Here is a 72,089-nt window from a genome sequence, read left to right on the forward strand (position 1 = left end):
TCATCTTCCGCAGAAATTGCAAACTGGGCCAAACAGGAGGTTAAAGGCGCTGACTCTCCAAGTGGGGAGAGTGTTAGTAAAGCGTCTGGAATGTTGCACCCGAGTACCAGGGGAGGAAAACTGAGACATATTTGAACACGTCTCCCGTTCACATGGTTGATCATACTTGGGTTCCACATGCATGTTTTAGCTGAAGGAAAAATACCTTAAACCTGGAGAGTTAAGACCCGTGTAATGGGTACCATGCAATATGACTTCAAAGGGTCTTCATTTGCTCACCGAACCTCTCCAATCCTATCACTGCTGCGTTTATGCCCCTGTACACATGCTTGATTCTCTTTCGGAGACATAGCAATCCATAGGTTTTAAGATACTTACTAGTCAGGTACATTCTTAGGCGTTTAATATGCGGTGTTGAGTCCATTTCGTTGAGCAAGGAGTAGCTCTTGTCTATTCCATATTTGACTTGAGGAACTTTATCTGTGCTCATTTCAATCTCTGGTTTTATGCAGCACCCCAACTCACCTTTCCCCTTAAGCAAGCATAAGTTGGTTTTCTAAATTTGAGACCCTGTTCTGTTCTGTAATTCAGTTCCTGTGTAGCCAAGTTTACATTCCGTGTATTACTGATATCTTATGATGTTTCTTTTTCTGTGTGACTTACTTCAGTTAGAATCATCATACCTGAATCCACTCATTGTGCTGCTAAGGGCCTGATGACACAGATTTCATTGCTGAGTGATATTGCTTTGTAAGTAAATACCACAACTTCTTTATCCATTTTTCACTTTCTGCGATGTTGAACTTGTACTGTAAACGAGGTTCTTGTAAACAGAGCCGTTCCAAACTTTGGGGTGGCTGTGTCTTTTTGATTTTAATTTCCCTAAGCTATAGGACCATAAGTGGCAGTGCCCTAGGCTCTGTTGCTTTGTTTTTTAGATGTTTCAGGAAACACCATACACTTCTCCCGAGTGTCTGTTGGCAATTTACATCCCGCCCATCAGCATAACAAGGCTCCCAGTTCTCCATGGCCTGTCCTGCCTTTCTGGATTTTACACTTTTTTCAGATGGCCCTTTTGACCGGGGGGAAGTGAGACTTCATTGTAGTGCAGATTTCCTTTGCAAGCTTGCTTGGTTGGCCAAAAAGGGCGTATGCGTTTTTTCCTGAATATATTCAGGAAAAAACGCATACGCCCTTTTTGGCCAAGTGCATCATTGTGGACGTTCTGCCTCTTTTCCTATGCTTTCAATGCAATTCCAGTCTACCTCCTGAAATCGGTTTCCTGCAATTCTGCCCCGCTTTCAAGTCCTCTTGGCAGCCTTACTTCAGTCTATTTTTGGACGATAGCTGTCATTTATAACTCTGCAGGTTTGTGAATTACAGTGCCCCTGAGCTCCTTTCTTCAACTCGCTTTCTTGTGACCTGGCCGCAGCACCGCAGGATGGCTTCAGGCCCTAATCTGGTTCCGGGACGGCACGCTGAGCCTTTGGTTATTTCCTCTTCCTGGTGGGAAATGAGAGTTAAATTTGCCCGTCCAGACACCTCCAGCTAGTCTCTCATTGGTTCTCGCTATTCCTGTTCATCTTCCGCAGAAATTGCAAACTGGGCCAAACAGGAGGTTAAAGGCGCTGACTCTCCAAGTGGGGAGAGTGTTAGTAAAGCGTCTGGAATGTTGCACCCGAGTACCAGGGGAGGAAAACTGAGACATATTTGAACACGTCTCCCGTTCACATGGTTGATCATACTTGGGTTCCACATGCATGTTTTAGCTGAAGGAAGAATACCTTAAACCTGGAGAGTTAAGACCCGTGTAATGGGTACCATGCAATATGACTTCAAAGGGTCTTCATTTGCTCACCGAACCTCTCCAATCCTATCACTGCTGCGTTTATGCCCCTGTACACATGCTTGATTCTCTTTCGGAGACATAGCAATCCATAGGTTTTAAGATACTTACTAGTCAGGTACATTTTTAGGCATTTAATATGCGGTGTTGAGTCCATTTCGTTGAGCAAGGTGTAGTTCTTGTCTATTCCATATTTAGCCTAAGGAACTTTATCTGTGCTCATTTCAATCTCTGGTTTTATGCAGCACCCCAACTCACCTTTCCCCTTAAGCAAGCATAAGTTGGTTTTCTAAATTTGAGACACTGTTCTGTTCTGTAATTCAGTTCCTGTGTAGCCAAGTTTACATTCCGTGTATTACTGATATCTTATGATGTTTCTTTTTCTGTGTGACTTATTTCAGTTAGAATCATCATACCTGAATCCACTCATTGTGCTCCTAAGTGCCTGATGACACAGATTTCATTGCTGAGTGATATTGCTTTGTAAGTAAATACCACAACTTCTTTATCCATTTTTCACTTTCTGCGATGTTGAACTTATACTGTAAACGAGGTTCTTGTAAACAGAGCCGTTCCAAACTTTGGGGTGGCTGTGTCTTTTTGATTTTAATTTCCCTAAGCTATAGGACCATAAGTGGCAGTGCCCTAGGCTCTGTTGCTTTGTTTTTTAGATGTTTCAGGAAACACCATACGCTTCTCCCGTGTGGTTGTTGGCAATTTACATCCCGCCCATCAGCATAACAAGGCTCCCAGTTCTCAATGGCCTGTTGCCTTTCTGGATTTTACACTTTTTTCAGATGGCCCTTTTGACCAGGGGGAAGTGAGACTTCATTGTAGTGCAGATTTCCTTTGCAAGCTTGCTTGGTTGGCCAAAAAGGGCGTATGCGTTTTTTCCTGAATATATTCAGGAAAAAACGCATACGCCCTTTTTGGCCAAGTGCATCATTGTGGACGTTCTGCCTCTTTTCCTATGCTTTCAATGCAATTCCAGTCTACCTCCTGAAATCGGTTTCCTGCAATTCTGCCCCGCTTTCAAGTCCTCTTGGCAGCCTTACTTCAGTCTATTTTTGGACGATAGCTGTCATTTATAACTCTGCAGGTTTGTGAATTACAGTGCCCCTGAGCTCCTTTCTTCAACTCGCTTTCTTGTGACCTGGCCGCAGCACCGCAGGATGGCTTCAGGCCCTAATCTGGTTCCGGGACGGCACGCTGAGCCTTTGGTTATTTCCTCTTCCTGGTGGGAAATGAGAGTTAAATTTGCCCGTCCAGACACCTCCAGCTAGTCTCTCATTGGTTCTCGCTATTCCTGTTCATCTTCCGCAGAAATTGCAAACTGGGCCAAACAGGAGGTTAAAGGCGCTGACTCTCCAAGTGGGGAGAGTGTTAGTAAAGCGTCTGGAATGTTGCACCCGAGTACCAGGGGAGGAAAACTGAGACATATTTGAACACGTCTCCCGTTCACATGGTTGATCATACTTGGGTTCCACATGCATGTTTTAGCTGAAGGAAGAATACCTTAAACCTGGAGAGTTAAGACCCGTGTAATGGGTACCATGCAATATGACTTCAAAGGGTCTTCATTTGCTCACCGAACCTCTCCAATCCTATCACTGCTGCGTTTATGCCCCTGTACACATGCTTGATTCTCTTTCGGAGACATAGCAATCCATAGGTTTTAAGATACTTACTAGTCAGGTACATTTTTAGGCATTTAATATGCGGTGTTGAGTCCATTTCGTTGAGCAAGGTGTAGTTCTTGTCTATTCCATATTTAGCCTAAGGAACTTTATCTGTGCTCATTTCAATCTCTGGTTTTATGCAGCACCCCAACTCACCTTTCCCCTTAAGCAAGCATAAGTTGGTTTTCTAAATTTGAGACACTGTTCTGTTCTGTAATTCAGTTCCTGTGTAGCCAAGTTTACATTCCGTGTATTACTGATATCTTATGATGTTTCTTTTTCTGTGTGACTTATTTCAGTTAGAATCATCATACCTGAATCCACTCATTGTGCTCCTAAGTGCCTGATGACACAGATTTCATTGCTGAGTGATATTGCTTTGTAAGTAAATACCACAACTTCTTTATCCATTTTTCACTTTCTGCGATGTTGAACTTGTACTGTAAACGAGGTTCTTGTAAACAGAGGCGTCCCAAACTTTGGGGTGGCTGTGTCTTTTTGATTTTAATTTCCCTAAGCTATAGGACCATAAGTGGCAGTGCCCTAGGCTCTGTTGCTTTGTTTTTTAGATGTTTCAGGAAACACCATACACTTCTCCCAAGTGTCTGTTGGCAATTTACATCCCGCCCATCAGCATAACAAGGCTCCCAGTTCTCAATGGCCTGTTGCCTTTCTGGATTTTACACTTTTTTCAGATGGCCCTTTTGGCCGGGGGGAAGTGAGACTTCATTGTAGTGCAGATTTCCTTTGCAAGCTTGCTTGGTTGGCCAAAAAGGGCGTATGCGTTTTTTACTGAATATATTCAGGAAAAAACGCATACGCCCTTTTTGGCCAAGTGCATCATTGTGGACGTTCTGCCTCTTTTCCTATGCTTTCAATGCAATTCCAGTCTACCTCCTGAAATCGGTTTCCTGCAATTCTGCCCCGCTTTCAAGTCCTCTTGGCAGCCTTACTTCAGTCTATTTTTGGACGATAGCTGTCATTTATAACTCTGCAGGTTTGTGAATTACAGTGCCCCTGAGCTCCTTTCTTCAACTCGCTTTCTTGTGACCTGGCCGCAACACCGCAGGATGGCTTCAGGCCCTAATCTGGTTCCGGGACGGCACGCTGAGCCTTTGGTTAATTCCTCTTCCTGGTGGGAAATGAGAGTTAAATTTGCCCGTCCAGACACCTCCAGCTAGTCTCTGATTGGTTCTTGCTATTCCTGTTCATCTTCCGCAGAAATTGCAAACTGGGCCAAACAGGAGGTTAAAGGCGCTGACTCTCCAAGTGGGGAGAGTGTTAGTAAAGCGTCTGGAATGTTGCACCCGAGTACCAGGGGAGGAAAACTGAGACATATTTGAACACGTCTCCCGTTCACATGGTTGATCATACTTGGGTTCCACATGCATGTTTTAGCTGAAGGAAAAATACCTTAAACCTGGAGAGTTAAGACCCGTGTAATGGGTACCATGCAATATGACTTCAAAGGGTCTTCATTTGCTCACCGAACCTCTCCAATCCTATCACTGCTGCGTTTATGCCCCTGTACACATGCTTGATTCTCTTTCGGAGACATAGCAATCCATAGGTTTTAAGATACTTACTAGTCAGGTACATTCTTAGGCGTTTAATATGCGGTGTTGAGTCCATTTCGTTGAGCAAGGAGTAGCTCTTGTCTATTCCATATTTGACTTGAGGAACTTTATCTGTGCTCATTTCAATCTCTGGTTTTATGCAGCACCCCAACTCACCTTTCCCCTTAAGCAAGCATAAGTTGGTTTTCTAAATTTGAGACCCTGTTCTGTTCTGTAATTCAGTTCCTGTGTAGCCAAGTTTACATTCCGTGTATTACTGATATCTTATGATGTTTCTTTTTCTGTGTGACTTACTTCAGTTAGAATCATCATACCTGAATCCACTCATTGTGCTGCTAAGGGCCTGATGACACAGATTTCATTGCTGAGTGATATTGCTTTGTAAGTAAATACCACAACTTCTTTATCCATTTTTCACTTTCTGCGATGTTGAACTTGTACTGTAAACGAGGTTCTTGTAAACAGAGCCGTTCCAAACTTTGGGGTGGCTGTGTCTTTTTGATTTTAATTTCCCTAAGCTATAGGACCATAAGTGGCAGTGCCCTAGGCTCTGTTGCTTTGTTTTTTAGATGTTTCAGGAAACACCATACACTTCTCCCGAGTGTCTGTTGGCAATTTACATCCCGCCCATCAGCATAACAAGGCTCCCAGTTCTCCATGGCCTGTCCTGCCTTTCTGGATTTTACACTTTTTTCAGATGGCCCTTTTGACCGGGGGGAAGTGAGACTTCATTGTAGTGCAGATTTCCTTTGCAAGCTTGCTTGGTTGGCCAAAAAGGGCGTATGCGTTTTTTCCTGAATATATTCAGGAAAAAACGCATACGCCCTTTTTGGCCAAGTGCATCATTGTGGACGTTCTGCCTCTTTTCCTATGCTTTCAATGCAATTCCAGTCTACCTCCTGAAATCGGTTTCCTGCAATTCTGCCCCGCTTTCAAGTCCTCTTGGCAGCCTTACTTCAGTCTATTTTTGGACGATAGCTGTCATTTATAACTCTGCAGGTTTGTGAATTACAGTGCCCCTGAGCTCCTTTCTTCAACTCGCTTTCTTGTGACCTGGCCGCAGCACCGCAGGATGGCTTCAGGCCCTAATCTGGTTCCGGGACGGCACGCTGAGCCTTTGGTTATTTCCTCTTCCTGGTGGGAAATGAGAGTTAAATTTGCCCGTCCAGACACCTCCAGCTAGTCTCTCATTGGTTCTCGCTATTCCTGTTCATCTTCCGCAGAAATTGCAAACTGGGCCAAACAGGAGGTTAAAGGCGCTGACTCTCCAAGTGGGGAGAGTGTTAGTAAAGCGTCTGGAATGTTGCACCCGAGTACCAGGGGAGGAAAACTGAGACATATTTGAACACGTCTCCCGTTCACATGGTTGATCATACTTGGGTTCCACATGCATGTTTTAGCTGAAGGAAGAATACCTTAAACCTGGAGAGTTAAGACCCGTGTAATGGGTACCATGCAATATGACTTCAAAGGGTCTTCATTTGCTCACCGAACCTCTCCAATCCTATCACTGCTGCGTTTATGCCCCTGTACACATGCTTGATTCTCTTTCGGAGACATAGCAATCCATAGGTTTTAAGATACTTACTAGTCAGGTACATTTTTAGGCATTTAATATGCGGTGTTGAGTCCATTTCGTTGAGCAAGGTGTAGTTCTTGTCTATTCCATATTTAGCCTAAGGAACTTTATCTGTGCTCATTTCAATCTCTGGTTTTATGCAGCACCCCAACTCACCTTTCCCCTTAAGCAAGCATAAGTTGGTTTTCTAAATTTGAGACACTGTTCTGTTCTGTAATTCAGTTCCTGTGTAGCCAAGTTTACATTCCGTGTATTACTGATATCTTATGATGTTTCTTTTTCTGTGTGACTTATTTCAGTTAGAATCATCATACCTGAATCCACTCATTGTGCTCCTAAGTGCCTGATGACACAGATTTCATTGCTGAGTGATATTGCTTTGTAAGTAAATACCACAACTTCTTTATCCATTTTTCACTTTCTGCGATGTTGAACTTATACTGTAAACGAGGTTCTTGTAAACAGAGCCGTTCCAAACTTTGGGGTGGCTGTGTCTTTTTGATTTTAATTTCCCTAAGCTATAGGACCATAAGTGGCAGTGCCCTAGGCTCTGTTGCTTTGTTTTTTAGATGTTTCAGGAAACACCATACGCTTCTCCCGTGTGGTTGTTGGCAATTTACATCCCACCCATCAGCATAACAAGGCTCCCAGTTCTCAATGGCCTGTTGCCTTTCTGGATTTTACACTTTTTTCAGATGGCCCTTTTGACCAGGGGGAAGTGAGACTTCATTGTAGTGCAGATTTCCTTTGCAAGCTTGCTTGGTTGGCCAAAAAGGGCGTATGCGTTTTTTCCTGAATATATTCAGGAAAAAACGCATACGCCCTTTTTGGCCAAGTGCATCATTGTGGACGTTCTGCCTCTTTTCCTATGCTTTCAATGCAATTCCAGTCTACCTCCTGAAATCGGTTTCCTGCAATTCTGCCCCGCTTTCAAGTCCTCTTGGCAGCCTTACTTCAGTCTATTTTTGGACGATAGCTGTCATTTATAACTCTGCAGGTTTGTGCATTACAGTGCCCCTGAGCTCCTTTCTTCAACTTGCTTTCTTGTGACCTGACCGCAACACCGCAGGATGGCTTCATGCCCTAATCTGATTCCGGCACGGCACGCTGAGCTTTTGGTTATTTCCTCTTCCTGGTGGGAAATGAGAGTTAAATTTGCCCGTCCAGACACCTCCAGCTAGCCTCTCATTGGTTCTCGCTATTCCTGTTCATCTTCCGCAGAAATTGCAAACTGGGCCAAACAGGAGGTTAAAGGCGCTGACTCTCCAAGTGCAGAGAGTGTTAGTAAAGCGTCTGGAATGTTGCACCCGAGTACCAGGGGAGGAAAACTGAGACATATTTGAACACGTCTCCCGTTCACATGGTTGATCATACTTGGGTTCCACATGCATGTTTTAGCTGAAGGAAGAATACCTTAAACCTGGAGAGTTGAGACCCGTGTAATGGGTACCATGCAATATGACTTCAAAGGGTCTTCATTTGCTCACCGAACCTCTCCAATCCTATCACTGCTGCGTTTATGCCCCTGTACACACCCTTGATTCTCTTTTGGAGACATAGCAATCCATAGGTTTAAGATACTTACTAGTCAGGTACATTCTTAGGCGTTTACTATGGGGTGTTGAGTCCATTTCGTTGAGCAAGGAGTAGCTCTTGTCTATTCCATATTTGGCTTAAGGAACTTTATCTGTGCTCATTTCAATCTCTGGTTTTATGCAGCACCCCAACTCACCTTTCCCCTTAAGCAAGCATAAGTTGGTTTTCTAAATTTGAGACCCTGTTCTGTTTTGGAATGCAGTTCCTGTGTAGCCAAGTTTACATTCCGTGTATTAGTGATATCTTATGATGTTTCTTTTTCTGTGTGACTTATTTCAGTTAGAATCATCGTACCTGAATCCACTCATTATGCTGCTATGGGCATGATGACATAGATTTCATTGCTGAGTGATACTGCATTGTACGTAAGTACCACAAGTTCTTTATCCATTTTTCACTTTCTGTGATATTGAACTTGTATGGTAAACGAGGTTCTTGTAAACGGAGGCGTCCCAAACTTTGGGGTGGCTGTGTCTTTTTGATTTTAATTTCCCTAAGCTATAGGACCATAAGTGGAAGTGCCCTAGGCTCTGTTGCTTTGTTTTTTAGATGTTTCAGGAAACACCATACACTTCTCCCGAGTGGTTGTTGGCAATTTACATCCCGCCCATCAGCATAACAAGGCTCCCAGTTGTCCATGGCCTGTCCTGCCTTTCTGGATTTTACACTTTTTTCAGATGGCCCTTTTGACCGGGGGGAAGTGAGACTTCATTGTAGTGCACATTTCCTTTGCAAGCTTGCTTGGTTGGCCAAAAAGGGCATATGCGTTTTTTCCTGAATATATTCAGGAAAAAACGCATATGCCCTTTTTGGCCAAGTGCATCATTGTGGACGTTCTGCCTCTTTTCCTATGCTTTCAATGCAATTCCAGTCTACCTCCTGAAATCGGTTTCCTGCAATTCTGCCCCGCTTTCAAGTCCTCTTGGCAGCCTTACTTCAGTCTATTTTTGGACGATAGCTGTCATTTATAACTCTGCAGGTTTGTGAATTACAGTGCCCCTGGGCTCCTTTCTTCAACTCGCTTTCTTTTGAGCTGGCCGCAACACCGCAGGAAGATTTCAGGCCCTAATCTGGTTCCGGTGCGGCACGCTGAGCCTTTGGTTATTTCCTCTTCCTGGTGGGAAATGAGAGTTAAATTTGCCCGTCCAGACACCTCCAGCTAGCCTCTCATTGGTTCTCGCTATTCCTGTTCATCTTCCGCAGAAATTGCAAACTGGGCCAAACAGGAGGTTAAAGGGACTGACTCTCCAAGTCGGGAGAGTGTTAGTAAAGCGTCTGGAATGTTGCACCAGAGTACCAGGGGAGGAAAACTGAGACATATTTGAACACGTCTCCCGTTCACATGGTTGATCATACTCTGGGTTCCACATGCATGTTTTAGCTGAAGGAAGAATACCTTAAACCTGGAGAGTTGAGACCCGTGGAATGGGTACCATGCAATATGACTTCAAAGGGTCTTCATTTGCTCACTGAACCTCTCCAATCCTATCACTGCTGCGTTTATTCCCCTGTACACACGCTTGATTCTCTTTTGGAGACATAGCAATCCATAGGTTTTAAGATACTTACTAGTCAGGTACATTCTTAGGGGTTTAATATGGGGTTTTGAGTCCATTTCGTTGAGCAAGGAGTAGCTCTTGTCTATTCCATATTTGGCTTAAGGAACTTTATCTGTGCTCATTTCAATCTCTGGTTTTATGCAGCACCCCAACTCACCTTTCCCCTTAAGCAAGCATAAGTTGGTTTTCTAAATTTGAGACCCTGTTCTGTTCTGGAATGCAGTTCCTGTGTAGCCAAGTTTTCATTCCGTGTATTAGTGATATCTTATGATGTTTCTTTTTCTGTGTGACTTATTTCAGTTAGAATCATCGTACCTGAATCCACTCATTATGCTGCTACGGGCCTGATGACATAGATTTCATTGCTGAGTGATACTGCATTGTACCTAAGTACCACAAGTTCTTTATTCATTTTTCACTTTCTGCGATGTTGAACTTGTACTGTAAACGAGGTTCTTGTAAACAGAGGTGTCCCAAACTTTGGGGTGGCTGTGTCTTTTTGATTTTAATTTCCCTAAGCTATAGGACCATAAGTGGAAGTGCCCTAGGCTCTGTTGCTTTGTTTTTTAGATGTTTCAGGAAACACCATACACTTCTCCCGAGTGTCTGTTGGCAATTTACATCCCGCCCATCAGCATAACAAGGCTCCCAGTTCTCCATGGCCTGTCCTGCCTTTCTGGATTTTACACTTTTTTCAGATGGCCCTTTTGACCGGGGGGAAGTGAGACTTCATTGTAGTGCAGATTTCCTTTGCAAGCTTGCTTGGTTGGCCAAAAAGGGCGTATGCGTTTTTTCCTGAATATATTCAGGAAAAAACGCATACGCCCTTTTTGGCCTAGTGCATCATTGTGGACGTTCTGCCTCTTTTCCTATGCTTTCAATGCAATTCCAGTCTACCTCCTGAAATCGGTTTCCTGCAATTCTGCCCCGCTTTCAAGTCCTCTTGGCAGCCTTACTTCAGTCTATTTTTGGACGATAGCTGTCATTTATAACTCTGCAGGTTTTTGAATTACAGTGCCCCTGAGCTCCTTTCTTCAACTCGCTTTCTTTTGAGCTGGCCGCAACACCGCAGGAAGATTTCAGGCCCTAATCTGGTTCCGGTGCGGCACGCTGAGCCTTTGGTTATTTCCTCTTCCTGGTGGGAAATGAGAGTTAAATTTGCCCGTCCAGACACCTCCAGCTAGCCTCTCATTGGTTCTCGCTATTCCTGTTCATCTTCCGCAGAAATTGCAAACTGGGCCAAACAGGAGGTTAAAGGCGCTGACTCTCCAAGTCGGGAGAGTGTTAGTAAAGCGTCTGGAATGTTGCACCCGAGTACCAGGTGAGGAAAACTGAGACATATTTGAACACGTCTCCCGTTCACATGGTTGATCATACTTGGGTTCCACATGCATGTTTTAGCTGAAGGAAGAATACCTTAAACCTGGAGAGTTGAGACCCGTGTAATGGGTACCATGCAATATGACTTCAAAGGGTCTTCATTTGCTCACCAAACCTCTCCAATCCTATCACTGCTGCGTTTATGCCCCTGTACACATGCTTGATTCTCTTTTGTAGACATAGCAATCCATAGGTTTTACGATAATTACTAGTCAGGTACATTCTTAGGCGTTTAATATGCGGTGTTGAGTCCATTTCGTTGAGCAAGGAGTAGCTCTTGTTTATTCCATATTTGACTTGAGGAACTTTATCTGTGCTCATTTCAATCTCTGGTTTTATGCAGCACCCCAACTCACCTTTCCCCTTAAGCAAGCATAAGTTGGTTTTCTAAATTTGAGACCCTGTTCTGTTCTGTAATTCAGTTCCTGTGTAGCCAAGTTTACATTCAGTGTATTACTGATATCTTATGATGTTTCTTTTTCTGTGTGACTTATTTCAGGTAGAATCATCATACCTGAATCCACTCATTGTGATGCTAAGGGCCTGATGACATAGATTTCATTGCTGAGTGATATTGCTTTGTAAGTAAATACCACAACTTCTTTATCCATTTTTCACTTTCTGCGATGTTGAACTTGTACTGTAAACGAGGTTCTTGTAAACAGAGGCGTCCCAAACTTTGGCGTGGCTGTGTCTTTTTTATTTTAATTTCCCTAAGCTATAGGACCATAAGTGGCAGTGCCCTAGGCTCTGTTGCTTTGTTTTTTAGATGTTTCAGGAAACACCATACACTTCTCCCGAGTGTCTGTTGGCAATTTACATCCCGCCCATCAGCATAACAAGGCTCCCAGTTCTCCATGGCCTGTCCTGCCTTTCTGGATTTTACACTTTTTTCAGATGGCCCTTTTGACCGGGGGGAAGTGAGACTTCATTGTAGTGCAGATTTCCTTTGCAAGCTTGCTTGGTTGCCCAAAAAGGGCGTATGCGTTTTTTCCTGAATATATTCAGGAAAAAACGCATACGCCCTTTTTGGCCAAGTGCATCATTGTGGACGTTCTGCCTCTTTTCCTATGCTTTCAATGCAATTCCAGTCTACCTCCTGAAATCGGTTTCCTGCAATTCTGCCCCGCTTTCAAGTCCTCTTGGCAGCCTTACTTCAGTCTATTTTTGGACGATAGCTGTCATTTATAACTCTGCAGGTTTGCGAATTACAGTGCCCCTGAGCTCCTTTGTTCAACTCGCTTTCTTGTGACCTGGCCGCAACACCGCAGGATGGCTTCAGGCCCTAATCTGGTTCCGGGACGGCACGCTGAGCCTTTGGTTATTTCCTCTTCCTGGTGGGAAATGAGAGTTAAATTTGCCCGTCCAGACACCTCCAGCTAGTCTCTCATTGGTTCTCGCTATTCCTGTTCATCTTCCGCAGAAATTGCAAACTGGGCCAAACAGGAGGTTAAAGGCGCTGACTCTCCAAGTGGGGAGAGTGTTAGTAAAGCGTCTGGAATGTTGCACCCGAGTACCAGGGGAGGAAAACTGAGACATATTTGAACACGTCTCCCGTTCACATGGTTGATCATACTTGGGTTCCACATGCATGTTTTAGCTGAAGGAAGAATACCTTAAACCTGGAGAGTTAAGACCCGTGTAATGGGTACCATGCAATATGACTTCAAAGGGTCTTCATTTGCTCACCGAACCTCTCCAATCCTATCACTGCTGCGTTTATGCCCCTGTACACATGCTTGATTCTCTTTCGGAGACATAGCAATCCATAGGTTTTAAGATACTTACTAGTCAGGTACATTTTTAGGCATTTAATATGCGGTGTTGAGTCCATTTCGTTGAGCAAGGTGTAGTTCTTGTCTATTCCATATTTAGCCTAAGGAACTTTATCTGTGCTCATTTCAATCTCTGGTTTTATGCAGCACCCCAACTCACCTTTCCCCTTAAGCAAGCATAAGTTGGTTTTCTAAATTTGAGTCCCTGTTCTGTTCTGTAATTCAGTTCCTGTGTAGCCAAGTTTACATTCCGTGTATTACTGATACCTTATGATGTTTCTTTTTCTGTGTGACTTATTTCAGTTAGAATCATCATACCTGAATCCACTCATTGTGCTCCTAAGTGCCTGATGACACAGATTTCATTGCTGAGTGATATTGCTTTGTAAGTAAATACCACAACTTCTTTATCCATTTTTCACTTTCTGCGATGTTGAACTTATACTGTAAACGAGGTTCTTGTAAACAGAGCCGTTCCAAACTTTGGGGTGGCTGTGTCTTTTTGATTTTAATTTCCCTAAGCTATAGGACCATAAGTGGCAGTGCCCTAGGCTCTGTTGCTTTGTTTTTTAGATGTTTCAGGAAACACCATACACTTCTCCCGTGTGGTTGTTGGCAATTTACATCCCGCCCATCAGCATAACAAGGCTCCCAGTTCTCAATGGCCTGTTGCCTTTCTGGATTTTACACTTTTTTCAGATGGCCCTTTTGACCGGGGGGAAGTGAGACTTCATTGTAGTGCAGATTTCCTTTGCAAGCTTGCTTGGTTGGCCAAAAAGGGCGTATGCGTTTTTTCCTGAATATATTCAGGAAAAAACGCATACGCCCTTTTTGGCCAAGTGCATCATTGTGGACGTTCTGCCTCTTTTCCTATGCTTTCAATGCAATTCCAGTCTACCTCCTGAAATCGGTTTCCTGCAATTCTGCCCCGCTTTCAAGTCCTCTTGGCAGCCTTACTTCAGTCTATTTTTGGACGATAGCTGTCATTTATAACTCTGCAGGTTTGTGCATTACAGTGCCCCTGAGCTCCTTTCTTCAACTTGCTTTCTTGTGACCTGGCCGCAACACCGCAGGATGGCTTCATGCCCTAATCTGGTTCCGGCACGGCACGTTGAACCTTTGGTTATTTCCTCTTCCTTGTGGGAAATGAGAGTTAAATTTGCCCGTCCAGACACCTCCAGCTAGCCTCTCATTGGTTCTCGCTATTCCTGTTCATCTTCCGCAGAAATTGCAAACTGGGCCAAACAGGAGGTTAAAGGCGCTGACTCTCCAAGTGGGGAGAGTGTTAGTAAAGCGTCTGGAATGTTGCACCCGAGTACCAGGGGAGGAAAACTGAGACATATTTGAACACGTCTCCCGTTCACATGGTTGATCATACTTGGGTTCCACATGCATGTTTTAGCTGAAGGAAGAATACCTTAAACCTGGAGAGTTAAGACCCGTGTAATGGGTACCATGCAATATGACTTCAAAGGGTCTTCATTTGCTCACCGAACCTCTCCAATGCTATCACTGCTGCGTTTATGCCCCTGTACACACACTTGATTCTCTTTTGGAGACATAGCAATCCATAGGTTTTAAGATACTTTCTAGTCAGGTACATTCTTAGGCGTTTACTATGGGGTGTTGAGTCCATTTCGTTGAGCAAGGAGTAGCTCTTGTCTATTCCATATTTGGCTTAAGGAACTTTATCTGTGCTCATTTCAATCTCTGGTTTCATGCAGCACCCCAACTCACCTTTCCCCTTAAGCAAGCATAAGTTGGTTTTCTAAATTTGAGACCCTGTTCTGTTTTGGAATGCAGTTCCTGTGTAGCCAAGTTTACATTCCGTGTATTAGTGATATCTTATGATATTTCTTTTTCTGTGTGACTTATTTCAGTTAGAATCATGGTACCTGAATCCACTCATTATGCTGCTACGGGCATAATGACATAGATTTCATTGCTGAGTGATACTGCATTGTACGTAAGTACCACAAGTTCTTTATCCATTTTTCACTTTCTGTGATATTGAACTTGTATGGTAAACGAGGTTCTTGTAAACGGAGGCGTCCCAAACTTTGGGGTGGCTGTGTCTTTTTGATTTTAATTTCCCTAAGCTATAGGACCATAAGTGGAAGTGCCCTAGGCTCTGTTGCTTTGTTTTTTAGATGTTTCAGGAAACACCATACACTTCTCCCGAGTGGTTGTTGGCAATTTACATCCCGCCCATCAGCATAACAAGGCTCCCAGTTGTCCATGGCCTGTCCTGCCTTTCTGGATTTTACACTTTTTTCAGATGGCTATTTTGACCGGGGGGAAGTGAGACTTCATTTTAGTGCACATTTCCTTTGCAAGCTTGCTTGGTTGGCCAAAAAGGGCGTATGCGTTTTTTCCTGAATATATTCAGGAAAAAACGCATACGCCCTTTTTGGCCAAGTGCATCATTGTGGACGTTCTGCCTCTTTTCCTATGCTTTCAATGCAATTCCAGTCTACCTCCTGAAATCGGTTTCCTGCAATTCTGCCCCGCTTTCAAGTCCTCTTGGCAGCCTTACTTCAGTCTATTTTTGGACGATAGCTGTCATTTATAACTCTGCAGGTTTGTGAATTACAGTGCCCCTGGGCTCCTTTCTTCAACTCGCTTTCTTTTGAGCTGGCCGCAACACCGCAGGATGGCTTCAGGCCCTAATCTGGTTCCGGTACGGCACGCTGAGCCTTTGGTTATTTCCTCTTCCTGGTGGGAAATGAGAGTTAAATTTGCCCGTCCAGACACCTCCAGCTAGCCTCTCATTGGTTCTCGCTATTCCTGTTCATCTTCCGCAGAAATTGCAAACTGGGCCAAACAGGAGGTTAAAGGGACTGACTCTCCAAGTCGGGAGAGTGTTAGTAAAGCGTCTGGAATGTTGCACCAGAGTACCAGGGGAGGAAAACTGAGACATATTTGAACACGTCTCCCGTTCACATGGTTGATCATACTCTGGGTTCCACATGCATGTTTTAGCTGAAGGAAGAATACCTTAAACCTGGAGAGTTGAGACCCGTGGATTGGGTACCATGCAATATGACTTCAAAGGGTCTTCATTTGCTCACCGAACCTCTCCAATCCTATCACTGCTGCGTTTATTCCCCTGTACACACGCTTGATTCTCTTTTGGAGACATAGCAATCCATAGGTTTTAAGATACTTACTAGTCAGGTACATTCTTAGGGGTTTAATATGGGGTTTTGAGTCCATTTCGTTGAGCAAGGAGTAGCTCTTGTCTATTCCATATTTGGCTTAAGGAACTTTATCTGTGCTCATTTCAATCTCTGGTTTTATGCAGCACCCCAACTCACCTTTCCCCTTAAGCAAGCATAAGTTGGTTTTCTAAATTTGAGACCCTGTTCTGTTCTGGAATGCAGTTCCTGTGTAGCCAAGTTTTCATTCCGTGTATTAGTGATATCTTATGATGTTTCTTTTTCTGTGTGACTTATTTCAGTTAGAATCATCGTACCTGAATCCACTCATTATGCTGCTATGGGCCTGATGACATAGATTTCATTGCTGAGTGATACTGCATTGTACCTAAGTAATACAAGTTCTTTATCCATTTTTCACTTTCTGCGATGTTGAACTTGTACTGTAAACGAGGTTCTTGTAAACAGAGGCGTCCCAAACTTTGGGGTGGCTGTGTCTTTTTGAGTTTAATTTCCCTAAGGTATAGGACCATAAGTGGAAGTGCCCTAGGCTCTGTTGCTTTGTTTTTTAGATGTTTCAGGAAACACCATACACTTCTCCCGAGTGGTTGTTGGCAATTTACATCCCGCCCATCAGCATAACAAGGCTCCCAGTTCTCCATGTCCTGTCCTGCCTTTCTGGATTTTGCACTTTTTTCAGATGGCCCTTTTGACCGGGGGGAAGTGAGACTTCATTGTAGTGCAGATTTCCTTTGCAAGCTTGCTTGGTTGGCCAAAAAGGGCGTATGCGTTTTTTCCTGAATATATTCAGGAAAAAACGCATACGCACTTTTTGGCCAAGTGCATCATTGTGGACGTTCTGCCTCTTTTCCTATGCTTTCAATGCAATTCCAGTCTACCTCCTGAAATCGGTTTCCTGCAATTCTGCCCCTCTTTCAAGTCCTCTTGGCAGCCTTACTTCAGTCTATTTTTGGACGATAGCTGTCATTTATAACTCTGCAGGTTTGTGAATTACAGTGCCCCTGAGCTCCTTTCTTCAACTCGCTTTCTTTTGAGCTGACCGCAACACCGCAGGATGGCTTCAGGCCCTAATCTGGTTCCGGTACGGCACGCTGAGCCTTTGGTTATTTCCTCTTCCTGGTGGGAAATGAGAGTTAAATTTGCCCGTCCAGACACCTCCAGCTAGCCTCTCATTGGTTCTCGCTATTCCTGTTCATCTTCCGCAGAAATTGCAAACTGGGCCAAACAGGAGGTTAAAGGCGCTGACTCTCCAAGTGGGTAGAGTGTTAGTAAAGCGTCTGGAATGTTGCACCCGAGTACCAGGGGAGGAAAACTGAGACATATTTGAACACGTCTCCCGTTCACATGGTTGATCATACTTGGGTTCCACATGCATGTTTTAGCTGAAGGAAGAATACCTTAAACCTGGAGAGTTGAGACCCGTGTAATGGGTACCATGCAATATGACTTCAAAGGGTCTTCATTTGCTCACCGAACATCTCCAATCCTATCACTGCTGCGTTTATGCCCCTGTACACACGCTTGATTCTCTTTCGGAGACATAGCAATCCATAGGTTTTAAGATATTTACTAGTCAGGTACATTCTTAGGCGTTTAATATGCGGTGTTGAGTCCATTTCGTTGAGCAAGGAGTAGCTCTTGTCTATTCCATATTTGGCTTAAGGAACTTTATCTGTGCTCATTTCAATCTCTGGTTTTATGCAGCACCCCAACTCACCTTTACCCTTAAGCAAGCATAAGTTGGTTTTCTAAATTTGAGTCCCTGTTCTGTTCTGTAATTCAGTTCCTGTGTAGCCAAGTTTACATTCCGTGTATTACTGATATCTTATGATGTTTCTTTTTCTGTGTGACTTACTTCAGTTAGAATCATCATACCTGAATCCACTCATTGTGCTGCTAAGGGCCTGATGACACAGATTTCATTGCTGAGTGATATTGCTTTGTAAGTAAATACCACAACTTCTTTATCCATTTTTCACTTTCTGCGATGTTGAACTTGTACTGTAAACGAGGTTCTTGTAAACAGAGCCGTTCCAAACTTTGGGGTGGCTGTGTCTTTTTGATTTTAATTTCCCTAAGCTATAGGCCCATAAGTGGAAGTGCCCTAGGTTCTGTTGCTTTGTTTTTTAGATGTTTCAGGAAACACCATACACTTCTCCCGAGTGGTTGTTGGCAATTTACATCCCGCCCATCAGCATAACAAGGCTCCCAGTTCTCCATTGCCTGTCTTGTCTTTCTGGATTTTACCCTTTTTTCAGATGGCCCTTTTGACCGGGGGGAAGTGAGACTTCATTGTAGTGCAGATTTCCTTTGCAAGCTTGCTTGGTTGGCCAAAAAGGGCGTATGCGTTTTTTCCTGAATATATTCAGGAAAAAACGCATACGCCCTTTTTGGCCAAGTGCATCATTGTGGACGTTCTGCCTCTTTTCCTATGCTTGCAATGCAATTCCAGTCTACCTCCTGAAATCGGTTTCCTGCAATTCTGCCCCGCTTTCAAGTCCTCTTGGCAGCCTTACTTCAGTCTATTTTTGGACGATAGCTGTCATTTATAACTCTGCAGGTTTGTGAATTACAGTGACCCTGAGCTCCTTTCTTCAACTCGCTTTCTTTTGAGCTGGCCGCAACACCGCAGGATGGCTTCAGACCCTAATCTGGTTCCGGTACGGTACGCTCAGCCTTTGGTTATTTCCTCTTCCTGGTGGGAAATGAGAGTTAAATTTGCCCGTCCAGGCACCTCCAGCTAGCCTCTCATTGGTTCTCGCTATTCCTGTTCATCTTCCGCAGAAATTGCAAACTGGGCCAAACAGGAGGTTAAAGGCGCTGACTCTCCAAGTGGGGAGAGTGTTAGTAAAGCATCTGGAATGTTGCACCCGAGTACCAGGGGAGGAAAACTGAGACATATTTGAACACGTCTCCCGTTCACATGGTTGATCATACTTGGGTTCCACATGCATGTTTTAGCTGAAGGAAGAATACCTTAAACCTGGAGAGTTGAGACCCGTGTAATGGGTACCATGCAATATGACTTCAAAGGGTCTTCATTTGCTCACCGAACCTCTCCAATCCTATCACTGCTGCGTTTATGCCCCTGTACACATGCTTGATTCTCTTTCGGAGACATAGCAATCCATAGGTTTTTTAAGATACTTACTAGTCAGGTACATTCTTAGGTGTTTAATATGCGGTGTTGAGTCCATTTCGTTGAGCAAGGAGTAGCTCTTGTCTATTCCATATTTGACTTAAGGAACTTTATCTGTGCTCATTTCAATCTCTGGTTTTATGCAGCACCCCAACTCACCTTTACCCTTAAGCAAGCATAAGTTGGTTTTCTAAATTTGAGACCCTGTTCTGTTCTGTAATTCAGTTCCTGTGTAGCCAAGTTTACATTCCGTGTATTACTGATATCTTATGATGTTTCTTTTTCTGTGTGACTTATTTCAGTTAGAATCATCATACCTGAATCCACTCATTGTGATGCTAAGGGCCTGATGACATAGATTTCATTGCTGAGTGATATTGCTTTGTAAGTAAATACCACAACTTCTTTATCCATTTTTCACTTTCTGCGATGTTGAACTTGTACTGTAAACGAGGTTCTTGTAAACAGAGGCGTCCCAAACTTTGGGGTGGCTGTGTCTTTTTGATTTTAATTTCCCTAAGCTATAGGACCATAAGTGGCAGTGCCCTAGGCTCTGTTGTTTTGTTTTTTAGATGTTTCAGGAAACACCATACACTTCTCCCGAGTGTCTGTTGGCAATTTACATCCCGCCCATCAGCATAACAAGGCTCCCAGTTCTCCATGGCCTGTCCTGCCTTTCTGGATTTTACACTTTTTTCAGATGGCCCTTTTGACCGGGGGGAAGTGAGACTTCATTGTAGTGCAGATTTCCTTTGCAAGCTTGCTTGGTTGGCCAAAAAGGGCGTATGCGTTTTTTCCTGAATATATTCAGGAAAAAACGCATACGCCCTTTTTGGCCAAGTGCATCATTGTGGACGTTCTGCCTCTTTTCCTATGCTTTCAATGCAATTCCAGTCTACCTCCTGAAATCGGTTTCCTGCAATTCTGCCCCGCTTTCAAGTCGTCTTGGCAGCCTTACTTCAGTCTATTTTTGGACGATAGCTGTCACTTATAACTCTGCAGGTTTGTGAATTACAGTGCCCCTGAGCTCCTTTCTTCAACTCGCTTTCTTGTGACCTGGCCGCAACACCGCAGGATGGTTTCAGGCCCTAATCTGGTTCCGTCCCGGCACGCTGAGCCTTTGGTTAATTCCTCTTCCTGGTGGGAAATGAGAGTTAAATTTGCCCGTCCAGACACCTCCAGCTAGCCTCTCATTGGTTCTCGCTATTCCTGTTCATCTTCCGCAGAAATTGCAAACTGGGCCAAACAGGAGGTTAAAGGCGCTGACTCTCCAAGTGGGGAGAGTGTTAGTAAAGCGTCTGGAATGTTGCACACGAGTACCAGGGGAGGAAAACTGAGACATATTTGAACACGTCTCCCGTTCACATGGTTGATCATACTTGGGTTCCACATGCATGTTTTAGCTGAAGGAAGAATACCTTAAACCTGGAGAGTTGAGACCCGTGTAATGGGTACCATGCAATATGACTTCAAAGGGTCTTCATTTGCTCACCGAACCTCTCCAATCCTATCACTGCTGCGTTTATGCCCCTGTACACATGCTTGATTCTCTTTCGGAGACATAGCAATCTATAGGTTTTACGATACTTACTAGTCAGGTACATTCTTAGGCGTTTAATATGCGGTGTTGAGTCCATTTCGTTGAGCAAGGAGTAGCTCTTGTCTATTCCATATTTGACTTAAGGAACTTTATCTGTGCTCATTTCAATCTCTGGTTTTATGCAGCACCCCAACTCACCTTTACCCTTAAGCAAGCATAAGTTGGTTTTCTAAATTTGAGACCCTGTTCTGTTCTGTAATTCAGTTCCTGTGTAGCCAAGTTTACATTCCGTGTATTACTGATATCTTATGATGTTTCTTTTTCTGTGTGACTTATTTCAGTTAGAATCATCATACCTGAATCCACTCATTGTGATGCTAAGGGCCTGATGACATAGATTTCATTGCTGAGTGATATTGCTTTGTAAGTAAATACCACAACTTCTTTATCCATTTTTCACTTTCTGCGATGTTGAACTTGTACTGTAAACGAGGTTCTTGTAAACAGAGGCGTCCCAAACTTTGGGGTGGCTGTGTCTTTTTGATTTTAATTTCCCTAAGCTATAGGACCATAAGTGGCAGTGCCCTAGGCTCTGTTGTTTTGTTTTTTAGATGTTTCAGGAAACACCATACACTTCTCCCGAGTGTCTGTTGGCAATTTACATCCCGCCCATCAGCATAACAAGGCTCCCAGTTCTCCATGGCCTGTCCTGCCTTTCTGGATTTTACACTTTTTTCAGATGGCCCTTTTGACCGGGGGGAAGTGAGACTTCATTGTAGTGCAGATTTCCTTTGCAAGCTTGCTTGGTTGGCCAAAAAGGGCGTATGCGTTTTTTCCTGAATATATTCAGGAAAAAACGCATACGCCCTTTTTGGCCAAGTGCATCATTGTGGACGTTCTGCCTCTTTTCCTATGCTTTCAATGCAATTCCAGTCTACCTCCTGAAATCGGTTTCCTGCAATTCTGCCCCGCTTTCAAGTCCTCTTGGCAGCCTTACTTCAGTCTATTTTTGGACGATAGCTGTCACTTATAACTCTGCAGGTTTGTGAATTACAGTGCCCCTGAGCTCCTTTCTTCAACTCGCTTTCTTGTGACCTGGCCGCAACACCACAAGATGGCTTCAGGCCCTAATCTGGTTCTGGCACGGCACGCTGAGCCTTTGGTTAATTCCTCTTCCTGGTGGGAAATGAGAGTTAAATTTGCCCGTCCAGACACCTCCAGCTAGCCTCTCATTGGTTCTCGCTATTCCTGTTCATCTTCCGCAGAAATTGCAAACTGGGCCAAACAGGAGGTTAAAGGCGCTGACTCTCCAAGTGGGGAGAGTGTTAGTAAAGCGTCTGGAATGTTGCACCCGAGTACCAGGGGAGGAAAACTGAGACATATTTGAACACGTCTCCCGTTCACATGGTTGATCATACTTGGGTTCCACATGCATGTTTTAGCTGAAGGAAGAATACCTTAAACCTGGAGAGTTGAGACCCGTGTAATGGGTACCATGCAATATGACTTCAAAGGGTCTTCATTTGCTCACCGAACCTCTCCAATCCTATCACTGCTGCGTTTATGCCCCTGTACACATGCTTGATTCTCTTTCGGAGACATAGCAATCTATAGGTTTTACGATACTTACTAGTCAGGTACATTCTTAGGCGTTTAATATGCGGTGTTGAGTCCATTTCGTTGAGCAAGGAGTAGCTCTTGTCTATTCCATATTTGACTTAAGGAACTTTATCTGTGCTCATTTCAATCTCTGGTTTTATGCAGCACCCCAACTCACCTTTACCCTTAAGCAAGCATAAGTTGGTTTTCTAAATTTGAGACCCTGTTCTGTTCTGTAATTCAGTTCCTGTGTAGCCAAGTTTACATTCCGTGTATTACTGATATCTTATGATGTTTCTTTTTCTGTGTGACTTATTTCAGTTAGAATCATCATACCTGAATCCACTCATTGTGATGCTAAGGGCCTGATGACATAGATTTCATTGCTGAGTGATATTGCTTTGTAAGTAAATACCACAACTTCTTTATCCATTTTTCACTTTCTGCGATGTTGAACTTGTACTGTAAACGAGGTTCTTGTAAACAGAGCCGTTCCAAACTTTGGGGTGGCTGTGTCTTTTTGATTTTAATTTCCCTAAGCTATAGGACCATAAGTGGCAGTGCCCTAGGCTCTGTTGTTTTGTTTTTTAGATGTTTCAGGAAACACCATACACTTCTCCCGAGTGTCTGTTGGCAATTTACATCCCGCCCATCAGCATAACAAGGCTCCCAGTTCTCCATGGCCTGTCCTGCCTTTCTGGATTTTACACTTTTTTCAGATGGCCCTTTTGACCGGGGGGAAGTGAGACTTCATTGTAGTGCAGATTTCCTTTGCAAGCTTGCTTGGTTGGCCAAAAAGGGCGTATGCGTTTTTTCCTGAATATATTCAGGAAAAAACGCATACGCCCTTTTTGGCCAAGTGCATCATTGTGGACGTTCTGCCTCTTTTCCTATGCTTTCAATGCAATTCCAGTCTACCTCCTGAAATCGGTTTCCTGCAATTCTGCCCCGCTTTCAAGTCCTCTTGGCAGCCTTACTTCAGTCTATTTTTGGACGATAGCTGTCATTTATAACTCTGCAGGTTTGTGAGTTACAGTGCCCCTGAGCTCCTTACTTCAACTCGCTTTCTTGTGACCTGGCCGCAACACCGCAGGATGGCTTCAGGCCCTAATCTGGTTCCGGCCCGGCACGCTGAGCCTTTGGTTAATTCCTCTTCCTGGTGGGAAATGAGAGTTAAATTTGCCCGTCCAGACACCTCCAGCTAGCCTCTCATTGGTTCTCGCTATTCCTGTTCATCTTCCGCAGAAATTGCAAACTGGGCCAAACAGGAGGTTAAAGGCGCTGACTCTCCAAGTGGGGAGAGTGTTAGTAAAGCGTCTGGAATGTTGCACCCGAGTACCAGGGGAGGAAAACTGAGACATATTTGAACACGTCTCCCGTTCACATGGTTGATCATACTTGGGTTCCACATGCATGTTTTAGCTGAAGGAAGAATACCTTAAACCTGGAGAGTTGAGACCCGTGTAATGGGTACCATGCAATATGACTTCAAAGGGTCTTCATTTGCTCACCGAACCTCTCCAATCCTATCACTGCTGCGTTTATGCCCCTGTACACATGCTTGATTCTCTTTCAGAGACATAGCAATCCATAGGTTTTACGATACTTACTAGTCAGGTACATTCTTAGGCGTTTAATATGCGGTGTTGAGTCCATTTCGTTGAGCAAGGAGTAGCTCTTGTCTATTCCATATTTGACTTAAGGAACTTTATCTGTGCTCATTTCAATCTCTGGTTTTATGCAGCACCCCAACTCACCTTTACCCTTAAGGAAGCATAAGTTGGTTTTCTAAATTTGAGACCCTGTTCTGTTCTGTAATTCAGTTCCTGTGTAGCCAAGTTTACATTCTGTGTATTACTGATATCTTATGATGTTTCTTTTTCTGTGTGACTTATTTCAGTTAGAATCATCATACCTGAATCCACTCATTGTGATGCTAAGGGCCTGATGACATAGATTTCATTGCTGAGTGATATTGCTTTGTAAGTAAATACCACAACTTCTTTATCCATTTTTCACTTTCTGCGATGTTGAACTTGTACTGTAAACGAGGTTCTTGTAAACAGAGGCGTCCCAAACTTTTGGGTGGCTGTGTCTTTTTGATTTTAATTTCCCTAAGCTATAGGACCATAAGTGGCAGTGCCCTAGGCTCTGTTGCTTTGTTTTTTAGATGTTTCAGGAAACACCATACACTTCTCCCGAGTGTCTGTTGGCAATTTACATCCCGCCCATCAGCATAACAAGGCTCCCAGTTCTCCATGGCCTGTCCTGCCTTTCTGGATTTTACACTTTTTTCAGATGGCCCTTTTGCCCGGGGGGAAGTGAGACTTCATTGTAGTGCAGATTTCCTTTGCAAGCTTGCTTGGTTGGCCAAAAAGGGCGTATGCGTTTTTTCCTGAATATATTCAGGAAAAAACGCATACGCCCTTTTCGGCCAAGTGCATCATTGTGGACGTTCTGCCTCTTTTCCTATGCTTTCAATGCAATACCAGTCTACCTCCTGAAATCGGTTTCCTGCAATTCTGCCCCGCTTTCAAGTCCTCTTGGCAGCCTTACTTCAGTCTATTTTTGGACGATAGCTGTCATTTATAACTCTGCAGGTTTGTGAATTACAGTGCCCCTGAGCTCCTTTCTTCAACTTGCTTTCTTGTGACCTGGCCGCAACACCGCAGGATGGCTTCAGGCCCTAATCTGGTTCCGGCACGGCACGCTGAGCCTTTGGTTATTTCCTCTTCCTGGTGGGAAATGAGAGTTAAATTTGCCCGTCCAGACACCTCCAGCTAGCCTCTCATTGGTTCTCGCTATTCCTGTTCATCTTCCGCAGAAATTGCAAACTGGGCCAAACAGGAGGTTAAAGGGACTGACTGTCCAAGTGGGGAGAGTGTTAGTAAAGCGTCTGGAATGTTGCACCCGAGTACCAGGGGAGGAAAACTGAGACATATTTGAACACGTCTCCCGATCAAATGGTTGATCATACTCTAGGTTCCATATGCATGTTTTAGCTGAAGGAAGAATACCTTAAACCTGGGTAGTTGAAACCCGTGGAATGGGTACCATGCAATATGACTTCAAAGGGTCTTCATTTGCTCACCGAACCTCTCCAATCCTATCACTGCTGCGTTTATGCCCCTGTACACATGCTTGATTCTCTTTCGGAGACATAGCAATCCATAGGTTTTAAGATACTTACAAGTCAGATACATTCTTAGGCGTTTAATATGCGGTGTTGAGTCCATTTCGTTGAGCAAGGAGTAGCTCTTGTCTATTCCATATTTGGCTTAAGGAACTTTATCTGTGCTCATTTCAATCTCTGGTTTTATGCAGCACCCCAACTCACCTTTACCCTTAAGCAAGCATAAGTTGGTTTTCTAAATTTGAGACCCTGTTCTGTTCTGTAATTCAGTTCCTGTGTAGCCAAGTTTCCATTCCGTGTATTACTGATATCTTATGATGTTTCTTTTTCTGTGTGACTTATTTCAGTTAGAATCATCATACCTGAATCCACTCATTGTGCTGCTAAGGGCCTGATGACATAGATTTCATTGCTGAGTGATATTGCTTTGTAAGTGAATACCACAACTTCTTTATCCATTTTTCACTTTCTGCGATGTTGAACTTGTACTGTAAACGAGGTTCTTGTAAACAGAGGCGTCCCAAACTTTGGGGTGGCTGTGTCTTTTTGATTTTAATTTCCCTAAGCTATAGGACCATAAGTGGAAGTGCCCTAGGCTCTGTTGCTTTGTTTTTTAGATGTTTCAGGAAACACCATACACTTCTCCCAAGTGTTTGTTGGCAATTTACATCCCGCCCATCAGCATAACAAGGCTCCCAGTTCTCAATTGCCTGTTGCCTTTCTGGATTTTACACTTTTTTCAGATGGCCCTTTTGACCGGGGGGAAGTGAGACTTCATTGTAGTGCAGATTTCCTTTGCAAGCTTGCTTGGTTGGCCAAAAAGGGCGTATGCGTTTTTTCCTGAATATATTCAGGAAAAAACGCATACGCCCTTTTTGGCCAAGTGCATCATTGTGGACGTTCTGCCTCTTTTCCTATGCTTTCAATGCAATTCCAGTCTACCTCCTGAAATCGGTTTCCTGCAATTCTGCCCCGCTTTCAAGTCCTCTTGGCAGCCTTACTTCAGTCTATTTTTGGACGATAGCTGTCATTTATAACTCTGCAGGTTTGTGAATTACAGTGCCCCTGAGCTCCTTTCTTCAACTCGCTTTCTTGTGACCTGGCCGCAACACCGCAGGATGGCTTCAGGCCCTAATCTGGTTCCGGCACGGCACGCTGAGCCTTTGGTTATTTCCTCTTCCTGGTGGGAAATGAGAGTTAAATTTGCCCGTCCAGACACCTCCAGCTAGTCTCTCATTGGTTCTCGCTATTCCTGTTCATCTTCCGCAGAAATTGCAAACTGGGCCAAACAGGAGGTTAAAGGCGCTGACTCTCCAAGTGGGGAGAGTGTTAGTAAAGCGTCTGGAATGTTGCACCCGAGTACCAGGGGAGGAAAACTGAGACATATTTGAACACGTCTCCCGTTCACATGGTTGATCATACTTGGGTTCCACATGCATGTTTTAGCTGAAGGAAGAATACCTTAAACCTGGAGAGTTAAGACCCGTGTAATAGGTACCATGCAATATGACTTCAAAGGGTCTTCATTTGCTCACCGAACCTCTCCAATCCTATCACTGCTACGTTTATGCCCCTGTACACATGCTTGATTCTCTTTCGGAGACATAGCAATCCATAGGTTTTAAGATACTTACTAGTCAGGTACATTCTTAGGCGTTTAATATGCGGTGTTGAGTCCATTTCGTTGAGCAAGGAGTAGCTCTTGTCTATTCCATATTTGACTTAAGGAACTTTATCTGTGCTCATTTCAATCTCTGGTTTTATGCAGCACCCCAACTCACCTTTACCCTTAAGCAAGCATAAGTTGGTTTTCTAAATTTGAGACCCTGTTCTGTTCTGTAATTCAGTTCCTGTGTAGCCAAGTTTACATTCCGTGTATTACTGATATCTTATGATGTTTCTTTTTCTGTGTGACTTATTTCAGTTAGAATCATCATACCTGAATCCACTCATTGTGCTGCTAAGGGCCTGATGACACAGATTTCATTGCTGAGTGATATTGCTTTGTAAGTAAATACCACAACTTCTTTATCCATTTTTCACTTTCTGCGATGTTGAACTTGTACTGTAAACGAGGTTCTTGTAAACAGAGCCGTTCCAAACTTTGGGGTGGCTGTGTCTTTTTGATTTTAATTTCCCTAAGCTATAGGACCATAAGTGGAAGTGCCCTAGGTTCTGTTGCTTTGTTTTTTAGATGTTTCAGGAAACACCATACACTTCTCCCGAGTGGTTGTTGGCAATTTACATCCCGCCCATCAGCATAACAAGGCTCCCTGTTCTCCATGGCCTGTCCTGCCTTTCTGGATTTTACACTTTTTTCAGATGGCCCTTTTGACCGGGGAGAAGTGAGACTTCATTGTAGTGCAGATTTCCTTTGCAAGCTTGCTTGGTTGGCCAAAAAGGGCGTATGCGTTTTTTCCTGAATATATTCAGGAAAAAACGCATACGCCCTTTTTGGCCAAGTGCATCATTGTGGACGTTCTGCCTCTTTTCCTATGCTTTCAATGCAATTCCAGTCTACCTCCTGAAATCGGTTTCCTGCAATTCTGCCCCGCTTTCAAGTCCTCTTGGCAGCCTTACTTCAGTCTATTTTTGGACGATAGCTGTCATTTATAACTCTGCAGGTTTGTGAATTACAGTGCCCCTGAGCTCCTTTCTTCAACTTGCTTTCTTGTGACCTGTCCGCAACACCGCAGGATGGCTTCAGGCCCTAATCTGGTTCTGGCACGGCACGCTGAGCCTTTGGTTATTTCCTCTTCCTGGTGGGAAATGAGAGTTAAATTTGCCCGTCCAGACACCTCCAGCTAGTCTCTCATTGGTTCTCGCTATTCCTGTTCATCTTCCGCAGAAATTGCAAACTGGGCCAAACAGGAGGTTAAAGGCGCTGACTCTCCAAGTGGGGAGAGTGTTAGTAAAGCGTCTGGAATGTTGCACCCGAGTACCAGGGGAGGAAAACTGAGACATATTTGAACACGTCTCCCGTTCACATGGTTGATCATACTTGGGTTCCACATGCATGTTTTAGCTGAAGGAAGAATACCTTAAACCTGGAGAGTTAAGACCCGTGTAATGGGTACCATGCAATATGACTTCAAAGGGTCTTCATTTGCTCACCAAACCTCTCCAATCCTATCACTGCTGCGTTTATGCCCCTGTACACATGCTTGATTCTCTTTCGGAGACATAGGAATCCATAGGTTTTAAGATACTTACTAGTCAGGTACATTCTTAGGCGTTTAATATGCGGTGTTGAGTCCATTTCGTTGAGCAAGGAGTAGCTCTTGTCTATTCCATATTTGACTTAAGGAACTTTATATGTGCTCATTTCAATCTCTGGTTTTATACAGCACCCCAACTCACCTTTACCCTTAAGCAAGCATAAGTTGGTTTTCTAAATTTGAGACCCTGTTCTGTTCTGTAATTCAGTTCCTGTGTAGCCAAGTTTACATTCCGTGTATTACTGATATCTTATGATGTTTCTTTTTCTGTGTGACTTACTTCAGTTAGAATCATCATACCTGAATCCACTCATTGTGCTGCTAAGGGCCTGATGACACAGATTTCATTGCTGAGTGATATTGCTTTGTAAGTAAATACCACAACTTCTTTATCCATTTTTCACTTTCTGCGATGTTGAACTTGTACTGTAAACGAGGTTCTTGTAAACAGAGCCATTCCAAACTTTGGGGTGGCTGTGTCTTTTTGATTTTAATTTCCCTAAGCTATAGGACCATAAGTGGAAGTGCCCTAGGTTCTGTTGCTTTGTTTTTTAGATGTTTCAGGAAACACCATACACTTCTCCCGAGTGTCTGTTGGCAATTTACATCCCGCCCATCAGCATAACAAGGCTCCCAGTTCTCCAAGGCCTGTCCTGCCTTTCTGGATTTTACACTTTTTTCAGATGGCCCTTTTGACCGGGGGGAAGTGAGACTTCATTGTAGTGCAGATTTCCTTTGCAAGCTTGCTTGGTTGGCCAAAAAGGGCGTATGCGTTTTTTCCTGAATATATTCAGGAAAAAACGCATACGCCCTTTTTGGCCAAGTGCATCATTGTGGACGTTCTGCCTCTTTTCCTATGCTTTCAATGCAATTCCAGTCTACCTCCTGAAATCGGTTTCCTGCAATTCTGCCCCGCTTTCAAGTCCTCTTGGCAGCCTTACTTCAGTCTATTTTTGGACGATAGCTGTCATTTATAACTCTGCAGGTTTGTGAATTACAGTGCCCCTGAGCTCCTTTCTTCAACTCGCTTTCTTGTGACCTGGCCGCAACACCGCAGGATGGCTTCAGGCCCTAATCTGGTTCCGGCCCGGCACGCTGAGCCTTTGGTTAATTACTCTTCCTGGTGGGAAATGAGAGTTAAATTTGCCCGTCCAGACACCTCCAGCTAGCCTCTCATTGGTTCTCGCTATTCCTGTTCATCTTCCACAGAAATTGCAAACTGGGCCAAACAGGAGGTTAAAGGCGCTGACTCTCCAAGTGGGGAGAGTGTTAGTAAAGCGTCTGGAATGTTGCACCCGAGTACCAGGGGAGGAAAACTGAGACATATTTGAACACGTCTCCCGTTCACATGGTTGATCATACTTGGGTTCCACATGCATGTTTTAGCTGAAGGAAGAATACCTTAAACCTGGAGAGTTGAGACCCGTGTAATGGGTACCATGCAATATGACTTCAAAGGGTCTTCATTTGCTCACCGAACCTCTCCAATCCTATCACTGCTGCGTTTATGCCCCTGTACACATGCTTGATTCTCTTTCAGAGACATAGCAATCCATAGGTTTTACGATACTTACTAGTCAGGTACATTCTTAGGCGTTTAATATGCGGTGTTGAGTCCATTTCGTTGAGCAAGGAGTAGCTCTTGTCTATTCCATATTTGACTTAAGGAACTTTATCTGTGCTCATTTCAATCTCTGGTTTTATGCAGCACCCCAACTCACCTTTACCCTTAAGGAAGCATAAGTTGGTTTTCTAAATTTGAGACCCTGTTCTGTTCTGTAATTCAGTTCCTGTGTAGCCAAGTTTACATTCTGTGTATTACTGATATCTTATGATGTTTCTTTTTCTGTGTGACTTATTTCAGTTAGAATCATCATACCTGAATCCACTCATTGTGATGCTAAGGGCCTGATGACATAGATTTCATTGCTGAGTGATATTGCTTTGTAAGTAAATACCACAACTTCTTTATCCATTTTTCACTTTCTGCGATGTTGAACTTGTACTGTAAACGAGGTTCTTGTAAACAGAGGCGTCCCAAACTTTTGGGTGGCTGTGTCTTTTTGATTTTAATTTCCCTAAGCTATAGGACCATAAGTGGCAGTGCCCTAGGCTCTGTTGCTTTGTTTTTTAGATGTTTCAGGAAACACCATACACTTCTCCCGAGTGTCTGTTGGCAATTTACATCCCGCCCATCAGCATAACAAGGCTCCCAGTTCTCCATGGCCTGTCCTGCCTTTCTGGATTTTACACTTTTTTCAGATGGCCCTTTTGCCCGGGGGGAAGTGAGACTTCATTGTAGTGCAGATTTCCTTTGCAAGCTTGCTTGGTTGGCCAAAAAGGGCGTATGCGTTTTTTCCTGAATATATTCAGGAAAAAACGCATACGCCCTTTTCGGCCAAGTGCATCATTGTGGACGTTCTGCCTCTTTTCCTATGCTTTCAATGCAATACCAGTCTACCTCCTGAAATCGGTTTCCTGCAATTCTGCCCCGCTTTCAAGTCCTCTTGGCAGCCTTACTTCAGTCTATTTTTGGACGATAGCTGTCATTTATAACTCTGCAGGTTTGTGAATTACAGTGCCCCTGAGCTCCTTTCTTCAACTTGCTTTCTTGTGACCTGGCCGCAACACCGCAGGATGGCTTCAGGCCCTAATCTGGTTCCGGCACGGCACGCTGAGCCTTTGGTTATTTCCTCTTCCTGGTGGGAAATGAGAGTTAAATTTGCCCGTCCAGACACCTCCAGCTAGCCTCTCATTGGTTCTCGCTATTCCTGTTCATCTTCCGCAGAAATTGCAAACTGGGCCAAACAGGAGGTTAAAGGGACTGACTGTCCAAGTGGGGAGAGTGTTAGTAAAGCGTCTGGAATGTTGCACCCGAGTACCAGGGGAGGAAAACTGAGACATATTTGAACACGTCTCCCGATCAAATGGTTGATCATACTCTAGGTTCCATATGCATGTTTTAGCTGAAGGAAGAATACCTTAAACCTGGGTAGTTGAAACCCGTGGAATGGGTACCATGCAATATGACTTCAAAGGGTCTTCATTTGCTCACCGAACCTCTCCAATCCTATCACTGCTGCGTTTATGCCCCTGTACACATGCTTGATTCTCTTTCGGAGACATAGCAATCCATAGGTTTTAAGATACTTACAAGTCAGATACATTCTTAGGCGTTTAATATGCGGTGTTGAGTCCATTTCGTTGAGCAAGGAGTAGCTCTTGTCTATTCCATATTTGGCTTAAGGAACTTTATCTGTGCTCATTTCAATCTCTGGTTTTATGCAGCACCCCAACTCACCTTTACCCTTAAGCAAGCATAAGTTGGTTTTCTAAATTTGAGACCCTGTTCTGTTCTGTAATTCAGTTCCTGTGTAGCCAAGTTTCCATTCCGTGTATTACTGATATCTTATGATGTTTCTTTTTCTGTGTGACTTATTTCAGTTAGAATCATCATACCTGAATCCACTCATTGTGCTGCTAAGGGCCTGATGACATAGATTTCATTGCTGAGTGATATTGCTTTGTAAGTGAATACCACAACTTCTTTATCCATTTTTCACTTTCTGCGATGTTGAACTTGTACTGTAAACGAGGTTCTTGTAAACAGAGGCGTCCCAAACTTTGGGGTGGCTGTGTCTTTTTGATTTTAATTTCCCTAAGCTATAGGACCATAAGTGGAAGTGCCCTAGGCTCTGTTGCTTTGTTTTTTAGATGTTTCAGGAAACACCATACACTTCTCCCAAGTGTTTGTTGGCAATTTACATCCCGCCCATCAGCATAACAAGGCTCCCAGTTCTCAATTGCCTGTTGCCTTTCTGGATTTTACACTTTTTTCAGATGGCCCTTTTGACCGGGGGGAAGTGAGACTTCATTGTAGTGCAGATTTCCTTTGCAAGCTTGCTTGGTTGGCCAAAAAGGGCGTATGCGTTTTTTCCTGAATATATTCAGGAAAAAACGCATACGCCCTTTTTGGCCAAGTGCATCATTGTGGACGTTCTGCCTCTTTTCCTATGCTTTCAATGCAATTCCAGTCTACCTCCTGAAATCGGTTTCCTGCAATTCTGCCCCGCTTTCAAGTCCTCTTGGCAGCCTTACTTCAGTCTATTTTTGGACGATAGCTGTCATTTATAACTCTGCAGGTTTGTGAATTACAGTGCCCCTGAGCTCCTTTCTTCAACTCGCTTTCTTGTGACCTGGCCGCAACACCGCAGGATGGCTTCAGGCCCTAATCTGGTTCCGGCACGGCACGCTGAGCCTTTGGTTATTTCCTCTTCCTGGTGGGAAATGAGAGTTAAATTTGCCCGTCCAGACACCTCCAGCTAGTCTCTCATTGGTTCTCGCTATTCCTGTTCATCTTCCGCAGAAATTGCAAACTGGGCCAAACAGGAGGTTAAAGGCGCTGACTCTCCAAGTGGGGAGAGTGTTAGTAAAGCGTCTGGAATGTTGCACCCGAGTACCAGGGGAGGAAAACTGAGACATATTTGAACACGTCTCCCGTTCACATGGTTGATCATACTTGGGTTCCACATGCATGTTTTAGCTGAAGGAAGAATACCTTAAACCTGGAGAGTTAAGACCCGTGTAATAGGTACCATGCAATATGACTTCAAAGGGTCTTCATTTGCTCACCGAACCTCTCCAATCCTATCACTGCTACGTTTATGCCCCTGTACACATGCTTGATTCTCTTTCGGAGACATAGCAATCCATAGGTTTTAAGATACTTACTAGTCAGGTACATTCTTAGGCGTTTAATATGCGGTGTTGAGTCCATTTCGTTGAGCAAGGAGTAGCTCTTGTCTATTCCATATTTGACTTAAGGAACTTTATCTGTGCTCATTTCAATCTCTGGTTTTATGCAGCACCCCAACTCACCTTTACCCTTAAGCAAGCATAAGTTGGTTTTCTAAATTTGAGACCCTGTTCTGTTCTGTAATTCAGTTCCTGTGTAGCCAAGTTTACATTCCGTGTATTACTGATATCTTATGATGTTTCTTTTTCTGTGTGACTTATTTCAGTTAGAATCATCATACCTGAATCCACTCATTGTGCTGCTAAGGGCCTGATGACACAGATTTCATTGCTGAGTGATATTGCTTTGTAAGTAAATACCACAACTTCTTTATCCATTTTTCACTTTCTGCGATGTTGAACTTGTACTGTAAACGAGGTTCTTGTAAACAGAGCCGTTCCAAACTTTGGGGTGGCTGTGTCTTTTTGATTTTAATTTCCCTAAGCTATAGGACCATAAGTGGAAGTGCCCTAGGTTCTGTTGCTTTGTTTTTTAGATGTTTCAGGAAACACCATACACTTCTCCCGAGTGGTTGTTGGCAATTTACATCCCGCCCATCAGCATAACAAGGCTCCCTGTTCTCCATGGCCTGTCCTGCCTTTCTGGATTTTACACTTTTTTCAGATGGCCCTTTTGACCGGGGAGAAGTGAGACTTCATTGTAGTGCAGATTTCCTTTGCAAGCTTGCTTGGTTGGCCAAAAAGGGCGTATGCGTTTTTTCCTGAATATATTCAGGAAAAAACGCATACGCCCTTTTTGGCCAAGTGCATCATTGTGGACGTTCTGCCTCTTTTCCTATGCTTTCAATGCAATTCCAGTCTACCTCCTGAAATCGGTTTCCTGCAATTCTGCCCCGCTTTCAAGTCCTCTTGGCAGCCTTACTTCAGTCTATTTTTGGACGATAGCTGTCATTTATAACTCTGCAGGTTTGTGAATTACAGTGCCCCTGAGCTCCTTTCTTCAACTTGCTTTCTTGTGACCTGTCCGCAACACCGCAGGATGGCTTCAGGCCCTAATCTGGTTCTGGCACGGCACGCTGAGCCTTTGGTTATTTCCTCTTCCTGGTGGGAAATGAGAGTTAAATTTGCCCGTCCAGACACCTCCAGCTAGTCTCTCATTGGTTCTCGCTATTCCTGTTCATCTTCCGCAGAAATTGCAAACTGGGCCAAACAGGAGGTTAAAGGCGCTGACTCTCCAAGTGGGGAGAGTGTTAGTAAAGCGTCTGGAATGTTGCACCCGAGTACCAGGGGAGGAAAACTGAGACATATTTGAACACGTCTCCCGTTCACATGGTTGATCATACTTGGGTTCCACATGCATGTTTTAGCTGAAGGAAGAATACCTTAAACCTGGAGAGTTAAGACCCGTGTAATGGGTACCATGCAATATGACTTCAAAGGGTCTTCATTTGCTCACCAAACCTCTCCAATCCTATCACTGCTGCGTTTATGCCCCTGTACACATGCTTGATTCTCTTTCGGAGACATAGGAATCCATAGGTTTTAAGATACTTACTAGTCAGGTACATTCTTAGGCGTTTAATATGCGGTGTTGAGTCCATTTCGTTGAGCAAGGAGTAGCTCTTGTCTATTCCATATTTGACTTAAGGAACTTTATATGTGCTCATTTCAATCTCTGGTTTTATACAGCACCCCAACTCACCTTTACCCTTAAGCAAGCATAAGTTGGTTTTCTAAATTTGAGACCCTGTTCTGTTCTGTAATTCAGTTCCTGTGTAGCCAAGTTTACATTCCGTGTATTACTGATATCTTATGATGTTTCTTTTTCTGTGTGACTTACTTCAGTTAGAATCATCATACCTGAATCCACTCATTGTGCTGCTAAGGGCCTGATGACACAGATTTCATTGCTGAGTGATATTGCTTTGTAAGTAAATACCACAACTTCTTTATCCATTTTTCACTTTCTGCGATGTTGAACTTGTACTGTAAACGAGGTTCTTGTAAACAGAGCCATTCCAAACTTTGGGGTGGCTGTGTCTTTTTGATTTTAATTTCCCTAAGCTATAGGACCATAAGTGGAAGTGCCCTAGGTTCTGTTGCTTTGTTTTTTAGATGTTTCAGGAAACACCATACACTTCTCCCGAGTGTCTGTTGGCAATTTACATCCCGCCCATCAGCATAACAAGGCTCCCAGTTCTCCAAGGCCTGTCCTGCCTTTCTGGATTTTACACTTTTTTCAGATGGCCCTTTTGACCGGGGGGAAGTGAGACTTCATTGTAGTGCAGATTTCCTTTGCAAGCTTGCTTGGTTGGCCAAAAAGGGCGTATGCGTTTTTTCCTGAATATATTCAGGAAAAAACGCATACGCCCTTTTTGGCCAAGTGCATCATTGTGGACGTTCTGCCTCTTTTCCTATGCTTTCAATGCAATTCCAGTCTACCTCCTGAAATCGGTTTCCTGCAATTCTGCCCCGCTTTCAAGTCCTCTTGGCAGCCTTACTTCAGTCTATTTTTGGACGATAGCTGTCATTTATAACTCTGCAGGTTTGTGAATTACAGTGCCCCTGAGCTCCTTTCTTCAACTCGCTTTCTTGTGACCTGGCCGCAACACCGCAGGATGGCTTCAGGCCCTAATCTGGTTCCGGCCCGGCACGCTGAGCCTTTGGTTAATTACTCTTCCTGGTGGGAAATGAGAGTTAAATTTGCCCGTCCAGACACCTCCAGCTAGCCTCTCATTGGTTCTCGCTATTCCTGTTCATCTTCCACAGAAATTGCAAACTGGGCCAAACAGGAGGTTAAAGGCGCTGACTCTCCAAGTGGGGAGAGTGTTAGTAAAGCGTCTGGAATGTTGCACCCGAGTACCAGGGGAGGAAAACTGAGACATATTTGAACACGTCTCCCGTTCACATGGTTGATCATACTTGGGTTCCACATGCATGTTTTAGCTGAAGGAAGAATACCTTAAACCTGGAGAGTTGAGACCCGTGTAATGGGTACCATGCAATATGACTTCAAAGGGTCTTCATTTGCTCACCGAACCTCTCCAATCCTATCACTGCTGCGTTTATGCCCCTGTACACATGCTTGATTCTCTTTCAGAGACATAGCAATCCATAGGTTTTACGATACTTACTAGTCAGGTACATTCTTAGACGTTTAATATGCGGTGTTGAGTCCATTTCGTTGAGCAAGGAGTAGCTCTTGTCTATTCCATATTTGACTTAAGGAACTTTATCTGTGCTCATTTCAATCTCTGGTTTTATGCAGCACCCCAACTCACCTTTACCCTTAAGGAAGCATAAGTTGGTTTTCTAAATTTGAGACCCTGTTCTGTTCTGTAATTCAGTTCCTGTGTAGCCAAGTTTACATTCTGTGTATTACTGATATCTTATGATGTTTCTTTTTCTGTGTGACTTATTTCAGTTAGAATCATCATACCTGAATCCACTCATTGTGATGCTAAGGGCCTGATGACATAGATTTCATTGCTGAGTGATATTGCTTTGTAAGTGAATACCACAACTTCTTTATCCATTTTTCACATTCTGCGATGTTGAACTTGTACTGTAAACGAGGTTCTTGTAAACAGAGGCGTCCCAAACTTTGGGGTGGCTGTGTCTTTTTGATTTTAATTTCCCTAAGCTATAGGACCATAAGTGGCAGTGCCCTAGGCTCTGTTGCTTTGTTTTTTAGATGTTTCAGGAAACACCATACACTTCTCCCGAGTGTCTGTTGGCAATTTACATCCCGCCCATCAGCATAACAAGGCTCCCAGTTCTCCATGGCCTGTCCTGCCTTTCTGGATTTTACACTTTTTTCAGATGGCCCTTTTGACTGGGGGGAAGTGAGACTTCATTGTAGTGCAGATTTCCTTTGCAAGCTTGCTTGGTTGGCCAAAAAGGGCGTATGCGTTTTTTCCTGAATATATTCAGGAAAAAACGCATACGCCCTTTTCGGCCAAGTGCATCATTGTGGACGTTCTGCCTCTTTTCCTATGCTTGCAATGCAATTCCAGTCTACCTCCTGAAATTGGTTTCCTGCAATTCTGCCCCGCTTTCAAGTCCTCTTGGCAGCCTTACTTCAGTCTATTTTTGGACGATAGCTGTCATTTATAACTCTGTAGGTTTGTGAATTACAGTGCCCCTGAGCTCCTTTCTTCAACTCGCTTTCTTGTGACCTGGCCGCAACACCGCAGGATGGCTTCAGGCCCTAATCTGGTTCCGGTACGGTACGCTCAGCCTTTGGTTATTTCCTCTTCCTGGTGGGAAATGAGAGTTAAATTTGCCCGTCCAGACACCTCCAGCTAGCCTCTCATTGGTTCTCGCTATTCCTGTTCATCTTCCGCAGAAATTGCAAACTGGGCCAAACAGGAGGTTAAAGGCGCTGACTCTCCAAGTGGGGAGAGTGTTAGTAAAGCGTCTGGAATGTTGCACCCGAGTACCAGGGGAGGAAAACTGAGACATATTTGAACACGTCTCCCGTTCACATGGTTGATCATACTTGGGTTCCACATGCATGTTTTAGCTGAAGGAAGAATACCTTAAACCTGGAGAGTTGAGACCCGTGTAATGGGTACCATGCAATATGACTTCAAAGGGTCTTCATTTGCTCACCGAACCTCTCCAATCCTATCACTGCTGCGTTTATGCCCCTGTACACATGCTTGATTCTCTTTCGGAGACATAGCAATCCATAGGTTTTACGATACTTACTAGTCAGGTACATTCTTAGGCGTTTAATATGCGGTGTTGAGTCCATTTCGTTGAGCAAGGAGTAGCTCTTGTCTATTCCATATTTGACTTAAGGAACTTTATCTGTGCTCATTTCAATCTCTGGTTTTATGCAGCACCCCAACTCACCTTTACCCTTAAGCAAGCATAAGTTGGTTTTCTAAATTTGAGACCCTGTTCTGTTCTGTAATTCAGTTCCTGTGTAGCCAAGTTTACATTCCGTGTATTACTGATATCTTATGATGTTTCTTTTTCTGTGTGACTTATTTCAGTTAGAATCATCATACCTGAATCCACTCATTGTGATGCTAAGGGCCTGATGACATAGATTTCATTGCTGAGTGATATTGCTTTGTAAGTAAATACCACAACTTCTTTATCCATTTTTCACTTTCTGCGATGTTGAACTTGTACTGTAAAAGAGGTTCTTGTAAACAGAGGCGTCCCAAACTTTGGGGTGGCTGTGTCTTTTTGATTTTAATTTCCCTAAGCTATAGGACCATAAGTGGCAGTGCCCTAGGCTCTGTTGCTTTGTTTTTTAGATGTTTCAGGAAACACCATACACTTCTCCCGAGTGTCTGTTGGCAATTTACATCCCGCCCATCAGCATAACAAGGCTCCCAGTTCTCCATGGCCTGTCCTGCCTTTCTGGATTTTACACTTTTTTCAGATGGCCCTTTTGACCGGGGGGAAGTGAGACTTCATTGTAGTGCAGATTTCCTTTGCAAGCTTGCTTGGTTGGCCAAAAAGGGCGTATGCGTTTTTTCCTGAATATATTCAGGAAAAAACGCATACGCACTTTTTGGCCAAGTGCATCATTGTGGACGTTCTGCCTCTTTTCCTATGCTTTCAATGCAATTCCAGTCTACCTCCTGAAATCGGTTTCCTGCAATTCTGCCCCGCTTTCAAGTCCTCTTGGCAGCCTTACTTCAGTCTATTTTTGGACGATAGCTGTCATTTATAACTCTGCAGGTTTGTGAATTACAGTGCCCCTGAGCTCCTTTCTTCAACTCGCTTTCTTGTGACCTGGCCGCAACACCGCAGGATGGCATCAGGCCCTAATCTGGTTCCGGCCCGGCACGCTGAGCCTTTGGTTAATTACTCTTCCTGGTGGGAAATGAGAGTTAAATTTGCCCGTCCAGACACCTCCAGCTAGCCTCTCATTGGTTCTCGCTATTCCTGTTCATCTTCCGAAGAAATTGCAAACTGGGCCAAACAGGATGTTAAAGGGACTGACTCTCCAAGTGGGGAGAGTGTTAGTAAAGCGTCTGGAATGTTGCACCCGAGTACCAGGGGAGGAAAACTGAGACATATTTGAACACGTCTCCCGTTCACATGGTTGATCATACTTGGGTTCCACATGCATGTTTTAGCTGAAGGAAGAATACCTTAAACCTGGAGAGTTGAGACCCGTGTAATGGGTACCATGCAATATGACTTCAAAGGGTCTTCATTTGCTCACCGAACCTCTCCAATCCTATCACTGCTGCGTTTATGCCCCTGTACACATGCTTGATTCTCTTTCAGAGACATAGCAATCCATAGGTTTTACGATACTTACTAGTCAGGTACATTCTTAGGCATTTAATATGCGGTGTTGAGTCCATTTCGTTGAGCAAGGAGTAGCTCTTGTCTATTCCATATTTGACTTAAGGAACTTTATCTGTGCTCATTTCAATCTCTGGTTTTATGCAGCACCCCAACTCACCTTTACCCTTAAGGAAGCATAAGTTGGTTTTCTAAATTTGAGACCCTGTTCTGTTCTGTAATTCAGTTCCTGTGTAGCCAAGTTTACATTCTGTGTATTACTGATATCTTATGATGTTTCTTTTTCTGTGTGACTTATTTCAGTTAGAATCATCATACCTGAATCCACTCATTGTGATGCTAAGGGCCTGATGACATAGATTTCATTGCTGAGTGATATTGCTTTGTAAGTAAATACCACAACTTCTTTATCCATTTTTCACTTTCTGCGATGTTGAACTTGTACTGTAAACGAGGTTCTTGTAAACAGAGGCGTCCCAAACTTTGGGGTGGCTGTTTCTTTTTGATTTTAATTTCCCTAAGCTATAGGACAATAAGTGGCAGTGCCCTAGGCTCTGTTGCTTTGTTTTTTAGATGTTTCAGGAAACACCATACACTTCTCCCGAGTGTCTGTTGGCAATTTACATCCCGCCCATCAGCATAACAAGGCTCCCAGTTCTCCATGGCCTGTCCTGCCTTTCTGGATTTTACACTTTTTTCAGATGGCCCTTTTGACCGGGGGGAAGTGAGACTTCATTGTAGTGCAGATTTCCTTTGCAAGCTTGCTTGGTTGGCCAAAAAGGGCGTATGCGTTTTTTCCTGAATATATTCAGGAAAAAACGCATACGCCCTTTTTGGCCAAGTGCATCATTGTGGACGTTCTTCCTCTTTTCCTATGCTTTCAATGCAATACCAGTCTACCTCCTGAAATCGGTTTCCTGCAATTCTGCCCCGCTTTCAAGTCCTCTTGGCAGCCTTACTTCAGTCTATTTTTGGACGATAGCTGTCATTTATAACTCTGCAAGTTTGTGAATTACAGTGCCCCTGAGCTCCTTACTTCAACTCGCTTTCTTGTGACCTGGCCGCAACACCGCAGGATGGCTTCAGGCCCTAATCTGGTTCCGGCCCGGCACGCTGAGCCTTTGGTTAATTCCTCTTCCTGGTGGGAAATGAGAGTTAAATTTGCCCGTCCAGACACCTCCAGCTAGCCTCTCATTGGTTCTCGCTATTCCTGTTCATCTTCCGCAGAAATTGCAAACTGGGCCAAACAGGAGGTTAAAGGCACTGACTCTCCAAGTGGGGAGAGTGTTAGTAAAGCGTCTGGAATGTTGCACCCGAGTACCAGGGGAGGAAAACTGAGACATATTTGAACACGTCTCCCGATCAAATGGTTGATCATACTCTAGGTTCCATATGTATGTTTTAGCTGAAGGAAGAATACCTTAAACCTGGGTAGTTGAAACCCGTGGAATGGGTACCATGCAATATGACTTCAAAGGGTCTTCATTTGCTCACTGAACCTCTCCATTCCTATCACTGCTGCGTTTATGCCCCTGTACACATGCTTGATTCTCTTTCGGAGACATAGCAATCCATAGGTTTTAAGATACTTACAAGTCAGGTACATTCTTAGGCGTTTAATATGCGGTGTTGAGTCCATTTCGTTGAGCAAGGAGTAGCTCTTGTCTATTCCATATTTGGCTTAAGGAACTTTATCTGTGCTCATTTCAATCTCTGGTTGTATGCAGCACCCCAACTCACCTTTACCCTTAAGCAAGCATAAGTTGGTTTTCTAAATTTGAGACCCTGTTCTGTTCTGTAATTCAGTTCCTGTGTAGCCAAGTTTACATTCCGTGTATTACTGATATCTTATGATGTTTCTTTTTCTGTGTGACTTATTTCAGTTAGAATCATCATACCTGAATCCACTCATTCTGATGCTAAGGGCCTGATGACATAGATTTCATTGCTGAGTGATATTGCTTTGTAAGTAAATACCACAACTTCTTTATCCATTTTTCACTTTCTGCGATGTTGAACTTGTACTGTAAACGAGGTTCTTGTAAACAGAGCCGTTCCAAACTTTGGGGTGGCTGTGTCTTTTTGATTTTAATTTCCCTAAGCTATAGGACCATAAGTGGCAGTGCCCTAGGCTCTGTTGCTTTGTTTTTTAGATGTTTCAGGAAACACCATACACTTTTCCCGAGTGTCTGTTGGCAATTTACATCCCGCCCATCAGCATAACAAGGCTCCCAGTTCTCCATGGCCTGTCCTGCCTTTCTGGATTTTACACTTTTTTCAGATGGCCCTTTTGACCGGGGGGAAGTGAGACTTCATTGTAGTGCAGATTTCCTTTGCAAGCTTGCTTGGTTGGCCAAAAAGGGCATATGCGTTTTTTCCTGAATATATTCAGGAAAAAACGCATACGCCCTTTTTGGCCAAGTGCATCATTGTGGACATTCTGCCTCTTTTCCTATGCTTTCAATGCAATTCCAGTCTACCTCCTGAAATCGGTTTCCTGCAATTCTGCCCCGCTTTCAAGTCGTCTTGGCAGCCTTACTTCAGTCTATTTTTTGACGATAGCTGTCACTTATAACTCTGCAGGTTTGTGAATTACAGTGCCCCTGAGCTCCTTTCTTCAACTTGCTTTCTTGTGACCTGGCCGCAACACCGCAGGATGGCTTCAGGCCCTAATCTGGTTCCGGCCCGGCACGCTGAGCCTTTGGTTAATTCCTCTTCCTGGTGGGAAATGAGAGTTAAATTTGCCGGTCCAGACACCTCCAGCTAGCCTCTCATTGGTTCTCGCTATTCCTGTTCATCTTCCGCAGAAATTGCAAACTGGGCCAAACAGGAGGTTAAAGGCGCTGACTCTCCAAGTGGGGAGAGTGTTAGTAAAGCGTCTGGAATGTTGCACCCGAGTACCAGGGGAGGAAAACTGAGACATATTTGAACACGTCTCCAGTTCACATGGTTGATCATACTTGGGTTCCACATGCATGTTTTAGCTGAAGGAAGAATACCTTAAACCTAGAGAGTTGAGACCCGTGTAATGGGTACCATGCAATATGACTTCAAAGGGTCTTCATTTGCTCACCGAACCTCTCCAATCCTATCACTGCTGCGTTTATGCCCCTGTACACATGCTTGATTCTCTTTTGGAGACATAGCAATCCATAGGTTTTACGATACTTACTAGTCAGGTACATTCTTAGGCGTTTAATATGCGGTGTTGAGTCCATTTCGTTGAACAAGGAGTAGCTCTTGTCTATTCCATATTTGACTTAAGGAACTTTATCTGTGCTCATTTCAATCTCTGGTTTTATGCAGCACCCCAACTCACCTTTACCCTTAAGCAAGCATAAGTTGGTTTTCTAAATTTGAGACCCTGTTCTGTTCTGTAATTCAGTTCCTGTGTAGCCAAGTTTACATTCCGTGTATTACTGATATCTTATGCTGTTTCTTTTTCTGTGTGACTTATTTCAGTTAGAATCATCATACCTGAATCCACTCATTGTGATGCTAAGGGCCTGATGACATAGATTTCATTGCTGAGTGATATTGCTTTGTAAGTAAATACCACAACTTCTTTATCAATTTTTCACTTTCTGCGATGTTGAACTTGTACTGTAAACGAGGTTCTTGTAAACAGAGGCGTCCCAAACTTTGGGGTGGCTGTGTCTTTTTGATTTTAATTTCCCTAAGCTATAGGACCATAAGTGGCAGTGCCCTAGGCTCTGTTGCTTTGTTTTTTAGATGTTTCAGGAGACACCATACACTTCTCCCGAGTGTCTGTTGGCAATTTACATCCCGCCCATCAGCATAACAAGGCTCCCAGTTGTCCATGGCCTGTCCTGCCTTTCTGGATTTTACACTTTTTTCAGATGTCCCTTTTGACTGGGGGGAAGTGAGACTTCATTGTAGTGCAGATTTCCTTTGCAAGCTTGCTTGGTTGGCCAAAAAGGGCGTATGCGTTTTTTCCTGAATATATTCAGGAAAAAACGCATACGCCCTTTTTGGCCAAGTGCATCATTGTGGACGTTCTGCCTCTTTTCCTATGCTTTCAATGCAATTCCAGTCTACCTCCTGAAATCGGTTTCCTGCAATTCTGCCCCGCTTTCAAGTCCTCTTGGCAGCCTTACTTCAGTGTATTTTTGGACGATAGCTGTCATTTATAACTCTGCAGGTTTGTGAATTACAGTGCCCCTGAGCTCCTTTCTTCAACTCGCTTTCTTGTGACCTGGCCGCAACACCGCAGGATGGCTTCAGGCCCTAATCTGGTTCCGGCCCGGCATGCTGAGCCTTTGGTTAATTCCTCTTCCTGGTGGGAAATGAGAGTTAAATTTGCCCGTCCAGACACCTCCAGCTAGCCTCTCATTGGTTCTCGCTATTCCTGTTCATCTTCCGCAGAAATTGCAAACTGGGCCAAACAGGAGGTTAAAGGGACTGACTCTCCAAGTGGGGAGAGTGTTAGTAAAGCGTCTGGAATGTTGCACCCGAGTGCCAGGGGAGGAAAACTGAGACATATTTGAACACGTCTCCCGTTCACATGGTTGATCATACTTGGGTTCCACATGCATGTGTTAGCTGAAGGAAGAATACCTTAAACCTGGAGAGTTAAGACCCGTGTAATGGGTACCATGCAATATGACTTCAAAGGGTCTGCATTTGCTCACCGAACCTCTCCAATCCTATCACTGCTGCGTTTATGCCCCTGTACACATGCTTGATTCTCTTTCGGAGACATAGCAATCCATAGGTTTTAAGATACTTACAAGTCAGGTACATTCTTAGGCGTTTAATATGCGGTGTTGAGTCCATTTCGTTGAGCAAGGAGTAGCTCTTGTCTATTCCATATTTGGCTTAAGGAACTTTATCTGTGCTCATTTCAATCTCTGGTTTTATGCAGCACCCCAACTCACCTTTACCCTTAAGCAAGCATAAGTTGGTTTTCTAAATTTGAGACCCTGTTCTGTTCTGGAATGCAGTTCCTGTGTAGCCAAGTTTACATTCCGTGTATTACTGATATCTTATGATGTTTCTTTTTCTGTGTGACTTACTTCAGTTAGAATCATCATACCTGAATCCACTCATTGTGCTGCTAAGGGCCTGATGACACAGATTTCATTGCTGAGTGATATTGCTTTGTAAGTAAATACCACAACTTCTTTATCCATTTTTCACTTTCTGCGATGTTGAACTTGTACTGTAAACGAGGTTCTTGTAAACAGAGCCGTTCCAAACTTTGGGGTGGCTGTGTCTTTTTGATTTTAATTTCCCTAAGCTATAGGACCATAAGTGGAAGTGCCCTAGGTTCTGTTGCTTTGTTTTTTAGATGTTTCAGGAAACACCATACACTTCTCCCGAGTGGTTGTTGGCAATTTACATCCCGCCCATCAGCATAACAAGGCTCCCAGTTCTCCATGGCCTGTCCTGCCTTTCTGGATTTTACACTTTTTTCAGATGGCCCTTTTGACCGGGGGGAAGTGAGACTTCATTGTAGTGCAGATTTCCTTTGCAAGCTTGCTTGGTTGGCCAAAAAGGGCGTATGCGTTTTTTCCTGAATATATTCAGGAAAAAACGCATACGCCCTTTTTGGCCAAGTGCATCATTGTGGACGTTCTGCCTCTTTTCCTATGCTTTCAATGCAATTCCAGTCTACCTCCTGAAATCGGTTTCCTGCAATTCTGCCCCGCTTTCAAGTCCTCTTGGCAGCCTTACTTCAGTCTATTTTTGGACGATAGCTGTCATTTATAACTCTGCAGGTTTGTGAATTACAGTGCCCCTGAGCTCCTTTCTTCAACTCGCTTTCTTTTGAGCTGGCCGCAACACCGCAGGATGGCTTCAGGCCCTAATCTGGTTCCGGTACGGCACGCTGAGCCTTTGGTTATTTCCTCTTCCTGGTGGGAAATGAGAGTTAAATTTGCCCGTCCAGACACCTCCAGCTAGCCTCTCATTGGTTCTCGCTATTCCTGTTCATCTTCCGCAGAAATTGCAAACTGGGCCAAACAGGAGGTTAAAGGCGCTGACTCTCCAAGTGGGGAGAGTGTTAGTAAAGCGTCTGGAATGTTGCACCCGAGTACCAGGGGAGGAAAACTGAGACATATTTGAACACGTCTCCCGTTCACATGGTTGATCATACTTGGGTTCCACATGCATGTTTTAGCTGAAGGAAGAATACCTTAAACCTGGAGAGTTGAGACCCGTGTAATGGGTACCATGCAATATGACTTCAAAGGGTCTTCATTTGCTCACCGAACCTCTCCAATCCTATCACTGCTGCGTTTATGCCCCTGTACACATGCTTGATTCTCTTTTGGAGACATAGCAATCCATAGGTTTTACGATACTTACTAGTCAGGTACATTCTTAGGCGTTTAATATGCGGTGTTGAGTCCATTTCGTTGAGCAAGGAGTAGCTCTTGTCTATTCCATATTTGACTTAAGGAACTTTATCTGTGCTCATTTCAATCTCTGGTTTTATGCAGCACCCCAACTACCCTTTCCCCTTAAGCAAGCATAAGTTGTTTTTCTAAATTTGAGACCCTGTTCTGTTCTGTAATTCAGTTCCTGTGTAGCCACGTTTACATTCCGTGTATTAGTGATATCTTATGATGTTTCTTTTTCTGTGTGACTTATTTCAGTTAGAATCATCGTACCTGAATCCACTCATTATGCTGCTACGAGCCTGATGTGATAGATTTCATTGCTGAGTGATACTGCATTGTACGTAAGTACCACAAGTTCTTTATCCATTTTTCACTTTTTGTGATAGTGAACTTGTACGGTAAACGAGGTTCTTGTAAACAGAGGCGTCCCAGACTTTGGGGTGGCTGTGTCTTTTTGATTTTAATTTCCCTAAGCTATAGGACCATAAGTGGAAGTGCCCTAGGCTCTGTTGCTTTGTTTTTTAGATGTTTCAGGAAACACCATACACTTCTCCCAAGTGTCTGTTGGCAATTTACATCCCGCCCATCAGCATAACAAGGCTCCCAGTTCTCCATGGCCTGTCCTGCCTTTCTGGATTTTACACTTTTTTCAGATGGCCCTTTTGACCGGGGGGAAATGAGACTTCATTGTAGTGCAGATTTCCTTTGCAAGCTTGCTTGGTTGGCCAAAAAGGGCGTATGCGTTTTTTCCTGAATATATTCAGGAAAAAACGCATACGCCCTTTTTGGCCAAGTGCATCATTGTGGACGTTCTGCCTCTTTTCCTATGCTTTCAATGCAATTCCAGTCTACCTCCTGAAATCGGTTTCCTGCAATTCTGCCCCGCTTTCAAGTCCTCTTGGCAGCCTTACTTCAGTCTATTTTTGGACGATAGCTGTCATTTATAACTCTGCAGGTTTGTGAATTACAGTGCCCCTGAGCTCCTTTCTTCAACTCGCTTTCTTTTGAGCTGGCCGCAACACCGCAGGATGGCTTCAGGCCCTAATCTGTTTCCGGCCCGGCATGCTGAGCCTTTGGTTAATTCCTCTTCCTGGTGGGAAATGAGAGTTAAATTTGCCCGTCCAGACACCTCCAGCTAGTCTCTCATTGGTTCTCGCTATTCCTGTTCATCTTCCGCAGAAATTGCAAACTGGGCCAAACAGGAGGTTAAAGGGACTGACTCTCCAAGTGGGGAGAGTGTTAGTAAAGCGTCTGGAATGTTGCACCCGAGTACCAGGGGAGGAAAACTGAGACATATTTGAACACGTCTCCCGATCACATGGTTGATCATACTCTAGGTTCCACATGCATGTTTTAGCTGAAGGAAGAATACCTTAAACCTGGGTAGTTGAAACCCGTGGAATGGGTACCATGCAATATGACTTCAAAGGGTCTTCATTTGCTCACCACACCTCTCCAATCCTATCACTGCTGCGTTTATGCCCCTGTACACATGCTTGATTCTCTTTCGGAGACATAGTAATCCATAGGTTTTAATATACTTACAAGTCAGGTACATTCTTAGGCGTTTAATATCCGGTGTTGAGTCCATTTCGTTGAGCAAGGAGTAGCTCTTGTCTATTCCATATTTGGCTTAAGGAACTTTATCTGTGCTCATTTCAATCTCTGGTTTTATGCAGCACCCCAACTCACCTTTACCCTTAAGCAAGCATAAGTTGGTTTTCTAAATTTGAGACCCTGTTCTGTTCTGTAATTCAGTTCCTGTGTAGCCAAGTTTACATTCCGTGTATTACTGATATCTTATGATGTTTCTTTTTCTGTGTGACTTATTTCAGTTAGAATCATCATACCTGAATCCACTCATTATGCTGCTACGGGCCTGATGACATAGATTTCATTGCTAAGTGATATTGCTTTGTAAGTGAATACCACAACTTCTTTATCCATTTTTCACTTTCTGCGATGTTGAACTTGTACTGTAAACGAGGTTCTTGTAAACAGAGCCGTTCCAAACTTTGGGGTGGCTGTGTCTTTTTGATTTTCATTTCCCTAAGCTATAGGACCATAAGTGGAAGTGCCCTAGGTTCTGTTGCTTTGTTTTTTAGATGTTTCAGGAAACACCATACACTTCTCCCGAGTGGTTGTTGGCAATTTACATCCCGCCCATCAGCATAACAAGGCTCCCAGTTCTCCATGGCCTGTCCTGCCTTTCTGGATTTTACACTTTTTTCAGATGGCCCTTTTGACCGGGGGGAAGTGAGACTTCATTATACTGCAGATTTCCTTTGCAAGCTTGCTTGGTTGGCCAAAAAGGGCATATGCGTTTTTTCCTGAATATATTCAGGAAAAAACGCATATGCCCTTTTTGGCCAAGTGCATCATTGTGGACGTTCTGCCTCTTTTCCTATGCTTTCAATGCAATTCCAGTCTACCTCCTGAAATCGGTTTCCTGCAATTCTGCCCCGCTTTCAAGTCCTCTTGGCAGCCTTACTTCAGTCTATTTTTGGACGATAGCTGTCATTTATAACTCTGCAGGTTTGTGAATTACAGTGCCCCTGAGCTCCTTTCTTCAACTCGCTTTCTTTTGAGCTGGCCGCAACACCGCAGGATGGCTTCAGGCCCTAATCTGGTTCCGGTACGGCACGCTGAGCCTTTGGTTATTTCCTCTTCCTGGTGGGAAATGAGAGTTAAATTTGCCCGTCCAGACACCTCCAGCTAGCCTCTCATTGGTTCTCGCTATTCCTGTTCATCTTCCGCAGAAATTGCAAACTGGGCCAAACAGGAGGTTAAAGGCGCTGACTCTCCAAGTGGGGAGAGTGTTAGTAAAGCGTCTGGAATGTTGCACCCGAGTACCAGGGGAGGAAAACTGAGACATATTTGAACACGTCTCCCGTTCACATGGTTGATCATACTTGGGTTCCACATGCATGTTTTAGCTGAAGGAAGAATACCTTAAACCTGGAGAGTTGAGACCCGTGTAATGGGTACCATGCAATATGACTTCAAAGGGTCTTCATTTGCTCACCGAACCTCTCCAATCCTATCACTGCTGCGTTTATGCCCCTGTACACATGCTTGATTCTCTTTCGGAGACATAGCAATCCATAGGTTTTAAGATACTTACTAGTCAGGTACATTCTTAGGCGTTTAATATGCGGTGTTGAGTCCATTTCGTTGAGCAAGGAGTAGCTCTTGTCTATTCCATATTTGGCTTAAGGAACTTTATCTGTGCTCATTTCAATCTCTGGTTTTATGCAGCACCCCAACTCACCTTTACCCTTAAGCAAGCATAAGTTGGTTTTCTAAATTTGAGACCCTGTTCTGTTCTGTAATTCAGTTCCTGTGTAGCCAAGTTTACATTCCGTGTATTACTGATATCTTATGATGTTTCTTTTTCTGTGTGACTTATTTCAGTTAGAATCATCATACCTGAATCCACTCATTGTGCTGCTAAGGGCCTGATGACACAGATTTCATTGCTGAGTGATATTGCTTTGTAAGTAAATACCACAACTTCTTTATCCATTTCTCACGTTCTGCAATGTTGAACTTGTACTGTAAACGAGGTTCTTGTAAACAGAGCCGTTCCAAACTTTGGGGTGGCTGTGTCTTTTTGATTTTAATTTCCCTAAGCTATAGGACCATATGTGGAAGTGCCCTAGGCTCTGTTGCTTTGTTTTTTAGATGTTTCAGGAAACACCATACACTTCTCCCAAGTGTCTGTTGGCAATTTACATCCCGCCCATCAGCATAACAAGGCTCCCAGTTCTCAATGGCCTGTTGCCTTTCTGGATTTTACACTTTTTTCAGATGGCCCTTTTGGCCAGGGGGAAGTGAGACTTCATTGTAGTGCAGATTTCCTTTGCAAGCTTGCTTGGTTGGCCAAAAAGGGCGTATGCGTTTTTTCCTGAATATATTCAGGAAAAAACGCATACGCCCTTTTTGGCCAAGTGCATCATTGTGGACGTTCTGCCTCTTTTCCTATGCTTTCAATGCAATTCCAGTCTACCTCCTGAAATCGGTTTCCTGCAATTCTGCCCCGCTTTCAAGTCCTCTTGGCAGCCTTACTTCAGTCTATTTTTGGACGATAGCTGTCATTTATAACTCTGCAGGTTTGTGAATTACAATGCCCCTGAGCTCCTTTCTTCAACTCGCTTTCTTGTGACCTGGCCGCAACACCACAGGATGGCTTCAGGCCCTAATCTGGTTCCGGCACGGCACGCTGAGCCTTTGGTTAATTCCTCTTCCTGGTGGGAAATGAGAGTTAAATTTGCCCGTCCAGACACCTCCAGCTAGCCTCTCATTGGTTCTCGCTATTCCTGTTCATCTTCCGCAGAAATTGCAAACTGGGCCAAACAGGAGGTTAAAGGGACTGACTCTCCAAGTGGGGAGAGTGTTAGTAAAGCTTCTGGAATGTTGCACCCGAGTACCAGGGGAGGAAAACTGAGACATATTTGAACACGTCTCCCGATCACATGGTTGATCATACTTGGGTTCCACATGCATGTTTTAGCTGAAGGAAGAATACCTTAAACCTGGAGAGTTAAGACCCGTGTAATGGGTACCATGCAATATGACTTCAAAGGGTCTTCATTTGCTCACCGAACCTCTCCAATCCTATCACTGCTGCGTTTATGCCCCTGTACACATGCTTGATTCTCTTTCGGAGACATAGCAATCCAAAGGTTTTAAGATACTTACTAGTCAGGTACATTCTTAGGCGTTTAATATGCGGTGTTGAGTCCATTTCGTTGAGCAAGGAGTAGCTCTTGTCTATTCCATATTTGACTTAAGGAACTTTATCTGTGCTCATTTCAATCTCTGGTTTTATGCAGCACCCCAACTCACCTTTACCCTTAAGCAAGCATAAGTTGGTTTTCTAAATTTGAGACCCTGTTCTGTTCTGTAATTCAGTTCCTGTGTAGTCAAGTTTACATTCCGTGTATTACTGATATCTTATGATGTTTCTTTTTCTGTGTGACTTATTTCAGTTAGAATCATCATACTTGAATCCACTCATTGTGCTGCTAAGGGCGTGATGACACAGATTTCATTGCTGAGTGATATTGCTTTGTAAGTAAATACCACAACTTCTTTATCCATTTTTCACTTTCTGCGATGTTGAACTTGTACTGTAAACGAGGTTCTTGTAAACAGAGCCGTTCCAAACTTTGGGGTGGCTGTGTCTTTTTGATTTTAATTTCCCTAAGCTATAGGACCATAAGTGGAAGTGCCCTAGGTTCTGTTGCTTTGTTTTTTAGATGTTTCAGGAAACACCATACACTTCTCCCGAGTGGTTGTTGGCAATTTACATCCCGCCCATCAGCATAACAAGGCTCCCAGTTCTCCATGGCCTGTCCTGCCTTTCTGGATTTTACACTTTTTTCAGATGGCCCTTTTGACCGGGGGGAAGTGAGACTTCATTGTAGTGCAGATTTCCTTTGCAAGCTTGCTTGGTTGGCCAAAAAGGGCGTATGCGTTTTTTCCTGAATATATTCAGGAAAAAACGCATACGCCCTTTTTGGCCAAGTGCATCATTGTGGACGTTCTGCCTCTTTTCCTATGCTTTCAATGCAATTCCAGTCTACCTCCTGAAATCGGTTTCCTGCAATTCTGCCCCGCTTTCAAGTCCTCTTGGCAGCCTTACTTCAGTCTATTTTTGGACGATAGCTGTCATTTATAACTCTGCAGGTTTGTGAATTACAGTGCCCCTGAGCTCCTTTCTTCAACTCGCTTTCTTTTGAGCTGGCCGCAACACCGCAGGATGGCTTCAGGCCCTAATCTGGTTCCGGTACGGCACGCTGAGCCTTTGGTTATTTCCTCTTCCTGGTGGGAAATGAGAGTTAAATTTGCCCGTCCAGACACCTCCAGCTAGCCTCTCATTGGTTCTCGCTATTCCTGTTCATCTTCCGCAGAAATTGCAAACTGGGCCAAACAGGAGGTTAAAGGCGCTGACTCTCCAAGTGGGGAGAGTGTTAGTAAAGCGTCTGGAATGTTGCACCCGAGTACCAGGGGAGGAAAACTGAGACATATTTGAACACATCTCCCGTTCACATGGTTGATCATACTTGGGTTCCACATGCATGTTTTAGCTGAAGGAAGAATACCTTAAACCTGGAGAGTTGAGACCCGTGTAATGGGTACCATGCAATATGACTTCAAAGGGTCTTCATTTGCTCACCGAACCTCTCCAATCCTATCACTGCTGCGTTTATGCCCCTGTACACATGCTTGATTCTCTTTCGGAGACATAGCAATCCATAGGTTTTAAGATACTTACTAGTCAGGTACATTCTTAGGCGTTTAATATGCGGTGTTGAGTCCATTTCGTTGAGCAAGGAGTAGCTCTTGTCTATTCCATATTTGACTTAAGGAACTTTATCTGTGCTCATTTCAATCTCTGGTTTTATGCAGCACCCCTGCTCACCTTTACCCTTAAGCAAGCATAAGTTGGTTTTCTAAATTTGAGACCCTGTTCTGCTCTTTAATTCAGTTCCTGTGTAGCCAAGTTTACATTCCGTGTATTACTGATATCTTATGATGTTTCTTTTTCTGTGTGACTTATTTCAGTTAGAATCATCATACCTGAATCCACTCATTGTGCTGCTAAGGGCGTGATGACACAGATTTCATTGCTGAGTGATATTGCTTTGTAAGTAAATACCACAACTTCTTTATCCATTTTTCACTTTCTGCGATGTTGAACTTGTACTGTAAACGAGGTTCTTGTAAACAGAGCCGTTCCAAACTTTGGGGTGGCTGTGTCTTTTTGATTTTAATTTCCCTAAGCTATAGGACCATAAGTGGAAGTGCCCTAGGTTCTGTTGCTTTGTTTTTTAGATGTTTCAGGAAACACCATACACTTCTCCCGAGTGGTTGTTGGCAATTTACATCCCGCCCATCAGCATAACAAGGCTCCCAGTTCTCCATGGCCTGTCCTGCCTTTCTGGATTTTACACTTTTTTCAGATGGCCCTTTTGACCGGGGGGAAGTGAGACTTCATTGTAGTGCAGATTTCCTTTGCAAGCTTGCTTGGTTGGCCAAAAAGGGCGTATGCGTTTTTTCCTGAATATATTCAGGAAAAAACGCATACGCCCTTTTTGGCCAAGTGCATCATTGTGGACGTTCTGCCTCTTTTCCTATGCTTTCAATGCAATTCCAGTCTACCTCCTGAAATCGGTTTCCTGCAATTCTGCCCCGCTTTCAAGTCCTCTTGGCAGCCTTACTTCAGTCTATTTTTGGACGATAGCTGTCATTTATAACTCTGCAGGTTTGTGAATTACAGTGCCCCTGAGCTCCTTTCTTCAACTTGCTTTCTTTTGAGCTGGCCGCAACACCGCAGGATGGCTTCAGGCCCTAATCTGGTTCCGGTACGGCACGCTGAGCCTTTGGTTATTTCCTCTTCCTGGTGGGAAATGAGAGTTAAATTTGCCCGTCCAGACACCTCCAGCTAGCCTCTCATTGGTTCTCGCTATTCCTGTTCATCTTCCGCAGAAATTGCAAACTGGGCCAAACAGGAGGTTAAAGGCGCTGACTCTCCAAGTGGGGAGAGTGTTAGTAAAGCGTCTGGAATGTTGCACCCGAGTACCAGGGGAGGAAAACTGAGACATATTTGAACACGTCTCCCGTTCACATGGTTGATCATACTTGGGTTCCACATGCATGTTTTAGCTGAAGGAAGAATACCTTAAACCTGGAGAGTTGAGACCCGTGTAATGGGTACCATGCAATATGACTTCAAAGGGTCTTCATTTGCTCACCGAACCTCTCCAATCCTATCACTGCTGCGTTTATGCCCCTGTACACATGCTTGATTCTCTTTTGGAGACATAGCAATCCATAGGTTTTACGATACTTACTAGTCAGGTACATTCTTAGGCGTTTAATATGCGGTGTTGAGTCCATTTCGTTGAGCAAGGAGTAGCTCTTGTCTATTCCATATTTGGCTTAAGGAACTTTATCTGTGCTCATTTCAATCTCTGGTTTTATGCAGCACCCCAACTCACCTTTACCCTTAAGCAAGAATAAGTTGGTTTTCTAAATTTGAGACCCTGTTCTGTTCTGTAATTCAGTTCCTGTGTAGCCAAGTTTACATTCCGTGTATTACTGATATCTTATGCTGTTTCTTTTTCTGTGTGACTTATTTCAGTTAGAATCATCATACCTGAATCCACTCATTGTGCTGCTAAGGGCCTGATGACACAGATTTCATTGCTGAGTGATATTGCTTTGTAAGTAAATACCACAACTTCTTTATCCATTTTTCACTTTCTGCGATGTTGAACTTGTACTGTAAACGAGGTTCTTGTAAACAGAGCCGTTCCAAACTTTGGGGTGGCTGTGTCTTTTTGATTTTAATTTCCCTAAGCTATAGGACCATATGTGGAAGTGCCCTAGGCTCTGTTGCTTTGTTTTTTAGATGTTTCAGGAAACACCATACACTTCTCCCAAGTGTCTGTTGGCAATTTACATCCCGCCCATCAGCATAACAAGGCTCCCAGTTCTCAATGGCCTGTTGCCTTTCTGGATTTTACACTTTTTTCAGATGGCCCTTTTGGCCAGGGGGAAGTGAGACTTCATTGTAGTGCAGATTTCCTTTGCATCTTGCTTGGTTGGCCAAAAAGGGCGTATGCGTTTTTTCCTGAATATATTCAGGAAAAAACGCATACGCCCTTTTTGGCCAAGTGCATCATTGTGGACGTTCTGCCTCTTTTCCTATGCTTTCAATGCAATTCCAGTCTACCTCCTGAAATCGGTTTCCTGCAATTCTGCCCCGCTTTCAAGTCCTCTTGGCAGCCTTACTTCAGTCTATTTTTGGACGATAGCTGTCATTTATAACTCTGCAGGTTTGTGAATTACAATGCCCCTGAGCTCCTTTCTTCAACTCGCTTTCTTGTGACCTGGCCGCAACACCACAGGATGGCTTCAGGCCCTAATCTGGTTCCGGCACGGCACGCTGAGCCTTTGGTTAATTCCTCTTCCTGGTGGGAAATGAGAGTTAAATTTGCCCGTCCAGACACCTCCAGCTAGCCTCTCATTGGTTCTCGCTATTCCTGTTCATCTTCCGCAGAAATTGCAAACTGGGCCAAACAGGAGGTTAAAGGGACTGACTCTCCAAGTGGGGAGAGTGTTAGTAAAGCTTCTGGAATGTTGCACCCGAGTACCAGGGGAGGAAAACTGAGACATATTTGAACACGTCTCCCGATCACATGGTTGATCATACTTGGGTTCCACATGCATGTTTTAGCTGAAGGAAGAATACCTTAAACCTGGAGAGTTAAGACCCGTGTAATGGGTACCATGCAATATGACTTCAAAGGGTCTTCATTTGCTCACCGAACCTCTCCAATCCTATCACTGTTGCGTTTATGCCCCTGTACACATGCTTGATTCTCTTTCGGAGACATAGCAATCCATAGGTTTTAAGATACTTACTAGTCAGGTACATTCTTAGGCGTTTAATATGCTGTGTTGAGTCCATTTCGTTGAGCAAGGAGTAGCTCTTGTCTATTCCATATTTGACTTAAGGAACTTTATCTGTGCTCATTTCAATCTCTGGTTTTATGCAGCACCCCAACTCACCTTTACCCTTAAGCAAGCATAAGTTGGTTTTCTAAATTTGAGATCCTGTTCTGTTCTGTAATTCAGTGCCTGTGTAGCCAAGTTTACATTCCGTGTATTACTGATATCTTATGATGTTTCTTTTTCTGTGTGACTTATTTCAGTTAGAATCATCATACCTGAATCCTCTCATTGTGCTGCTAAGGGCCTGATGACACAGATTTCATTGCTGAGTGATATTGCTTTGTAAGTAAATACCACAACTTCTTTATCCATTTTTCACTTTCTGCGATGTTGAACTTGTACTGTAAACGAGGTTCTTGTAAACAGAACCGTTCCAAACTTTGGGGTGGCTGTGTCTTTTTGATTTTAATTTCCCTAAGCTATAGGACCATAAGTGGAAGTGCCCTAGGTTCTGTTGCTTTGTTTTTTAGATGTTTCAGGAAACACCATACACTTCTCCCGAGTGGTTGTTGGCAATTTACATCCCGCCCATCAGCATAACAAGGCTCCCAGTTCTCCATGGCCTGTCCTGCCTTTCAGGATTTTACACTTTTTTCAGATGGCCCTTTTGACCGGGGGGAAGTGAGACTTCATTGTAGTGCAGATTTCCTTTGCAAGCTTGCTTGGTTGGCCAAAAAGGGCGTATGCGTTTTTTCCTGAATATATTCAGGAAAAAACGCATACGCCCTTTTTGGCCAAGTGCATCATTGTGGACGTTCTGCCTCTTTTCCTATGCTTTCAATGCCATTCCAGTCTACCTCCTGAAATCGGTTTCCTGCAATTCTGCCCCGCTTTCAAGTCCTCTTGGCAGCCTTACTTCAGTCTATTTTTGGACGATAGCTGTCATTTATAACTCTGCAGGTTTGTGCATTACAGTGCCCCTGAGCTCCTTTCTTCAACTCGCTTTCTTTTGAGCTGGCCGCAACACCGCAGGATGGCTTCAGGCCCTAATCTGGTTCCGGTACGGCACACTGAGCCTTTGGTTAATTCCTCTTCCTGGTGGGAAATGAGAGTTAAATTTGCCCGTCCAGACACCTCCAGCTAGCCTCTCATTGGTTCTCGCTATTCCTGTTTATCTTCCGCAGAAATTGCAAACTGGGCCAAACAGGAGGTTAAAGGCGCTGACTCTCCAAGTGGGGAGAGTGTTAGTAAGCGTCTGGAATGTTGCACCCGAGTACCAGGGGAGGAAAACTGAGACATATTTGAACACATCTCCCGTTCACATGGTTGATCATACTTGGGTTCCACATGCATGTTTTAGCTGAAGGAAGAATACCTTAAACCTGGAGAGTTGAGACCCGTGTAATGGGTACCATGCAATATGACTTCAAAGGGTCTTCATTTGCTCACCGAACCTCTCCAATCCTATCACTGCTGCGTTTATGCCCCTGTACACATGCTTGATTCTCTTTTGGAGACATAGCAATCCATAGGTTTTACGATACTTACTAGTCAGGTACATTCTTAGGCGTTTAATATGGGGTGTTGAGTCCATTTCGTTGAGCAAGGAGTAGCTCTTGTCTATTCCATATTTGGCTTAAGGAACTTTATCTGTGCTCATTTCAATCTCTGGTTTTATGCAGCACCCCAACTTTCCTTTACCCTTAAGCAAGCATAAGTTGGTTTTCTAAATTTGAGACCCTGTTCTGTTCTGTAATTCAGTTCCTGTGTAGCCAAGTTTACATTCCGTGTATTACTGATATCTTATGATGTTTCTTTTTCTGTGTGACTTATTTCAGTTAGAATCATCATACCTGAATCCACTCATTGTGCTGCTAAGGGCCTGATGACACAGATTTCATTGCTGAGTGATATTGCTTTGTAAGTAAATACCACAACTTCTTTATCCATTTTTCACTTTCTGCGATGTTGAACTTGTACTGTAAACGAGGTTCTTGTAAACAGAGCCGTTCCAAACTTTGGGGTGGCTGTGTCTTTTTGATTTTAATTTCCCTAAGCTATAGGACCATAAGTGGAAGTGCCCTAGGCTCTGTTGCTTTGTTTTTTAGATGTTTCAGGAAACACCATACACTTCTCCCAAGTGTCTGTTGGCAATTTACATCCCGCCCATCAGCATAACAAGGCTCCCAGTTCTCAATGGCCTGTTGCCTTTCTGGATTTTACACTTTTTTCAGATGGCCCTTTTGGCCGGGGGGAAGTGAGACTTCATTGTAGTGCAGATTTCCTTTGCAAGCTTGCTTGGTTGGCCAAAAAGGGCGTATGCGTTTTTTCCTGAATATATTCAGGAAAAAACGCATACGCCCTTTTTGGCCAAGTGCATCATTGTGGACGTTCTTCCTCTTTTCCTATGCTTTCAATGCAATACCAGTCTACCTCCTGAAATCGGTTTCCTGCAATTCTGCCCCGCTTTCAAGTCCTCTTGGCAGCCTTACTTCAGTCTATTTTTGGACGATAGCTGTCATTTATAACTCTGCAGGTTTGTGAATTACAGTGCCCCTGAGCTCCTTTCTTCAACTCGCTTTCTTTTGAGCTGGCCGCAACACCGCAGGATGGCTTCAGGCCCTAATCTGGTTCCGGTACGGCATGCTGAGCCTTTGGTTATTTCCTCTTCCTGGTGGGAAATGAGAGTTAAATTTGCCCGTCCAGACACCTCCAGCTAGCCTCTCATTGGTTCTCGCTATTACTGTTCATCTTCCGCAGAAATTGCAAGCTGGGCCAAACAGGAGGTTAAAGGCGCTGACTCTCCAAGTGGGGAGAGTGTTAGTAAAGCGTCTGGAATGTTGCACCCGAGTACCAGGGGAAGAAAACTGAGACATATTTGAACACGTCTCCCGTTCACATGGTTGATCATACTTGGGTTCCACATGCATGTTTTAGCTGAAGGAAGAATACCTTAAACCTGGAGAGTTGAGACCCGTGTAATGGGTACCATGCAATATGACTTCAAAGGGTCTTCATTTGCTCACCGAACCTCTCCAATCCTATCACTGCTGCGTTTATGCCCCTGTACACATGCTTGATTCTCTTTCGGAGACATAGCAATCCATAGGTTTTAAGATACTTACTAGTCAGGTACATTCTTAGGCGTTTAATATGCGGTGTTGAGTCCATTTCGTTGAGCAAGGAGTAGCTCTTGTCTATTCCATATTTGACTTAAGGAACTTTATCTGTGCTCATTTCAATCTCTGGTTTTATGCAGCACCCCAGCTCACCTTTACCCTTAAGCAAGCATAAGTTGGTTTTCTAAATTTGAGACCCTGTTCTGTTCTGTAATTCAGTTCCTGTGTAGCCAAGTTTACATTCCGTGTATTACTGATATCTTATGATGTTTCTTTTTCTGTGTGACTTATTTCAGTTAGAATCATCATACCTGAATCCACTCATTGTGCTGCTAAGGGCGTGATGACACAGATTTCATTGCTGAGTGATATTGCTTTGTAAGTAAATACCACAACTTCTTTATCCATTTTTCACTTTCTGCGATGTTGAACTTGTACTGTAAACGAGGTTCTTGTAAACAGAGCCGTTCCAAACTTTGGGGTGGCTGTGTCTTTTTGATTTTAATTTCCCTAAGCTATAGGACCATATGTGGAAGTGCCCTAGGCTCTGTTGCTTTGTTTTTTAGATGTTTCAGGAAACACCATACACTTCTCCCAAGTGTCTGTTGGCAATTTACATCCCGCCCATCAGCATAACAAGGCTCCCAGTTCTCAATGGCCTGTTGCCTTTCTGGATTTTACACTTTTTTCAGATGGCCCTTTTGGCCAGGGGGAAGTGAGACTTCATTGTAGTGCAGATTTCCTTTGCAAGCTTGCTTGGTTGGCCAAAAAGGGCGTATGCGTTTTTTCCTGAATATATTCAGGAAAAAACGCATACGCCCTTTTTGGCCAAGTGCATCATTGTGGACGTTCTGCCTCTTTTCCTATGCTTTCAATGCAATTCCAGTCTACCTCCTGAAATCGGTTTCCTGCAATTCTGCCCCGCTTTCAAGTCCTCTTGGCAGCCTTACTTCAGTCTATTTTTGGACGATAGCTGTCATTTATAACTCTGCAGGTTTGTGAATTACAATGCCCCTGAGCTCCTTTCTTCAACTCGCTTTCTTGTGACCTGGCCGCAACACCACAGGATGGCTTCAGGCCCTAATCTGGTTCCGGCACGGCATGCTGAGCCTTTGGTTAATTCCTCTTCCTGGTGGGAAATGAGAGTTAAATTTGCCCGTCCAGACACCTCCAGCTAGCCTCTCATTGGTTCTCGCTATTCCTGTTCATCTTCCGCAGAAATTGCAAACTGGGCCAAACAGGAGGTTAAAGGGACTGACTCTCCAAGTGGGGAGAGTGTTAGTAAAGCTTCTGGAATGTTCCACCCGAGTACCAGGGGAGGAAAACTGAGACATATTTGAACACGTCTCCCGATCACATGGTTGATCATACTTGGGTTCCACATGCATGTTTTAGCTGAAGGAAGAATACCTTAAACCTGGAGAGTTAAGACCCGTGTAATGGGTACCATGCAATATGACTTCAAAGGGTCTTCATTTGCTCACCGAACCTCTCCAATCCTATCACTGCTGCGTTTATGCCCCTGTACACATGCTTGATTCTCTTTCGGAGACATAGCAATCCATAGGTTTTAAGATACTTACTAGTCAGGTACATTCTTAGGCGTTTAATATGCTGTGTTGAGTCCATTTCGTTGAGCAAGGAGTAGCTCTTGTCTATTCCATATTTGACTTAAGGAACTTTATCTGTGCTCATTTCAATCTCTGGTTTTATGCAGCACCCCAACTCACCTTTACCCTTAAGCAAGCATAAGTTGGTTTTCTAAATTTGAGACCCTGTTCTGTTCTGTAATTCAGTTCCTGTGTAGCCAAGTTTACATTCCGTGTATTACTGATATCTTATGATGTTTCTTTTTCTGTGTGACTTATTTCAGTTAGAATCATCATACCTGAATCCACTCATTGTGCTGCTAAGGGCCTGATGACACAGATTTCATTGCTGAGTGATATTGCTTTGTAAGTAAATACCACAACTTCTTTATCCATTTTTCACTTTCTGCGATGTTGAACTTGTACTGTAAACGAGGTTCTTGTAAACAGAACCGTTCCAAACTTTGGGGTGGCTGTGTCTTTTTGATTTTAATTTCCCTAAGCTATAGGACCATAAGTGGAAGTGCCCTAGGTTCTGTTGCTTTGTTTTTTAGATGTTTCAGGAAACACCATACACTTCTCCCGAGTGGTTGTTGGCAATTTACATCCCGCCCATCAGCATAACAAGGCTCCCAGTTCTCCATGGCCTGTCCTGCCTTTCAGGATTTTACACTTTTTTCAGATGGCCCTTTTGACCGGGGGGAAGTGAGACTTCATTGTAGTGCAGATTTCCTTTGCAAGCTTGCTTGGTTGGCCAAAAAGGGCGTATGCGTTTTTTCCTGAATATATTCAGGAAAAAACGCATACGCCCTTTTTGGCCAAGTGCATCATTGTGGACGTTCTGCCTCTTTTCCTATGCTTTCAATGCAATTCCAGTCTACCTCCTGAAATCGGTTTCCTGCAATTCTGCCCCGCTTTCAAGTCCTCTTGGCAGCCTTACTTCAGTCTATTTTTGGACGATAGCTGTCATTTATAACTCTGCAGGTTTGTGAATTACAGTGCCCCTGAGCTCCTTTCTTCAACTCGCTTTCTTTTGAGCTGGCCGCAACACCGCAGGATGGCTTCAGGCCCTAATCTGGTTCCGGTACGGCACACTGAGCCTTTGGTTAATTCCTCTTCCTGGTGGGAAATGAGAGTTAAATTTGCCCGTCCAGACACCTCCAGCTAGCCTCTCATTGGTTCTCGCTATTCCTGTTCATCTTCCGCAGAAATTGCAAACTGGGCCAAACAGGAGGTTAAAGGCGCTGACTCTCCAAGTGGGGAGAGTGTTAGTAAGCGTCTGGAATGTTGCACCCGAGTACCAGGGGAGGAAAACTGAGACATATTTGAACACATCTCCCGTTCACATGGTTGATCATACTTGGGTTCCACATGCATGTTTTAGCTGAAGGAAGAATACCTTAAACCTGGAGAGTTGAGACCCGTGTAATGGGTACCATGCAATATGACTTCAAAGGGTCTTCATTTGCTCACTGAACCTCTCCAATCCTATCACTGCTGCGTTTATGCCCCTGTACACATGCTTGATTCTCTTTCGGAGACATAGCAATCCATAGGTTTTAAGATACTTACTAGTCAGGTACATTCTTAGGCGTTTAATATGCGGTGTTGAGTCCATTTCGTTGAGCAAGGAGTAGCTCTTGTCTATTCCATATTTGACTTAAGGAACTTTATCTGTGCTCATTTCAATCTCTGGTTTTATGCAGCACCCCAGCTCACCTTTACCCTTAAGCAAGCATAAGTTGGTTTTCTAAATTTGAGACCCTGTTCTGTTCTGTAATTCAGTTCCTGTGTAGCCAAGTTTACATTCCGTGTATTACTGATATCTTATGATGTTTCTTTTTCTGTGTGACTTATTTCAGTTAGAATCATCATACCTGAATCCACTCATTGTGCTGCTAAGGGCGTGATGACACAGATTTCATTGCTGAGTGATATTGCTTTGTAAGTAAATACCACAACTTCTTTATCCATTTTTCACTTTCTGCGATGTTGAACTTGTACTGTAAATGAGGTTCTTGTAAACAGAGCCGTTCCAAACTTTGGGGTGGCTGTGTCTTTTTGATTTTAATTTCCCTAAGCTATAGGACCATAAGTGGAAGTGCCCTAGGCTCTGTTGCTTTGTTTTTTAGATGTTTCAGGAAACACCATACACTTCTCCCAAGTGTCTGTTGGCAATTTACATCCCGCCCATCAGCATAACAAGGCTCCCAGTTCTCCAAGGCCTGTCCTGCCTTTCTGGATTTTACACTTTTTTCAGATGGCCCTTTTGACCGGGGGGAAGTGAGACTTCATTGTAGTGCAGATTTCCTTTGCAAGCTTGCTTGGTTGGCCAAAAAGGGCGTATGCGTTTTTTCCTGAATATATTCAGGAAAAAACGCATACGCCCTTTTTGGCCAAGTGCATCATTGTGGACGTTCTGCCTCTTTTCCTATGCTTTCAATGCAATTCCAGTCTACCTCCTGAAATCGGTTTCCTGCAATTCTGCCCCGCTTTCAAGTCCTCTTGGCAGCCTTACTTCAGTCTATTTTTGGACGATAGCTGTCATTTATAACTCTGCAGGTTTGTGAATTACAGTGCCCCTGAGCTCCTTTCTTCAACTCGCTTTCTGGTGACCTGGCCGCAACACCGCAGGATGGCTTCAGGCCCTAATCTGGTTCCGGCCCGGCACGCTGAGCCTTTGGTTAATTCCTCTTCCTGGTGGGAAATGAGAGTTAAATTTGCCCGTCCAGACACCTCCAGCTAGCCTCTCATTGGTTCTCGCTATTCCTGTTCATCTTCCGCAGAAATTGCAAACTGGGCCAAACAGGAGGTTAAAGGCGCTGACTCTCCAAGTGGGGAGAGTGTTAGTAAAGCGTCTGGAATGTTGCACCCGAGTACCAGGGGAGGAAAACTGAGACATATTTGAACACGTCTCCCGTTCACATGGTTGATCATACTTGGGTTCCACATGCATGTTTTAGCTGAAGGAAGAATACCTTAAACCTGGAGAGTTAAGACCCGTGTAATGGGTACCATGCAATATGACTTCAAAGGGTCTTCATTTGCTCACCGAACCTCTCCAATCCTATCACTGCTGCGTTTATGCCCCTGTACACATGCTTGATTCTCTTTCGGAGACATAGCAATCCATAGGTTTTAAGATACTTACTAGTCAGGTACATTCTTAGGCGTTTAATATGCGGTGTTGAGTCCATTTCGTTGAGCAAGGAGTAGCTCTTGTCTATTCCATATTTGACTTAAGGAACTTTATCTGTGCTCATTTCAATCTCTGGTTTTATGCAGCACCCCAACTCACCTTTCCCCTTAAGCAAGCATAAGTTGGTTTTCTAAATTTGAGACCCTGTTCTGTTCTGTAATTCAGTTCCTGTGTAGCCAAGTTTACATTCCGTGTATTACTGATATCTTATGATGTTTCTTTTTCTGTGTGACTTATTTCAGTTAGAATCATCATACCTGAATCCACTCATTGTGCTGCTAAGGGCCTGATGACACAGATTTCATTGCTGAGTGATATTGCTTTGTAAGTAAATACCACAACTTCTTTCTCCATTTTTCACTTTCTGCGATGTTGAACTTGTACTGTAAACGAGGTTCTTGTAAACAGAGCCGTTCCAAACTTTGGGGTGGCTGTGTCTTTTTGATTTTAATTTCCCTAAGCTATAGGACCATAAGTGGAAGTGCCCTAGGTTCTGTTGCTTTGTTTTTTAGATGTTTCAGGAAACACCATACACTTCTCCCCAGTGGTTGTTGGCAATTTACATCCCGCCCATCAGCATAACAAGGCTCCCAGTTCTCCATGGCCTGTCCTGCCTTTCTGGATTTTACACTTTTTTCAGATGGCCCTTTTGACCGGGGGGAAGTGAGACTTCATTGTAGTGCAGATTTCCTTTGCAAGCTTGCTTGGTTGGCCAAAAAGGGCGTATGCGTTTTTTCCTGAATATATTCAGGAAAAAACGCATACGCCCTTTTTGGCCAAGTGCATCATTGTGGACGTTCTGCCTCTTTTCCTATGCTTTCAATGCAATTCCAGTCTACCTCCTGAAATCGGTTTCCTGCAATTCTGCCCCACTTTCAAGTCCTCTTGGCAGCCTTACTTCAGTCTATTTTTGGACGATAGCTGTCATTTATAACTCTGCAGGTTTGTGAATTACAGTGCCCCTGAGCTCCTTTCTTCAACTCGCTTTCTTTTGAGCTGGCCGCAACACCGCAGGATGGCTTCAGGCCCTAATCTGGTTCCGGTACGGCACGCTGAGCCTTTGGTTATTTCCTCTTCATGGTGGGAAATGAGAGTTAAATTTGCCCGTCCAGACACCTCCAGCTAGCCTCTCATTGGTTCTCGCTATTCCTGTTCATCTTCCGCAGAAATTGCAAACTGGGCCAAACAGGAGGTTAAAGGCGCTGACTCTCCAAGTGGGGAGAGTGTTAGTAAAGCGTCTGGAATGTTGCACCCGAGTACCAGGGGAGGAAAACTGAGACATATTTGAACACGTCTCCCGTTCACATGGTTGATCATACTTGGGTTCCACATGCATGTTTTAGCTGAAGGAAGAATACCTTAAACCTGGAGAGTTAAGACCCGTGTAATGGGTACCATGCAATATGACTTCAAAGGGTCTTCATTTGCTCACCGAACCTCTCCAATCCTATCACTGCTGCGTTTATGCCCCTGTACACATGCTTGATTCTCTTTCGGAGACATAGCAATCCATAGGTTTTACGATACTTACTAGTCAGGTACATTCTTAGGCGTTTAATATGCGATGTTGAGTGCATTTCGTTGAGCAAGGAGTAGCTCTTGTCTATTCCATATTTGACTTAAGGAACTTTATCTGTGCTCATTTCAATCTCTGGTTTTATGCAGCACCCCAACTCACCTTTACCCTTAAGCAAGCATAAGTTGGTTTTCTAAATTTGAGACCCTGTTCTGTTCTGTAATTCAGTTCCTGTGTAGCCAAGTTTACATTCCGTGTATTACTGATATCTTATGATGTTTCTTTTTCTGTGTGACTTATTTCAGTTAGAATCATCATACCTGAATCCACTCATTGTGCTGCTAAGGGCGTGATGACACAGATTTCATTGCTGAGTGATATTGCTTTGTAAGTAAATACCACAACTTCTTTATCCATTTTTCACTTTCTGCGATGTTGAAATTGTACTGTAAACGAGGTTCTTGTAAACAGAGCCGTTCCAAACTTTGGGGTGGCTGTGTCTTTTTTATTTTATTTTCCCTAAGCTATAGGACCATAAGTGGAAGTGCCCTAGGTTCTGTTGCTTTGTTTTTTAGATGTTTCAGGAAACACCATACACTTCTCCCGAGTGGTTGTTGGCAATTTACATCCCGCCCATCAGCATAACAAGGCTCCCAGTTCTCCATGGCCTGTCCTGCCTTTCTGGATTTTACACTTTTTTCAGATGGCCCTTTTGACCGGGGGGAAGTAAGACTTCATTGTAGTGCAGATTTCCTTTGCAAGCTTGCTTGGTTGGCCAAAAAGGGCGTATGCGTTTTTTCCTGAATATATTCAGGAAAAAACGCATACGCCCTTTTTGGCCAAGTGCATCATTGTGGACGTTCTGCCTCTTTTCCTATGCTTTCAATGCAATTCCAGTCTACCTCCTGAAATCGGTTTCCTGCAATTCTGCCCCGCTTTCAAGTCCTCTTGGCAGCCTTACTTCAGTCTATTTTTGGACGATAGCTGTCATTTATAACTCTGCAGGTTTGTGAATTACAGTGCCCCTGAGCTCCTTTCTTCAACTCGCTTTCTTTTGAGCTGGCCGCAACATCGCAGGATGGCTTCAGGCCCTAATCTGGTTCCGGTACGGCACGCTGAGCCTTTGGTTATTTCCTCTTCCTGGTGGGAAAAGAGAGTTAAATTTGCCCGTCCAGACACCTCCAGCTAGCCTCTCATTGGTTCTCGCTATTCCTGTTCATCTTCCGCAGAAATTGCAAACTGGGCCAAACAGGAGGTTAAAGGCGCTGACTCTCCAAGTGGGGAGAGTGTTAGTAAAGCATCTGGAATGTTGCACCCGAGTACCAGGGGAGGAAAACTGAGACATATTTGAACACGTCTCCCGTTCACATGGTTGATCATACTTGGGTTCCACATGCATGTTTTAGCTGAAGGAAGAATACCTTAAACCTGGAGAGTTGAGACCCGTGTAATGGGTACCATGCAATATGACTTCAAAGGGTCTTCATTTGCTCACCGAACCTCTCCAATCCTATCACTGCCGCATTTATGCCCCTGTACACATGCTTGATTCTCTTTTGGAGACATAGCAATCCATAGGTTTTACGATACTTACTAGTCAGGTACATTCTTAGGCGTTTAATATGCGGTGTTGAGTCCATTTCGTTGAGCAAGGAGTAGCTCTTGTCTATTCCATATTTGACTTAAGGAACTTTATCTGTGCTCATTTCAATCTCTGGTTTTATGCAGCACCCCAACTCTCCTTTACCCTTAAGCAAGCATAAGTTGGTTTTCTAAATTTGAGACCCTGTTCTGTTCTGTAATTCAGTTCCTGTGTAGCCAAGTTTACATTCCGTGTATTACTGATATCTTATGATGTTTCTTTTTCTGTGTGACTTATTTCAGTTAGAATCATCATACCTGAATCCACTCATTGTGCTGCTAAGGGCCTGATGACACAGATTTCATTGCTGAGTGATATTGCTTTGTAAGTAAATACCACAACTTCTTTATCCATTTTTCACTTTCTGCGATGTTGAACTTGTACTGTAAACGAGGTTCTTGTAAACAGAGCCGTTCCAAACTTTGGGGTGGCTGTGTCTTTTTTATTTTAATTTCCCTAAGCTATAGGACCATAAGTGGAAGTGCCCTAGGTTCTGTTGCTTTGTTTTTTAGATGTTTCAGGAAACACCATACACTTCTCCCGAGTGGTTGTTGGCAATTTACATCCCGCCCATCAGCATAACAAGGCTCCCAGTTCTCCATGACCTGTCCTGCCTTTCTGGATTTTACACTTTTTTCAGATGGCCCTTTTGGCCGGGGGAAGTGAGACTTCATTGTAGTGCAGATTTCCTTTGCAAGCTTGCTTGGTTGGCCAAAAAGGGCGTATGCGTTTTTTCCTGAATATATTCAGGAAAAAACGCATACGCCCTTTTTGGCCAAGTGCATCATTGTGGACGTTCTGCCTCTTTTCCTATGCTTTCAATGCAATTCCAGTCTACCTCCTGAAATCGGTTTCCTGCAATTCTGCCCCGCTTTCAAGTCCTCTTGGCAGCCTTACTTCAGTCTATTTTTGGACGATAGCTGTCATTTATAACTCTGCAGGTTTGTGAATTACAGTGCCCCTGAGCTCCTTTCTTCAACTCGCTTTCTTTTGAGCTGGCCGCAACATCGCAGGATGGCTTCAGGCCCTAATCTGGTTCCGGTACGGCACGCTGAGCCTTTGGTTATTTCCTCTTCCTGGTGGGAAATGAGAGTTAAATTTGCCCGTCCAGACACCTCCAGCTAGCCTCTCATTGGTTCTCGCTATTCCTGTTCATCTTCCGCAGAAATTGCAAACTGGGCCAAACAGGAGGTTAAAGGCGCTGACTCTCCAAGTGGGGAGAGTGTTAGTAAAGCGTCTGGAATGTTGCACCCGAGTACCAGGGGAGGAAAACTGAGACATATTTGAACACGTCTCCCGATCACATGGTTGATCATACTCTAGGTTCCACATGCATGTTTTAGCTGAAGGAAGAATACCTTAAACCTGGATAGTTGAAACCCTTGGAATGGGTACCATGCAATATGACTTCAAAGGGTCTTCATTTGCTCACCGAACCTCTCCAATCCTATCACTGCTGCGTTTATGCCCCTGTACACATGCTTGATTCTCTTTCGGAGACATAGCAATCCATAGGTTTTAAGATACTTACTAGTCAGGTACATTCTTAGGCGTTTAATATGGGGTGTTGAGTCCATTTCGTTGAGCAAGGAGTAGCTCTTGTCTATTCCATATTTGGCTTAAGGAACTTTATCTGTGCTCATTTCAATCTCTGGTTTTATGCAGCACCCCAACTCACCTTTACCCTTAAGCAAGCATAAGTTGGTTTTCTAAATTTGAGACCCTGTTCTGTTCTGTAATTCAGTTCCTGTGTAGCCAAGTTTCCATTCCGTGTATTACTGATATCTTATGATGTTTCTTTTTCTGTGTGACTTATTTCAGTTAGAATCATCATACCTGAATCCACTCATTGTGCTGCTAAGGGCCTGATGACACAGATTTCATTGCTGAGTGATATTGCTTTGTAAGTAAATACCACAACTTCTTTATCCATTTTTCACTTTCTGCGATGTTGAACTTGTACTGTAAACGAGGTTCTTGTAAACAGAGCCGTTCCAAACTTTGGGGTGGCTGTGTCTTTTTTATTTTAATTTCCCTAAGCTATAGGACCATAAGTGGAAGTGCCCTAGGCTCTGTTGCTTTGTTTTTTAGATGTTTCAGGAAACACCATACACTTCTCCCGAGTGTCTGTTGGCAATTTACATCCCGCCCATCAGCATAACAAGGCTCCCAGTTCTCAATGGCCTGTTGCCTTTCTGGATTTTACACTTTTTTCAGATGGCCCTTTTGACCGGGGGGAAGTGAGACTTCATTGTAGTGCAGATTTCCTTTGCAAGCTTGCTTGGTTGGCCAAAAAGGCCGTATGTGTTTTTTCCTGAATATATTCAGGAGAAAACGCATACGCCCTTTTTGGCCAAGTGCATCATTGTGGACGTTCTGCCTCTTTTCCTATGCTTTCAATGCAATTCCAGTCTACCTCCTGAAATTGGTTTCCTGCAATTCTGCCCCGCTTTCAAGTCCTCTTGGCAGCCTTACTTCAGTCTATTTTTGGACGATAGCTGTCATTTATAACTCTGCAGGTTTGTGAATTACAGTGCCCCTGAGCTCCTTTCTTCAACTCGCTTTCTTGTGACCTGGCCGCAACACCGCAGGATGGCTTCAGGCCCTAATCTGGTTCCGGCCCGGCACGCTGAGCCTTTGGTTAATTCCTCTTCCTGGTGGGAAATGAGAGTTAAATTTGCCCGTCCAGACACCTCCAGCTAGCCTCTCATTGGTTCTCGCTATTCCTGTTCATCTTCCGCAGAAATTGCAAACTGGGCCAAACAGGAGGTTAAAGGGACTGACTCTCCAAGTGGGGAGAGTGTTAGGAAAGCGTCTGGAATGTTGCACCCGAGTACCAGGGGAGGAAAACTGAGACATATTTGAACACGTCTCCCTATCACATGGTTGATCATACTCTAGGTTCCACAGGCATGTTTTAGCTGAAGGAAGAATACCTTAAACCTGGGTAGTTGAAACCCGTGGAATGGGTACCATGCAATATGACTTCAAAGGGTCTTCATTTGCTCACCGAACCTCTCCAATCCTATCACTGCTGCATTTATGCCCCTGTACACATGCTTGATTCTCTTTCGGAGACATAGCAATCCATAGGTTTTAAGATACTTACTAGTCCGGTACATTCTTAGGCCTTTAATATGGGGTGTTGAGTCCATTTCGTTGAGCAAGGAGTAGCTCTTGTCTATTCCGTATTTGGCTTAAGGAACTTTATCTGTGCTCATTTCAATCTCTGGTTTTATGCAGCACCCCAACTCACCTTTACCCTTAAGCAAGAATAAGTTGGTTTTCTAAATTTGAGATCCTGTTCTGTTCTGTAATTCAGTTCCTGTGTAGCCAAGTTTCCATTCCGTGTATTACTGATATCTTATGATGTTTCTTTTTCTGTGTGACTTATTTCAGTTAGAATCATCATACCTGAATCCACTCATTGTGCTGCTAAGGGCCTGATGACACAGATTTCATTGCTGAGTGATATTGCTTTGTAAGTGAATACCACAACTTCTTTATCCATTTTTCACTTTCTGCGATGTTGAACTTGTACTGTAAACGAGGTTCTTGTAAACAGAGCCGTTCCAAACTTTGGGGTGGCTGTGTCTTTTTGATTTTAATTTCCCTAAGCTATAGGAGCATAAGTGGAAGTGCCCTAGGCTCTGTTGCTTTGTTTTTTAGATGTTTCAGGAAACACCATACACTTCTCCCAAGTGTCTGTTGGCTATTTACATCCCGCCCATCAGCATAACAAGGCTCCCAGTTCTCAATGGCCTGTTGCCTTTCTGGATTTTACACTTTTTTCAGATGGCCCTTTTGGCCGGGGGGAAGTGAGACTTCATTGTAGTGCAGATTTCCTTTGCAAGCTTGCTTGGTTGGCCAAAAAGGGCGTATGCGTTTTTTCCTGAATATATTCAGGAAAAAACGCATACGCCCTTTTTGGCCAAGTGCATCATTGTGGACGTTCTGCCTCTTTTCCTATGCTTTCAATGCAATTCCAGTCTACCTCCTGAAATCGGTTTCCTGCAATTCTGCCCCGCTTTCAAGTCCTCTTGGCAGCCTTACTTCAGTCTATTTTTGGACGATAGCTGTCATTTATAACTCTGCAGGTTTGTGAATTACAATGCCCCTGAGCTCCTTTCTTCAACTCGCTTTCTTGTGACCTGGCCGCAACACCGCAGGATGGCTTCAGGCCCTAATCTGGTTCCGGCCCGGCATGCTGAGCCTTTGGTTAATTCCTCTTCCTGGTGGGAAATGAGAGTTAAATTTGCCCGTCCAGACACCTCCAGCTAGCCTCTCATTGGTTCTCGCTATTCCTGTTCATCTTCCGCAGAAATTGCAAACTGGGCCAAACAGGAGGTTAAAGGCGCTGACTCTCCAAGTGGGGAGAGTGTTAGTAAAGCATCTGGAATGTTGCACCCGAGTACCAGGGGAGGAAAACTGAGACATATTTGAACACGTCTCCCGATCACATGGTTGATCATACTCTAGGTTCCACATGCATGTTTTAGCTGAAGGAAGAATACCTTAAACCTGGATAGTTGAAACCCTTGGAATGGGTACCATGCAATATGACTTCAAAGGGTCTTCATAGGCTCACCGAACCTCTCCAATCCTATCACTGCTGCGTTTATGCCCCTGTACACATGCTTGATTCTCTTTCGGAGACATAGCAATCCATAGGTTTTAAGATACTTACTAGTCAGGTACATTCTTAGGCGTTTAATATGCGGTGTTGAGTCCATTTCGTTGAGCAAGGAGTAGCTCTTGTCTATTCCATATTTGGCTTAAGGAACTTTATCTGTGCTCATTTCAATCTCTGTTTTTATGCAGCACCCCAACTCACCTTTACCCTTAAGCAAGAATATGTTGGTTTTCTAAATTTGAGACCCTGTTCTGTTCTGTAATTCAGTTCCTGTGTAGCCAAGTTTACATTCCGTGTATTACTGATATCTTATGATGTTTCTTTTTCTGTGTGACTTATTTCAGTTAGAATCATCATACCTGAATCCACTCATTGTGCTGCTAAGGGCCTGATGACACAGATTTCATTGCTGAGTGATATTGCTTTGTAAGTAAATACCACAACTTCTTTATCCATTTTTCACTTTCTGCGATGTTGAACTTGTACTGTAAACGAGGTTCTTGTAAACAGAGCCGTTCCAAACTTTGGGGTGGCTGTGTCTTTTTGATTTTAATTTCCCTAAGCTATAGGACCATAAGTGGAAGTGCCCTAGGCTCTGTTGCTTTGTTTTTTAGATGTTTCAGGAAACACCATACACTTCTCCCAAGTGTCTGTTGGCAATTTACATCCCGCCCATCAGCATAACAAGGCTCCCAGTTCTCAATGGCCTGTTTTCTTTTTGGATTTTA

Source organism: Stenella coeruleoalba, assembly GCF_951394435.1.
Source record: "Stenella coeruleoalba genome assembly, contig: scaffold_155, whole genome shotgun sequence".
Classification (NCBI taxonomy): Eukaryota; Metazoa; Chordata; class Mammalia; order Artiodactyla; family Delphinidae; genus Stenella; species Stenella coeruleoalba.